At 48.8% G+C, this 71,775-nt stretch overlaps 2 protein-coding genes across 2 annotated transcripts; one reads left to right on the top strand and one right to left on the bottom strand.

Annotated features, from left to right (window-relative positions):
* Positions 1-27,171: 27,171 nt before the first annotated feature.
* Positions 27,172-61,825, bottom strand: LOC144161826 (uncharacterized). The gene is made up of 5 exons (XM_077692420.1): positions 61,646-61,825; positions 57,978-57,993; positions 38,378-38,510; positions 31,485-31,893; positions 27,172-27,410 (listed from the first exon to the last, which is right to left on the bottom strand). The coding sequence occupies exons 1-5, from the start codon at positions 61,673-61,675 to the stop codon at positions 27,180-27,182; spliced, it is 819 nt and encodes a 272-aa protein (XP_077548546.1). The 5' UTR covers positions 61,676-61,825; the 3' UTR covers positions 27,172-27,179.
* Positions 46,401-47,837, top strand: LOC144161825 (uncharacterized). The gene is made up of 2 exons (XM_077692419.1): positions 46,401-47,579; positions 47,684-47,837. Exons 1-2 carry the CDS (start codon positions 46,423-46,425, stop codon positions 47,835-47,837), a joined length of 1,311 nt encoding a protein of 436 aa, XP_077548545.1. The 5' UTR covers positions 46,401-46,422.
* Positions 61,826-71,775: the final 9,950 nt, after the last annotated feature.

The following is a 71,775-nucleotide window of genomic DNA, read 5'->3' as shown; positions in this document are numbered from 1 at the left end:
TTTCCATTGCTTTGTGTAGAAATATATCTGGTGCATAGTTGACAAGTAATGTTAATCGGCTTTGATGTTGTGGTTGCTGTGTCGCTTATCTACTGCTACTATTGCCATTATTGGCGGTTGTGCAACCCAGTGGACCCCGAGTAAAAGTGATGCCGGGACGTTCTGGGGAAAAAAAAAAAAAAAAAAAAAACAATGGTCCCTGCGGCAAAGCCTGTGCGGGTAACCAACGCCGTGCTCTGAGGTTGAAAGGTTCGCCGAGGCATCTACAATTGCAGAAATGAATAGAGTAAGGAAGCAAGTGGTAGGCTCTCTCCTTGCTCCAGAAAGCTGAGGGTGCGGAAGCTAGGTTTTTTTTGTTGCTTCTAGGACCACATACTCCATTTATTGGCTTGTGTCATCACCCCACCCTACGGCAAACACCACCCTTATGTTTGCCGTAGGCTCCCAAGCACTACTTGCAAGGGTTGAAAAATAGCACAGCAAAATGGCCGAGCACGATTTTAGTCCCAACCGCGGAACAAATCGCACTATAACCAGATGAGTGGTTCCGAACGCACAGTACTTACAGCGAAACATTCAAGCAAAAAGTTTTCTTCGAGTTGTGATGTATAATAGCATTAGTGAAAACTATTACGTTAGAAATACGTACTTCAGTAAAACCTCATTAATTCGAACTCGAAGGGGACCTAAAACAGTTCGAATTAAGTCGAGTTCGAATTAACGGGCGGGCTTAGTATTCAACGAATGGACATCGCGCCACACTGCGCGGTTATCGTGAATTTGGCACTACTGTACGTTTGGGGCAGCCAATTTCTCAAATAATGGTCATAGAGCTCGAACAGCGAACGAAATAATTTGAGCAGTCAGGTTCACGCCAGAAACAGGCACCGACATGCATTCGCGTGTGCAACAAGCCGAATGTCAAAATAATGACGCTGTTTCTCCCTCGAAAGCACGTTTATGGATTGGCAACATACTGTCATCACCCTGGGCCGACTTATTCTACGAGGTGCGATGCAAACCAGGGGATCCCAGTTCGAATGAACCATTCTGGATACCGACGCTTTCGAATTATCGATAGTTCTGATCTGAGTTCTGATTCCCGGCCGCTGCGGCCGCTTTTCTGATGGAGGCGAAAAGCAAAAACGCCCGTGTGTACGAGATTTCGGCGCACGTTAAAGATCCCCAGGTGGTCGAAATTAATCCGGAGCCCTCCACTACGGCGCGCCTCATCACCTGCGTTGCGTCGGCGCGTTAAACCCTACAATCATCATCATCATTTTTCAACCATTCAAATATGGAGGGCTGTGCCGGGAGCAGGGCATCAGTTCGAATTAACATTAGGTTCGAACTACCCGAGTTCGAATTAACGAGCTTTTAGTCTAGTATATTTGAAGGGTACTTTAAGTATGCTTTGTATTTTGTAGATTATATTAAAAATGCAATAAAAATGTATTTTCCGAATTTTTTCGAAATATTGAAAATACAAGTTCAAAAATGTGGGAAAAATGCAGGACTTATGAATACTACTCTCCAAATAGATTGAGAATGCAGAGAACCGCACAAATGTATGCTTAATGTATTCAAAATATATGAAAAATGTATTTTGTTTATGCAAAATGAAACCGGTAAAAATGCACTCTGAGTAAGATACAAATAAATTAACCTAAATTAATTTAGAGCGGTACTCTGAGAATACCTTAAAAATTTGCTGCAGTATATTAATATATTCCGAATATAATGGCAATAAATTGCGGAAGGATCATGTTAGAAATACAACAGACATAATTAATGAAATTTTAGTGCAACCACGCACAGACCCAGGGATCACCTACAGGAATGTTGACACCAATTTTTGGTGTTATTCTTATGTCACGGTTCTCTTCCTTTACTCAACAGAATACTCTGGCTAAAATATTAGAGGCCTACGATGCGTGGAACATGCTTCAATTTGATCTCATTTATCGCGCCGACGGAACAGCAAGCGGAGCGGCGCGCCTCAAATGGCTATCAGCGTGACATCACTCCGTGCTAGGGAAAAGAAGGTGACGTGTGTACTTAAGGGGTTAGGCAGAAACTCGTGACCTCGCTTCACACGAGCGCCCCAGCGAGCGGTGACTGGGCGCTGGCGCGTTAACGAAATGATGCACGTAGCCAGAGCTACACGCATAACCGCCTCCCAGAATAGCACTCTTTCCGAAAACAAACTTCCAAACACGGGAAGGGAGCGGGTAATATGCCCTACAATCGCAGTAGAAGTCGCTATCAGTACTTTTATTGAACGCGGTCATCGAACATTCGCCACGAAGGTAGGAGGCCTAAGCTTGTTCAGGCAGTTCCGCCGCCCATCTCCAGCGGCGTGGTGATCGAAACAACGCCTTCACCGGCCTCCGCCGTGTTTTGAGGTCCGCGAAGAACGGTGAGGTAATAGCGGGGTTCTGCCATGCGCCCCCTTCCGGCTGGAAGCAATGGAAACAGAAACTGGCGTTTACCCGGCCGTTCTAGGCAATTCGAAGATCACTTTCGGGTTCGCCAGGCCATTGAGAACCGATAAAAGCAATAAAAAGGAGACAAACATTTGCATTCAGTACTCCTTTAACACAACTACACATATATTCTGGAAGATCTCAATCAGTCCCCCAGGCCCATCAATGGGTTTAACTTCACACTGTTGTTATCTTTTACGCTTTATTTTTTGAACTGATTTCTCCATCAAAGCTATGATCTTATTCTGGCGCTACTCGTAACAAAACAAGAAACGGTAAGTGTGTAAGAGCCTCTGACCTTAAAAGCAGCGCTTACGTGCCCTGGCCAATTACAAATTGTTGTAGCGACATTTATTGGCCTAATCACAGGCACCACGCGCTTTGACTGTGCATACGTAGATGTCGGATGCATCCAACAGTATTTCATACACCCCTCCCCGCAGCTGTACTCTTTTTTCTGTTTACTTTTGAGGTCCAAGCGTAGACCTCTTCCGCGCCAACCTCCACCGCGAAAGGCGGCCACCCCTGGTCCCAAAGCAGCTTGTGCAGGCTTCGCTTTGATGTCATTGTTGTCCCCTTTAGGGATTAAAGCTACCCCAACCGTGCCGTCGAAACAGAAAAGGAACCACCCTCCCTTTTTTACAACAGAGTTGGGTCAAGGCAGGGAAGTCGCCCCCTCTAGTGTCGCCCAGATTTGGGATGAATAGGAACACAGTCCAAACTCCTGCGCGGAGCTCCCGAAAAAAGGTAAGCACGGGGGACAACAGAGGGGCGCCGTCTTCCGATGCCGGAAGGAAGGAAGGAAGGAACACCGCCGGCGAGTTCATAAAGAGCTCGTACATGAATGCTAAGTGTGTAGGACGTGCCAGGGGGAGCCACAACAGGTCAGCGCCCGATGCCGCTATTTATGATCTTCACTCCCCGTGCGCGCGTATTTGTGCATGTGTGCGCCCGCCCCTCTGCGCGCCTGGTTATTCTGTAGGGCACCGGCTTTCGCCCCCTGCCCCCACCGTCCTTCGGGGTTTGGTTGTCTGGAGCGAGGAGCAGGGCGGAGGTAATGTGTTGTTGTGCGGGCATGTTTGTTGTTTTGTTTGGAGGCGCGTTTTGTGAACGGCACCCCTGGTTTGCGGGGCGGCGCTCGTGCGAGAGCATTGTGAGTGTTTTCCGCAAAGAAAAGCATCCCTTCCTAGATAACCCCCCTCCCCTCCACTTGCCCCGGCGAAGGAAATCACGGCAAGTTTTGGTTGCGGTTACGGTTGTTTTGTGTTTAAGTGGTTCGGCGGACTGTCAAATTCAACAGCGTGTGTACGCCTGGTCTTCGGGGATTGAACGACTGCCATTTTCCGCATCTGTAACTCAGCGTCATCCGTATTCTTTACTTTACCAATCCTGATATCAAACACGACCTTCTCTCACCCCCGTGATTACACTTCAGAACGTTTTGACCATTAATTTAAAGTGCCGATTTGTCGAACAAATGTGCATTTCAATTCGTTTCTACCAAAGACAGCCACCAACTGGAACCACGTTCCCGCGTCTATCCCCGGCCACCCTGACCCACCACCGTTCAACAAAGCCATAGTAGACAATTTACCTACTCGCTTCTATAAGGCCCTTCGAGCCAATTAGAGTACTGCAATAAAGAAACAATAAACATACATGTCTCGTAAACGTACGACACGTATGTACTACGGGGCCTTTTTTTTTTTTTTTTTTTTTTTTGCGAGAGTTTGCCTTACGGCATAACAATTAAATATACAACATCACATTTGTGTCACGCAGAAACGTAAGCAGAGACCGGTACTGCGGGCCCCAGATCCACCGCTGTAGATCAGGGGGTCTCCCAGGATGGAGCCCTGTGCCTCGGAGGTGTTGCAGGCGAGAGGTTTGCAGGGCAGGGCAGGTCCACAGAAGGTGGCTCGTGTCGGCCTCGGACGCAGGGACCGTACAAAAGGGACAGGTGTCCGCAAACGGTGAATGATAGCGGGCAGGCCAAGCGTGGGTCACTGCTGGGGATAAGGCCACCCCAACTCGAAGCCTCCGCAGCAGCACCTCCTCCCAGCGAGCGAGCCCACTGGGGAGGTCAGTTCCACGCGGTGGAAGTAAAGCACGCGTGGCGCGGCGGAGGCTCTCTTTCTCCACCAGCAGTTCTTCTAGGGTGGACACTGAAAGAAGTGGTAGCGGCCGTGAAAGGTCTATACGGCGACAGGCGCGATCCGCTGCTATATGGGCAGGAAGCATGTCCCGGCGAACCCACAAAACACGCACAGGGCATGGGTATGTGTCCAGGATCGCGTGAATACGTGCCGACATGCTGGTGCTACGCGCAACGCGACGTAAATCACGTATCGCTGTCGTTGAGTCCGTGTAAATTTGCAGTTTCATGCCGGTAGTTACCGTCGATGCAAGGGCTTGGAGACAATCCCGAATAGCAGTAAGTTCTGCCAACAGGCTTGGTAGAGGTCGGAGGGTCTCGTAGGCGCAGCTCTGGTTTAAGATTGGGTGAGAAGGACAAGCCAAGGCTGTGGTTACGAGGGAGTCGTGTGCCCCGGCGTCCACAAAAGCCTGCATGACTCGTGGCCGCGTAGCAGGCGCCCGGTGACTGACATGAAGTAGGGCTGCATCCGGAGGTTGATGAAGGCCAGAGGTTCGGACATGTAGCCTTGCTAGAGGCTTGTTGTCCGTCACCTGATGGTAGAGCCAGGGCGGTCTTGCGACGGAAAAGGCTGGCATCGTAATCGGCGGCTGGCCCATGTACGCGGCCAGAGCTGCCGCCTCTGGAACCAGCCCACGTTTCTGCAGGCGTGCGGAACGACGCTGATGAATCAGTTCATCAAGCGTGTTTAGCTGGGCTTCGGCTTGTAGCGGTGGAATCGGTGTTATGCGAGGGAGGCCAGTAATGGTGCGCATGGCGGCCCTGTTGATGGCCTCAAGCCGAGCCCAGTCCGCTTGCGTCATGTGCTGGAACTGTGCCTGATACACAAGCCGTGGCTGTAGTACGGCGCGCACTAGGAGACGGGCAATCGTCCAGCAGGCCCCGCCAGACTTCTGCGAGATGCGGCGAACGAGGTGGAGCATCTGTCCGGCTTTCTGTCGAGCAGATCGTAGCCACTGAGCTGCTGACCCTGATGACGATATTTCTAGTCCTAGGACCCGAAGACGGTCAACCGTGGGGATGTCGTTCCCATTCAGTTGCAGTGAAATGGGAGACACAGCAAGGAGGCGGCGGCCCCAAGCGTTGGCCACGGGAAGTAAAGCAGTCTTCTCTGGCGAGAGAGTGAGGCCCGCATACTCGCACCACCTCTGGCAGTCTGTGGCCTTTTATGCCTGTGCTTTCGTTCAATATCGCTTGGAATTGCCGTTGACATGTCTTCATATATAAAAATCCATAACCACCCACATTGTGCATCAACCGCCCCCAAGACACAAAGTAATTTCGCTAGTTCATATAACCGAGGTTTTTCTCCATCGCAAGAAACGGACGCAAGAAGAATAAATTTCTATTTCCATAATCCGCATATGGCGTGGAATGGTTCAGGGGCTGAAAGTATACACAAAATGGATGAGCCCTGAGATTTTCTGTGCAGAAGCGGAGCTGTATAAGCTTGAGCTTGGTCCGGTGGCGTTAGCAAAAAAAGAAAACAGAAAAAACTGTGTGCCTGCCTCACTGCAGATGGGGCATTATAAAAGTGAAGCCGGATTTCGCGCATGCTGGAGGGTGAGCCCGAGAGGCATATGCGTATGCACACCGCTTACCATTTTAAAACTGATAGTCTTTCTTGAGCTACCAAAACAAAAAAAAGGCTTATCTTTCACGAGTGGTGCAAGGCTGGCGAAACAATGGAGCTGGGGCAACCTACCTTCCTCCTCCCTCGGATCCGCGCTGTCTCGGGGAACGACCGGAATGGTCTTGTAAATGTTGGTAACCTTCGCCTGACCCCTCAACCCTTCGCCTAGCCTACAAAGAACATCGCAAAACCTGAGAAAACTTAGCAAAGCCTAGCAAAACCTAGCCAACCTATAGGCAAAACCGGGAAAAGCCAGGTCGACCCCCAGCTCTGCTGTTTGTTTAACCTTGCACGACTAGTGCAAACTGCGCGAATTTTTAACGGCGGAGCTGTTTAGCAAATCGTAATTTTTCGTGCCCGCAGCGAAAAATACCAAGAAATTGCTGAGCCCGCACATGTGAGCGCGGGCCTCGTGGCGACCACCCAGCAGTTAACAAAACCAAGAAAATGCCCAGCACTCGTATGTGCGCGCCTCGTGACGACCACCCAGCGTCCCCGGTGCATGTTTGTCAAGCCAAGCATATTCACTTAGGGAGATTGACCAAGATTGGCAATAAGAACTCCAGCGTTCGCCGTAATGGTGGCAACACTTGCTCGGAACGAGAAAGACACGTCAGAGCGTGCGAACCTCTAAGGTTATGTCTAATGATTATCACTGACAAAAAATGAAAAAAGCTCACAATTATAGCAACAATAATGGAGTAAAGGTCGTTGCGGTAGCGAAGAAGCCAATGGGCTGCAATCGTGGACTTGAAACTTTGTGATGGTCGTGAAGGTTAAGTACAGCTTCGCTACCTTCGCCTTACGCGTTAGTGTGAGCTATCCTTCCTTTTTTTGGTTCCAGTGTCATGTTGCCCTGATTCATCTCTTCAATGTTTTTTCGGCATTGGCTAGCGTAAATATCTGCCTTTAGCACTTGAGATCTCTTGAGACGGTCGCAGTGGCAACGTTTGCTTCACTGTGGTGAAACAGCGCGAATAAACAATGACACAAAAGAGGCAACAACACGAGCGCTGATTAGCAACTGAATTTCTTATTAGACAGTGAAAGAGTATATAAGAGAGGGTGCGACCTTTAACAATTTTGACGTCTACATCACATGCGCACATAACAATCCCAGGCTCAGGAATTGTACAAATAAGCCACGTCCAAATCCAGCAAAGATATGGACGGGCAACTAATACCTTCTTGACAATTCCTTTTTATAAAAACTTCAGCAATCTCTCTTGTTCGGGTTCTTTGCGTGCCGTCAAAACAGTCATACGGTTAAGCAGCGTACAGCAGCCGGAACGTTTGCAATGGGATGATAAATGTGACATGGGCGCGCCCTTAAGAGTGTTCCGATGCGCACACAAGCACTAATTGATCCATCGTCCTGTTTGCCCACTATGTAGTACAGTAAATTGCATCGGCAATCGCAATCGACGGATTGAGTCTGGAGTTTCACACCACAACCCTTTCCTAGCGAATCACCTTGTGTAGGCAGCCTTTTGTCAATTCTGCGTATAAGCCTCTCTAACGTATTGTTTGCCGAGAATATGGCGACAACGTAAAACCCGCCATCTTGCCCGCTATATTTATTATTCTATGCGAAATCGCATGCAGGTATGGAATAAAAGGTCTTTTTGTGGTTTCCCTTCCAGAACAACCCTCGTACTCCAATTGCGTGAAAACGTTTTTGGCAGCAAACACAGGGAGATTATCAGAGAATCCAGCTTGTTTTAAAGATCTCTCGATCTGGCGCGCAAATATACTAACCGTGGTGTGGACGCAGGTTTTGGTAAGAGAAGAGTTCAGACTATTGTCGGCAACTCCATTTTTCACTATTTTGTAACGGCAAGACGAATAAACCTAGAGGGTCTTGTTTGACCCTGGGGCGTACGTCCAGCAGATGGGCGTATCCTGGAAAGTCAGCGACAAGTTCCAAAACTATACGACACTTTCTTGGGGAACTTCCCTTGTAAACGATAGATAGTGAATATTTTGCTGAAATAACCTCAAAACATTGTTCACATGCTGCTCAAAATTACATGTCTGTACAAGCAAAAGATAGTCAGTCATCAACGTACCTAAAATCCTCCGAACGAGGCCATCCAGTTCATTCGCGCTGTTTCCCCACAATGAATCTGTGCCAACCGGCCCAGTTCTCGACTCTTTTTTAACATCTGCTTGTTCCATTCCACGAGATTCGCACACACGCATGGTTGAGAACCGATTTCTTAAACTACCGGGTAAATTTGAGGATGCCATGGTTTTTTTCATAAACACGGTTCGGGCGAGGCTTGAAAACTATCACTGGGATAGGATGTTGAAACATCTCGACTTTTTTTGAGGTGGTCCGGCGAGCTGTTTTCATCTCCTAAAATGTAATTAGCCCTACACATGAAAAACGTAAGAAACCACCTAACTCATGCCCCTTTTATTATAGCAGTGAAATAAGTAATAATATGACAAATTTCCTCCTCCCCTATACTTCTTATCTACAAGACGAAAAATTTCTCGCGAATGTATTTTCCCTAAAATATATTTCACCACCACTGATACCAAGCGCCACCTGCTTCCCCACATCTAGTATTTGAGCGCGAATTGACCATGGATTTCAGAGCGAAGTACCGACCGGCCAAAACCATGACCATTAAAGACGAGTCTTTTCCCGGCTGCTCGAACCAAAAAAAAAAAAATTTGTCGGTGTGTCTGTCTGTCCGTCGATTCAGTCACCTCGCTAATACTGAACACAATTCTTCAACCAGAAGTGTATGTAGACAGAAGTTTTCTATAGCACTAAATCATAAACGCAGTTCATACTTCTCAACATTGTTTAGTAAAAAAGGACAACTTTAGGCATATTTGAGGCATAACATCATTACATAACTTGTACGAGGCAGTGCTATCTTGAGGTAGATATGGTGTAGTTATTCGCGGTAGCAAAAAACGTACGTGTTGAAAACAATGTCGTAGGTGTCGAAAACAATTATATGAAGCTTTTACAAGTTATGTACAAAGAAAATGTTCATGGCAAATATAACGACAGTAGCAGTATATACTCTTTCAGATATCCCAAAATACATACACAGAAATTGCGAACTAACTATGGCAGGCAGCCTTTTTTGTTTCAACACAAGATACTAAACAAAGATGGAGACCAGATTGATTTCAAATACACCAGAAAAAAATTAAAACGCAGGTGACATACTATACCTTTTAAGTCAGAATTTCTGCTTCAGTGGCTAGAACTGTGTATTCGTTTAATGCGCTGATTTTGTAGTTTTGTCTATGCTTAAAAGGCAGTCATAGTTCTACTGTGATTGTCGTATTGTACTTCATTATACTTCAATCTGATGTACTTAATGTTCATTATTGCTGTTGTTGTTGTAATATGTATTTATCAATCTTAATTACACTTTGTGCCTTGACGTTTGTCATCGCCGGCGGGGGAGAAGGGGGAAGGGAGTTGGAGGACGGGAGGGGAGCAGTGAGTGTCTCGACTAAATGTGGTCCTGTATGGCGGCTTCTCGAACGAATACGAAAAGAGAGTCGAGGACCATCTTCCTGTGTTTTGTAGACCCTTCAGGATGGGTCCACTCCCGCAGCGTTTGGGGCCTGACTTGAGGGATGAGAGCATGTGCGGGGATTATCTGGTTCTGCAAGGCAGGAGAGCTCCATGGCAGATTGTACATAAATCTTATTGTTCTGTATTGTCTGGTGTTCTGTAAGCTGATTATATTTTTTTATTTCTCAAATATTAGATTTTCGAGCTCGTCAGTTTTTCTTATTTCTTGTGCTGTACCATTGGGGACTGGGGCATCTGTCAGGCTTTTGTAGCCTTCAGTCCTAGCCTGCCTCCTGGTACTTCTGAGTAATTAAATTTTTCGAAATCTTTCAATATTTTCACTCAAAAATACAAAAAGTGTTCACATCCGAGCCTTGACTTCGTGGCGACATTTACGAGCCCAACAGTAACGAAAGGTTCTAGTAGATGGCGTGCGAGCAGTGGAATCCGGGGAAATTGAATTGACTTGAGCAAACCTCTGCTGTGTTTATTGTGGGAGGAACCAGACAGGAAGGAAAGAGCGTGAGAGCTGCGCGGAAAAGAGAAGAGGGGAATTTGCGCGGCAGGGGTGGCACAAGACTATTTTCTTTCGACGACATTTTTTCCATTCGTTTCTTTGAAGAGGCTGACAGATTGGAACTCACAATTCCGCCCCCATCACCGGCAGCCCTAAATCATGGCAATGGACGCCTTCCGGGGTATGTCACGCGGTGGCCGTGACGTCACGGCGAGCGCACGGGATCGGTTTGGCCGCAAGGGTGGTTGGCAAAACATTCGGAGCGCCCCGGCCGCGCGCATGCAGTGAGGCTGCATTAGGCACGCAAAAAAAGGCAGTTTTATGGGCGAAGCTCCTTAGCAACTCAACCTGCCGGCGTCTTATGTCGTCGTCGTAACCGTCGCATCATGTAGTCACGGTACTAAAACACCGGGACAGTCGTTTACTCCTTGCGCTAGAACGTAACGCATAGTAAAAAAAACACCGGGACACTCGTTTACGTCTTGCGCTGGAACGCATCGCCACACGTACTCAGAAAAACACCTAGACTCTCTTCTACGCCTCACACACGAACTCTTCGTGCTTGAAAGACGCGAGACTTTTACAGCAAAACTGTATACCTCTACCCCCCCCCCCCCCCCCAAAGGTTCCATTTCCGTTGGCAAAAACGCCAAGGCGCCAAGAATACAGGTATTAACTGCATGCTTCGTGCTTAACGTCAGTGCAGATGAACCGGGACTTTTTTTGTTGAAGTGATGAGTTTTCGGATGCCGTTGGGCTGCTTTGCCGTCGGCTACACAAATCCTGTGAGCAAAATCAGCTGCATCAGACTCTTTCGCGTACTCAAAGAGGTAAATTTGGCAGGTATTGTGGATGCGCGCAATGCACCGAAGAGCCTCGTAGCCAAAGCAGCGACATGGTCTGCTCTTACTCATAGCAACATTTCCCATTCTTGAACTTCTAGTGTTTTTCAAAGCGAAGTCATGCCGTCTACATTGGCAGTCCGCCCTGAGTAGGGCGATGAAATGATGCTGTTTTTCATCCATCTGCATGCTATCATGCAGCACCAGCAGAAATTTGGTCCTGTGAAATAGTGCCGGGAGTGAGGGAGAGGGAAATTTTCTTGCTGCGAAATATTGTCGTGTTTTGACGAGGTAGAATGCTGTATTAGAAAGACAATAAATGCCTAACCTGCTTAGGCGACGCGAAATAAATGTTTCGACGGGCGAACCGCGATAGCTGCCACACCGACCAGGACAGAGGAAATCTGTTCAAGACGAACGAAATTTATTGCTTATAGGTGCAAGAAATTTCTACCTTCATCAATTATATTATGCCTTGAGAATGTGGCAAAGCAGAGCCGCTTAACGTGCTCACATGTGACATCGTGCCCTCACCGCGAGATGGACTCCTCACGCGTCTCGAAAAAACTTGAAAGGTCAGTTTGCCCTAAGCGAACGGACTAAGTGAAGGTATTCTTTTCTTGCGGGCTCCCGACGCTGGCGCATGCAGCGGGCGTACAAGGCCACTAACTTTAGATATCATGAAATAATGACTGCCAATAATTGTTTCAGTGCCACTGTCGCAGGCTATACGCACTAACCATATGTGGCTGCTATGTTACTCTCACAATAACGTTGAACCGTTTGGCGATTTCATTGGGGAAAAAGTTAATAAAACAATCTGCCACTTGCGTAGAGCAGGACATCATCGCGATATTTTTATTCAGAAAATTTTTTACTCTGGCTCTTTATAGATTTGTTTCATTGCTGCTTATTTTACTTTTTAATCCTCCCTTGCTTTACCTTTCGGTTTTCCCCTCGACATGAAATCGTGCGTACGCGTCTGTCTCCGGGGGACGCAAAAAGACTAAGAACAGGGATCGGTTATGCGCTGCCTGAAGCACCGCGCTCAGCTTTAGCGGGCCTCGAAAAAAACAATGAATAAGCTTTGCTTGGTATGTTTCCGAACATAAAGCATTAAAAAAACATTTTTGGAACGCGTCGCCAAAGCACCAACTTTCAGAATGACTCGTTTAAGCTGCTCTGTCGCGCACTCATTACCCGAAAGCACCACTCATACAGTTGACCGTACGGTACACGAAAGTGTTGCGGAGGTTGTAGGTGCAGACAGGTATACGGAGGTGCGACGGTCGCAGCTAGGATAGCTAGACCTCCACTGGTAGTGTAGGTGGCCAGAGACGGTCCAAACCAATGGAACATCATTCCATTCGGGCGCCACGCGGCCAGGCCGGGCCGTCGGCGTTGGCGCGTTCTGCCAACCACACACTGTCTGTGTGTTTGCGTGCGTGGTTTGTGCGTGTACCTTATGTTTGGCACGTGTGTATCTGTGCTTGTCTATGTAAGTGCCTCTGTGTATGTGTCTGTGTGTTTGCCCGCATGAGTTCCTGTGTGTCTATGTGCGTGTATGTGTGAGTGCTTGTGAGTGCTTGTGTTTGTGTGTTTGTCTGTGAGTGCATTTATGTGTGTGTTTATGGGTCTGTGTGTGCCTGTGTGAGTGTCTTGTGTGTGTCTGTGTGCGTGTCTGTGTCCTTGTGTTTGTTTGTGTGCAGGCGTTTGCCTGTGCGTTTGCCTGTGTGAGTGCCCGGGTGCGCGTGTGCGCGCCATTTCCCGTCACTGACCTTTCATCAGTGTAAGTGCACATGACCCTTCCAGTTGAAGCACACCAGTAAAGCCGGCACAACAAGAGGGTTGTGTGCCCTCCCCGAAGAAAAAGACATGCCTGTGCACACACCTAGGAAGCAAACCAATATATTGTACAAGGCTATATCGTCGCGTACAAGGCTAAGAAAGCGAGTGAATATAGACTCCGCAAAGCAGCACAGTACAGTAAGCACCCAGTGGCAGGCAGGTCTTCCTTTCCTCCAAGCCGTCGCCTAATTCGATCAATCTGTTTGGCAGCGAAGCCAATATGAGCAGCACCTCAGACGCAGTTCGCTAATGGAACAGGCGAACCAATTAGTGCCGACTCACTCGCGAAAGGGTTGTCAGCGGTCTACGCGCAGCGAGGGAGCATTTTTCGTTAGCAACAACGAGCAGCCCTCTGACAAGGCACGTCGTCTCCTGGCAACGGGTCTGACGAACTGGCAACCGCGCGTCCGGCAACATTGGGTCAGACGCATTCCAGAACACTGGCGACCAAGAAGCTATGTGAGTGCTGGGAGGCTGTCTGACAGCGGTCTTAGAAGCACTTGTTCGTTTCTTCGTCATATCATTTCTACGACTTCTGTGGCAATTACATCAACGCTGCCACATATTGACGTAACCAGAGCTATGCTGTCTTTAATGGCGGGTGCAGGGGTCCAGTTAAACGAAGGACTTCCCTGGGTAGCTCACAGAAAGTGCTGCCGTAGAGTGCTACATTACAGTGCTCCTACAAGCTGCAAATCAGCTAGTTTTAGCTGTATTTTTGTGTCATTTTGTTCCCCACAACAATTACGATCAATAAATATTTCACACACACACACTCTCTCTCACCCACGTATACAATTTTACATGACATCAGAAGCGGAGGACGGCAATATGTTTAAAAATTATCGACTAAAAAAGAGTACACATGCGTCAACAAGACCAACTACGCATGACTGCGTGGTTGCATGTATGTGGGTGTGTGCAAGATGCTATAGGTCGGTGTGTATTTACCGCTAGAAACTCGCTCATTATCGCACTGCTTTTATAGTTGCACAAACGGGATTATACACTCATGCGATACGTTTCTTTCTGCCACCATGCGTAGCCCCGCTAAGCAGTAAGTACTCGAGGAAGGTTGGAGAAAGGTACGCGCCACTGAAATCTACGGATTCAACGTTCGGATCACGCTCAGCAACAATGTTCTCTCGGTACTATTCTTGTGATGATCCGTTTAGCTCTCAAGCGGTCCGCGGCGGTTGAATTCTGTCGTGTTGTAAATGCACTCGTATTCTGCAATATAACGTATGAAGACTTCGCCAGTTGGGGACTTTCATGCAGCTGCAAAGCGTTAAAATTTTGACGTCTTCTATGATTATAGGGTGTAGGTCCCTATAGAAAGCGTGCCAGGCTATATAAAGCGTGCCCTATATAAATCGTCTCAGCCAGGCGAGGGTTTGCTCTGACGAAGGCAAGTCTCTTTGCTGAAACGTTGGCAACAATCGTGGTTTCTACCTTGTTTCAAGTTTTCTTTTCTTACGTACATACATACATACATACATACCTACATGCATATATACATCCATCCATCCATCCATACATACATACATACATACATACATACATACATACATACATACATACATACATACATACATACATACATACATACATGCATACATACGACCACAAGGCACGGGAATTCTTGAATATCGGATGGTTATCTGTTCTTGGTTGAATCTCTGTGTTCTAGTATGTTTTGTTGGAAATTACAATAACGCTTGTCGCCAGCCAGGCTCTGCCAGACAAGCCGATGCGGCCTGATTATGTACTCGATTCTGTTTGACTAATAAATAATAATATTATTATTTTTATGTCACGCTAGTGGTCATCTTTGATACAAACCTTAGGTTATTTTGTGACAGCATCCAACACACGCGCACACACACACGCACACACACACGTGCGCACAGACACCAAAATTCTTCCCCTCCAAAAAGCACGTCCCGCTTTACCCATGATGTCGGCCAAGAACGCGGCGTTATTACAGGCGTGATCTTGCTTATGAAGCCGGCCCAGCCAAAACACAGCCGCTCTGTCATAACCTGTTCCGAGGAACGACAGCGATTATTAGTTCAACGCCTGGGCAGCTCCCTATATAGCGCACATCCGATAACGAAGTGCCGCTCTGAGGCATCCCAGGGTTGATCAATCAATGCGCGCTTTCGCCGCCTTTCAAACAGTATATATACGTCAGCTATACCGGGCCCCGACGGGTCAACAAAAGCCTGAAGGAAAAAGAAAGTAAACCGACACGACGTTTTCAATACGACCCAAACCACGCCGTCCTTTTTCTACGAGTATATAGATCTAATACGGTGACGTTGGCGCAGCGGGTGGAGAAAAAAGTACACAAAGCGGAAGTGAGGAATTCCGGAAGTGGAATGCCGCTCGCCGCGCTTATTTGGGGTGAAGCGATCGTGTGCCGATGACAAAAATAAGTAATGGAGGCCGGATGACAGGTTCCGCCACCTGCCGCCCATGGAGCAGACGATTTTTTTTTCTGTCCCTCGCGGCCAATCAGCGCGGCACGTGCTCTCTTTCTGGGATCGCGTTGCCCGGGCGACGACCACCGATGCTTTTGTTTTGCGCGGCCCGCACAGAGAGGGAGACACCGCTTTTTATTGCCGACTCCTCTGATCTTTGGTGAATGCGGAAGGGGTTACAGTGGCGTGTTTTGTAGTGTTGCGAGGCACGGTATTGTAGTTGTTCGGGCTGCATTGTTCTTGTGCGGTACGGAAAGTTTAAAGGGCCAGGGTATATACTAGCTGAATCCAATTTGATCGCAGGTGGTAAAGCTTCAGTGAGTCGGTTACAGCTGCACACCGCTACCCCATATATAAAAAATCAGATATAAAAAGTCATAAAAATCACTACATCATATATAAAAACATTTAGGGCAAGCCGCCAATTTTCTTCAGAGAAAGACGCCTAAATGCGAAGCTTTCTCCCATGTGACCTCGGTGTCAAAGTTAGAGCCCAAAATCCGAACTGCCTTGACCGTGTCGGAACGGCGCGGTCGGGTAGACGTCGGCTTCATTACGCGTGAAGCCCCCGTCCAATCCCTACCACGGGAAGCGTTTTTTTTTTCTTTTGAGACGCTTGATGTGCCTTTCTGAAACCCATGGTGTAAGTTGGGTTGCCTGCAGTGCGTTTTGGGCGTGACGAACTCGATTTTGGACTTTGACTTTGAAGGCACTGGCTTTCGACCAAAGGGAGCTTCGTGTTTCAAGCATCTTTCACTTTACCCACGATCATCATCATCGTCAGAAAGAAAGTTGTCTTCCTTGGAGTGCGTACCCGGACGACCTCGAAATCACTGAGGGAAAGAAAGCTTCGCTGTAACACACATATTTTCACCATGGAACAAGTAATTAGGAAAGCAGGGCTAACAGAGAACAGGATATGTTTAGCCGAAGTTGCGCATGACGTCCAGACGCAGTCACACAAAAGCAACGCTCACCGAGGTAGCCCGTCATCGTTTTCTTCGTGGCTGGGCGTTAATAATTACGTTTCTTATCTTGATAACGATTATCAGGGCGATGGAGGCTTTCATAAGAAGGGTGCACATGATGGCTGCTAAGGAAAGGGAATGCTGCATCAGAGTTGTGGGAGTTCCCGTACAAATTACACACGTAGCAGTACATAGAAGGGGTCTACTGGCAGGGTAGTGCTTCACAAAAAGAGTGAAATATAGTCCTTCAGAAAAAGGAGTGAAATATAGTTTTTCACAAAAAAGAGTAAAATGAAAAGATTTTTCGGTCAGGAAGGGAGTGATGCAAGGCGACACCATACCCCTGAATTGTGTCAGAGATATGGCTGAATGGAGAATACTTGAGCCCCTTGAAATTGGCAAACAACGTAATCTTCATCAGCGAATGATCACTACGGAGTTTCACGCGTAGAGCTACCTGAAACGAGTAACAATGATACGGTACGGTACGACAACTTTATTGATAGTGCCTGCAGACGGCTTGTCGCCCTGGTCTTGTTAGGGTACTTCGCCGCGACGCGGCCTTGACGTCGTCTCGGTTGGTGTCGCCTCTACTTTGGCCGCGGCCCCGCTACTTCCTCGGGTGATGAAATGAAATAAATCGGAAGTAATGCTAAATAGGCACAGAGAACGCCTCATTTTCAACGTAGGTGTATGATATACTCGGAAAGATGTATGAGTAGGCAAGTTCTCAGTGCTGATCCCAACCGCGAAAAGGAAATCAGGCATAGAATAAATATGTTACGGGATGGGCATTCAGCGAGCGCGCTCAAATAACGAGCAGCGGGCTCCCTCTATCATCAAAATAGCAAAGTTCTTTTTTAATTACATACTGCAGACCATCGTTCCTTTTACGCGATATCCACGCAACCGTTCTGACAGTATGGAATGGGCCAGTTTCACGCACGCACCGTGTATCCAGAAATCTTATCAGAGCTTTTTGGTCGACCAACGGGTCTATGGGGCAATCCATTAGTCTTTTGACGCAACACCATCGGTCCACTGAAAGAAGCTTTCGCTTTAAAAAACTGAATCGGACTTGAGCTAGGCAGGTAATGCGAAGTTTAGAACACCTGTGGACCAACAGTGTGAAAGATTGCCTACCGATTGACGGGAGTGGGCGTAGAGGAACGCCACTAACTAGATGAAGGTCGAAATCAGAAAATTCGGGGCAAAGAATGCATTGGGGCATTGCACGGAAGGAATGACATAATGAACAAGAAAGAGGCTTTCGTCCTGCAGTGTAGAAAGCAAGTTGGTAACGATCATGATTTCATTTATATATGCAAAAAACTGATCATGCTGCCATGGCATTTCCAAGGTGAGAAACGCGATCTTGTAAGATTCACTATCTAGCATCGATGAACAACTCGCGAATCAGATTGCGAAGTGGTTGGCACAACCCTGGTTTGTCCGGGGATTACAAAGTTCCTTGTTGACGTTGGCCAAATTATTGTTCAAGCATTTCATTCGCAAAAGAAATATTAGCTAATGCTTTCTTTGGGAGACGAATGGCATCCTGTCAATGAAGTAATCCATTTCCCCATTGACCCGTTGGTCGCCAGAAAAGCTCTGATGAGATCTCTAGACCCACGAGGCGTGTGTAAAACCGGCTTCTGTGGTGTTAAAACAGTTGTTTGAAAAAGGAATGGTTCTAGATAAGACAATAAGCGTCAGTCATGAAGTAGGAGCACAATAGTACACCCTTATCTCATAAACCACGTATCGGTATACATTTAGATCGTTCGTAGAAGTGTCTACACAGAGCGCCAGAAATCGTCGCCTGTGGTTTTTCTGCGTTTGGGATCTGGGGCTTTGATGGTTTGACAATCCATTAGACGTGATTTCAACGGAGGTTGGGCGCACTTTTAGCGAAGGTTTTGACACACTTTTTACGAAGTTTTTAATGAGAAAGCTTTCGTGCTTCTCTAAACTTCCTTTAGCAGGGGGAATGGTAAAGTTCTTGCGGAATTGCTTATGTGAAAACCAAGACGCAATACGAAATCACCCGGTAATGGTCCTAAATGCGTGCAATGAATGCTGTGGTTTACATTACTTACGCAATTCAGTGTTTTCTCGACACTTTTTTCTGTGCGCTTTCCTCTTCGGATTACTGCTTATATTGGTAACAAAATATAAGATAATTTCGGCGAAACTTCTTAAGATGCGTTTTTTGTTGAAAACAGAGAAAAAAGCAGTGCCGAGGCATGAGCATACCTCAGAAAAATGCTTATGTGTAATGTTGATGAATGCCGCAAACACGTGTCGCAAGCTCGCGTGATAAATAGCTACGCCCCACCACTTGTGGTATCAGACAAGAAAGAAGCAATGAAAAAAAAAAAAAGAGAGAAGACGCATTCCGTTCAATACTATAGTGTTTTTTTATTTTATTTTTACCGGCCCCTACTCGTCTCCCCAAGAACCCAACCGCTCGTAAACAATACTGAGATTTGCGCTTGCAACTAAAAGTTCTCCCGGACGGTCTTCTATGTTTGGCGAACACCACTTTCCCGAAATTCCACTGATCTCTGGGTATGCATGCGTGCATGAGACAGGGAGCGTGAGCCACGGGGAACGTTTTGCGCCTCCTGTAAAAGGGCATTGTTTGGGGCGGGATGGGATGAGGGCGGGGAAATATTTTGGGGTGACTTTTATTCCTTCAAAGCAGTGAGCGGCACACTTTTATGAACAGCAGCAAACAGACAGGAGTTTCTGTGTTTGTTTTGGGCATTTTGCAAGTATAGCTTTCCAGTTCAGCAGCGAGCAGTTCAACGACCTCCGACGTGAGCTGAGCACTACTCTACGGGCGACTTCTGGGGAAAGAATATTGTGGCGCGAATTGACGCCAACTACTTGGTTAAGTGGCGCTCCGTGTAAAGGAATGGTGGAAGCCATTTTGCGTACACGATCAGAGATTATGCCCCCTGTTTTTTTTTTGTTTTGACGTCCGTTGCTGAAGTGGCTCGTCTTGCTGCGCTACCAACTTTGGAGTCGCGCTTAAAGCTGCTGCACATGACGTGCTCGGTCAGCGACGAAGGAGGATAGGGGCTCGCCTCTTCTCCGCCTCAGCGACCATGAGCCAACCTCTTCACAGGCTACAAACATAGGAATAACGTCTTCCAGAGCGACGTTTCGATCGTAATAACGACTTTAACCATAAAAAAAGACGCAGAATAGGCGAGAGACAGCCAGTGCTTTGTCCAGCCTAACCATCACTTATCACCGCTGCGCTAGTTGTTTTACAAATGTAACAACTGTTGTAGCTCATTGCCACAATAAAGACGTCTCATCAGCATTACTACAAGTGAATTGTTTTGCTTTGGTGACAAGATAGGACAGACATTGCGTGACGTACCAGCTCAATTCTCCATTCTGTTGCATTTGAATTAAATGTCTGCACAATTAGCTCGGCCTTGTTTCTTGATTTCAACAACAATCAACTTTGTTCAAGTGCTATTTCATTTATTAATGCTTATTTTCGAAGTACTCTTCCGGAACTCCGTACCATCAAGTAGATTTTTACAGCTGAATTTATAGGCACCCAGTGGGCAACTACTTCGCATGGCTTTCAAATTCTTATTGAAAGCACCGCATAGCGAACTCTGTGCGTGAAATTATACGTATGCATTACGGCAATGAATTATATTTCAGTAATTCCTTGGTTCAAGTTTAGAAACTGCAGCTCGGAAGATGAATTCCTGTACAAATTCCGCCTAACAAACGTCATATTGTCATTTTACAAACTGGTCCCCCATAACCTGCTCCTAAACAGTCCCCACGGGCTGTCCCTAATGCTGGTGTGAAGAGTAAAAGCACTCTTTTCGCTGCCGAAGACGTCAATATAACGTGGGAGTTGTTGCAGTGTAGGAACATTTAAAACAGCTAGAACTTAGCGGCACATCTTTTGGCGGGACTTACCGCGCGCTAAATTTAAACACCAGCGTGAGCACCAGTTTCGCGATCTGACTTAATCGATGCTTTGACTATCACCTTCATTTAGCCTCAAAGTGCTAAATGAACGCAATGGTCAACAGTTTATCTATATGGTATACTCAAAAACTACAGAAACGTTCGAATATACCAATCGCCATTTTTGATTCGGAAGAATGTTTTTTGAGAAACGAATGTTGCTCAATCGAAACAAATACTAATGCTAAAACCTTGAACATGTGAACAAGCAACCTGAAAGCCTTACTCCACATGCCCTGTAAGCGCTCGGGGAGAAACAGAAAAAAACTGCGGTTGATTCCTCTGTCATAGGAATCGGTAAAACACGAAAGTGACATGTGCAGCGAAATCTGCAGCTGAGCATAATTTGCGGGTCGGCGGCTGTCTTATGGGTGTGCTTGGCTGGCGGAGTCCTGCTGGTGGGTCGCTTCGGTAAAGGTGTACTGGCGTCATTTCCGTGACGGATATGACGTCGGTGGAATCTTGTATCCCGGCACAACACATGTTCGTGTTAAAATATAAAACCCGAAAACGAACAACTATAAGTATAACGAACTCTTTAGTAGTAAAGGTTGATTCCCCGCAACACGACCCTGTGTGCAGGGGTGCACCCTTTACAGGCAGCTTGCTTCGTTGTACTGGCGTCATTTCCGTGACGGATATGCCATCAGCGAAATCTTTGTGTATCCGACAATAAAACACTTTAGTGTTAAAAAAAGGTGTTGCTTTGAATTGCGGAAGTGTTTTTACTATGTTTTCACATCGCGTGTGAGAAACACATGACGTTTTAAACAGCTGCAGCACTAAGCGGGCAGGTATGATCCTGCAAGCAAAAAAGAACAAAATTGATGACAGAGTTGGGTTAGAGAGTAAGGATTTGTTGTTGAAATAGACATAGTCAAAAACAAAACAATTTCACAAGCAATATTATGTCTCCACTTCCCACAGCGCGATTGCCAGAGTTTCTACCGGCGCCAACCTACGCCATACGCCACCGAGGCCTCAGAACAACGTTATGGGACGCATCGCCGCAGCTTCTGCAAACGCCGCATCGTTGACGACGCGGGAGACGAGGCCGCAGAACACAGATTTAGGTTCCATCGCCGAGCCAATATCGCCCCGACGACCGTGAGTTCCAAAGCAATGAAAGCTCGGTCCAATAATATGCCTCCATCGAGGAACGCGCCGTTGTCAAACAAACGCACATAACCTACGCCTGGCGCGCCAGGCTGGCGCCAACGCGCTTGCAGACGAAAGGGCTCTAGCAGACTCCTCACACCATCGCCTGCAGCGCCTCGCGGAGGGGAGCGCGCGAACTAACGGCCGCATACGTCCCTAGATATATTTATCCACACATACACACACACGGTACGCGCAGACGAAGCCACCGGTCCGTGCACCGGTATATCTCTCCTGCCTTCCCACCCCCTTCCATTTTCCCTCGGGCTCTGCGCAGTTCTGTTTTGATCTTCCCGTGCCCACTTCACGCCCGCTAGGGGGCGAATGAGCGTCGTGTCGGCCACGTCTGGAATTTTTCAATATCGCGCCTGCCTACCCTTTCCTTCGCACCCTGTGCCGCTCCCGTTGGCGGAGCGTGCGGCTCGTTTAAGGCGAGAAAAACTATGTACGCGAGCGCACCGCACGAGCCTCTCTGTGCGATGAAAACGATTCTCACGGAAAGAGGGGACCGTAGGCTCGTCCAAGAGGCGGTGAGGGTAAAACGATGGGGTGAGAGGGGAAGGGCTAACAGTCCGACGCGGGGAAGGAAACGGAAATGACATAAACAGCATCGAAGCTTGAAAGCTACGGTAAGCGGCGGTGTGGCAGGGAGAAATGCAGGGAAGTGGGGAGATCAGACGACACGTCCGGCCCGTTGCACCGACAGTGGTGCGAGGTTGCAGAGACACCCGCGGTTCGTTCGTTCGTTCAGTTAAACTGCGTCGCGGCCCGCGGCGGCGCGGAACTGCTATTTGGAGCGAGAGGGGCGCTGAATGAGGCCGTCGTACTGCCGCCGAGAAATGGGGAGCGACGGGGAATTTTATTCGCTTTATTACGGGACATTCCTTCCCCGTTTTGGGGAGGATTCCTTTGTTCCGGTCTGGCTGTGGAAAGGGCATGCGGACGGCTGTGTGCGTTTCGCAAGATCAGCGGGGTTCCCACAAGTGGCCTGGTGGATTCCGGGTGCTTCCTCGGTTGCTTGGCACTTGGACGGCCTTTTAACCGGTCTCTCTCGCTCTCATTCCTTCCTAACGACGTTGGTTATTAAGGCTCCATAAGTCGTCCCTCAAGTCATGAATAATATGCGGCCATTGAGCGCTAAGTGTGTAGCATTTTAGCGGCGGCATAGCTATGAACTGCATGTGCGCTAAATTATAGACAAAAACATCGGGTCATTTCAAGTTATGGTGTATATTACACCAAATGAAATTCCTAATGAGGCAAAAACACAACCCCATACAACGACAGGGAGTTGGATCATAAATGCGTCTACTCTTAAGCGTATGACCGCAGCTTCTCAGAGAAAATAAAATACCGGGAAACCTCCGCTAACGTCAAAACTGCGGAGGAGCGAAGCATGTAGTGCATAAGTGTATTCAAAGATTGTAAGGCTCTCTATTGTCACAAGGCGCGCGCCGATTGGCCACCGGAGAAGCGCCGGTGGGAGTATCAATCGCGCGCTTGCTGACGTGGTGGCGCCCTCTCGCGTTGAACCGGATTTAAGCAATTTGCATGCCCCGTGTGTCAGAGATTGGGGTGGTGGCAGGGGTCAACGCGAGCGCAGTGCAATGCCCGCGCCTTGCCCTGAGGGCTCGCCGCGGAAATATTTATTCGTGACACATGCATACAGGATGGACATGGAAAGACACGGGGAGGCGTTAGCGCCTCCTGAAGCGTCCAAGTTGCACCGAGAGGGCTGGATTGCCCCGCTAGAAGAAATGACTATTTATTTACAAAATTATATCCACTCTTGGGAGATTTCACACGACAGTCGCTACCCTGGAGGCACAAAAGTGTCTCATCTCCTCCGGGGTGCTTCGCGCGCACACGCACATAGTTCTAAATTGTCGCCCTGGTTGGTGGGTAAAGAGAATTTATATAACCCACATATCAGGGCGCAGCGACTAGTGATAACAGCGCTGCCCTAAGAACAGAAAATTATCCAATCAGTCTGCATGTAACATGGTCATTATACACACTGCACAAAATTTTTGGCGTGGTCAACAAGCCACTACAAATCAAGTCACACAAACTTCACCAGTGTTCAGAAAAACAGCTCATAAACTAACTCAGCTCAGTACGGCACTAGAGAAACGCTCAGGATGTTACTCCTGACCACTATAAAGCGCGTAGACCAACGCAAGAGGAAGGCTTCTTCCCCTAGAGCTGCCAACTCATGCTCCAAATGACTCATCAGAATCGACCGGACACGCCACAGCAGTGGGAACATTGCCCGTTGCGGCCGGGCTCGAAGACATGCAGCACCACGATTTCTCCACAGAACAAAAGCACCAGCGCACATCAGAAAGTTGACCAACACATCATTTGAACGAGTGTTCATTCCTCGGTGATCAGCGAGGCTCCTGAACCACGTAATAATGCCTTTCTTGCTTGGACCGACCACCTGACCCGATGAGGGCTAGCGCCGAGAGCCGGTGGGTATTTGAGTGTACACAAATTATAACCCGTCTACAAACAGCTTCTGCTTGTGCTTGGCGATTGCTGAAGCGGTCAAGAGGCGTCCCAGAAATCTTTAAATCGTGTTAGTTCATTTTGAACCAGTTTTATTCATTATTCGCCTTTCTTTTACTACGCGTTACGTTTTAGCGCGAGGCGTTGGGAATTGAGTGTCCCGGTGTTTTAGTACCGTGGCTACATGATACAATGACGACAGGAGACGCCGACAGCCCAATCCCGTAATAAAATATTGCTACGGGGATGAGCAGGTGACTAAGAGGCGAAGTAGGGTTTATTCGCAGGACTGGCGGCGGTTCACCGGAGGGCGTGGAGTGCGACCCTCTATTGCGCCCCCCCCCCCCTTCACCCAAAAAAAAGAACGCTTCGCTCCCCTTTTCATCGCCCAGGCTGCTGGCGGGGAAGATTCGCCCATAAGATAACGCATAGCACCCACAATTGTGAAGCCGTCCTGTCATGTAGTGTAACAGTATTAAAGGAGCCATAAAGAGAAAACACAAGTTTGGTTCATTCGAAAGATTGCCTCGTTAGAACCATAACGACACCACTTATAACGCAAACTTCGCTCAAATAAGCTACATAATTAGGAAAAAAGGAAATGACCATGCGACCCACCAGCTCATTTTCCGCAACAGAACCTGTGATGTCACTTGGGAATGCTCTGCGATTGGCGGAGGCCGGCAAAAGCAAACGCATGTTAGGCAGGGCTTACAGCTTGCATAGCGAGCTAAATGCCCGTGAAACATACTGCACATTCTTTTTATGACAAAGAACGGTGGAGTAAACGGTTGAAGGTCCGAACGAACTCGCAAGCGTGTGCGCCAATGCATACGAAACTAGCGCCGGCCGAGCTCGACATCTCGCCGTCGCGCAGACGAATTTTCGGGTTCGAGGCTCTTCGGGGCCAACGAACCGTTCCAGCACGCACAGCCGCAGTGATTTCCCTACACCCCCCCTAGGGGGTGTGTAGACCCCCCCTAGTTTTTCTGGACACCCCCCCCCTTGAATCCCCAAATTTCACTCTTGTCAGTCCTTGTATGGACCTTTTTCAGTATCGATCTGCGCATGCGCGGGCTGCCCGTCTGCTATTCTTGGCAGCAGCCTCGGGCAAAATAAACAAGAGTGCGCCCCCCGAGCTGGCTGTCAGCGTTGCACGTATTTATTTCCTTTTTTTCGACAGCTCGGGGCAAGTTAGTATGTGCACACAAAAAAGGCTGTTGTCAGGAAGAGTCTGTGGGCAGTCAGTGGTCAAGTGGTAGGGGTTGAATAACGGCACGGTCCTGGTCGTCGGCGAGGTAGCGTCCGGGATGTGGGGAAACCTCTGGTGGACGGGGCTGGGAGTGGAGGATGGGCCGAGTTGGTGTAGGGTGTAGCCGCCCCGCAGAAAAAGTGGCGTGATGCGCGGCCATGGTGTAGGCGAAATGGCCATGCTTCGAGAATTGGCGCTGCACAAGCAGGCTCTGGCGACGCGTGCACATCGTCGTTCGGCAGCCGGTTCGACGAGGTTGACGTCCTTGACGTGGAATTGTCGACCGCGGTTTCGGGCGCAGCATTGTTGCGGAGGTTCGAGGTGCGTCCTTCGTACGACCAGTCTGCTGAGCGCGACAACAGCAAGACACCCGAGTGCCGGAGCGCCGACGAGTATTTGCACGAATCCTGAGTCGCCGTCGACCGGACACGAGCCAAGGGCGTTGGGCAAGGCGCCATTGACGGCTTGGGGGCGTGCACTGAAGGAGCCCCAGCGACGAAACTTGCTTAGACGACTGTTGCTTAGGGCGTCGGTGGCGACGTCGGCGGCGCGTCTGGTCGGGCGATTGTGCGGCCGCGGTCTGGTCATCCTGCACGCCGCGGTTTACGGGGCGCTCTTGGGGCACCTGATGTAGAGCCGTGGCCGCGGCTGTGTTGTTGGTGTCCGCGGACAGGGCCACAATGTACGATTCACCTGAGTCAGGCTGCGATTTCCGTGGAGCTGGGCATTGCGTCAACCTCGTGGTGCACTTCATGTGCAACGCTGGCGAAGCAGGCGACGAGGTTCGGAAAGATAGCATGGTCACGGAGCCCAGGCGCTCACCGGAGCCCTCGCCTGGAGTAGAAGAAGCGTTCGAGGCGAGCTGTGGCAGGTGGGTTTGTGCAGCAGACGCAACAACGTGTGGGACTGTGCCATGGTGTTGCGTCGAGTTGGCTAAGTGAAACTCCAATTCGGAAGTGCCGCAAGTCGTAGTCGGGGCTCGCGCTTGTTGGTCAGGCGAGGGTGGACCTGCCGGCGACGTGTAATCCACGGATGCCGTTGGAAGGCGTGGTGGTGTGGACAAAGGCGTTCCTATACCGTAGTGGTTTAGGACAGCGGCCTTCAAGTCGTCATACGTAACCGGGTCCTGGGGTCGGCAGCTGGATCTGCTCAATGAGGTCAGCAGGTAGCTTCTGAAGTGTCACGAGGTACCTGATTTCCGGGGAGCAGATGTCATTTACATAAAAATGGCTCTCCAAGATGACGAACCATGCAGCGTGGCTTGAGATGGAATCAAACGGGATCAGCGATGGAAGGTCTGGGAGGGCGGAGAACGTTCTTCGCGTGCCGTCGTCCGCGTTGTGGCAGGGGAAGCAGCGTTGTGGAGCCATGGCGAAGCCGCTTGTCCGGGTCACCAAATTGTAGGCGGCCGATGAGGCGGTGCGGCCGGCCCCACGTTTATTCCGGTTGCGTTGGCTGTGCCATGGACAGGACGAGGCGCGTAGAACGAGGGTGCCGTTCCAGAGGTGTGCCGGGTGCCGAGTGACGCGTGTCCTCCATGCCACCTGGCCAAACTCCTGATGGTGATCGTGCCGCTAGTGAAGATGATGATGGTGGCGCTACAAATTCAACCATCAACAAATAAATGATTTACCAAACAGTGGTTACAGCAATATCTTGAAACCAGAAAAGAAGATATTATAAAACTGAGAATCGATAGTTCAGAAAACGGATTGAAATCCAGTTCAACTGTCTACTTTTATTCCAATTTAACTTCTGACTCCACATGCTAGACACGCTGATCCTTAGTGGTAACCCGGCTTTCAAAACCACCTTCGACCCTTGTGAATCCTCTGACGGTGACCCTGCATGAAGTGTCGTTGACCCGTTCGATATTGTTGAGGTTTGGGTCCGCCAGAGCGCAGACGCTGACAAATCTCTGTTGCCACTGCATGTTCCTTGTTAGAACCCAGGCCAGGACGTATCCTTCCAAATATATCGTAGCGCGCCAGGTGACTGCCTTCAAAAGAAATCAGAAAGAAAGAAAACAAACAGACAGGTAAGATTTTAATATTAACTGTGAGCATTTGTTGTGATCGCACACAATAAAACTTATGCCTAACTTTTTTTATAACCAAAAATAAATTTCATTTGCGAAGCTCCTCCTTTTGAAGCCAGTACACTTCTGAATAAAATGGTTGACTTTGTTAGCGTAAAATTGCAGCAGAGCTGGTGGCCCCTTCCCTTCGTCGGAGACCTGCTGCTGCACCTCACGTGGATTTCCGAACTTTCCTCTGTTAGTTCTCCATGACTGGCAGGCCCGTGTCGTTTAGTACGCAGCATTTTACATCTCTCCCGAAGTTTACTGCGTTAGCACGACCTAGAACCCGCGGAAACCGGCTTCGCGAACTCGGCGTCTGGGCTCCCCCCTTTAGGCGCGAACGCACGTGAAATGGCGAGGAGAAGAGCACGGAGGTGATCGCGCCACGAACGCAATCGCATAGTAGTAGTAGTAGTAGTAGTAGTACTAGTGCCACTTTATTTTACACTGGGTTCAGGGTAGGGGGGTGGCGGAGGCCCAAAGGGCCCCCGCGACGTCCAAGGCTCTGTCCGTGACGGCTTCTTGCGTTGCGAGGCCAGAGCTCCCCAGAGCCTGCTCCCAGTGAGAAGAGGGGAAAGGGCGGAAGGGGTCGCGCGGACACTCACAGAGCGAGTGGACGAGAGTGTCCAGCGCGCCACATAAGGGGCAGTGAGGGGAGGTGAATTGGTGTGGGTGAGTGTGCACAAGGCGAGTGCGGTGTGGGAAAGTGTGGGTTTGTAAGAGCCGCCACATGTGCGCTGCCGGCGGAGTAAGTGAAGTGTGCGGGGGAGGTAGGTTCCTGCGGAGGAGGCGGTAATGTTGAGTTCTGTCCCTGTACGTAAGTAGGTACGCGTGGGACATTTCGGGGATGCCATAGGCGTAAAAGAAACGGGCGCCCGGGATATCAATGCTCGGGCGTGTTGGTGTGCCGTCTCATTACAACCTACGCCTGTGTGGGCCGGAGTCCACAGCAGCATCACGGGGTGGGCAGGGGGATTCTGAAGAAGAATTTTGAGGGCAGCTGTGGAAATGACGCCCTTTGTGTAATTTCGTATGGCAGTTTGGGAGTCAGATAAAATGATCTGGGGCGTAGGTAATTGAGTTAGGACAAGGGCAATGGCTGCCTCTTCCGCAGTTACCGAGGAGGTGGTGGCGACTGTAGCTGAAGCCTGAGGGATTGTTGGAGAAGCGCCTACTACAGCGAGTGCGAGGGCAGGATGGGTGGGGTAGGCCGCTGCGTCTACGTAGAGAGTATGCTCAGAGGGAGGGTAGCGGGAGAGGTGTGCTTGGGCTCGGGCTAGACGGCGTCCGCGGTGGTAAGCTGGATGCATATTTCGCGGGATCGGCTTAATGTGGAGACGCCCGCGGAGAAGCCGGGGGATGTGAACTGGTGGGTCTAGTATAAGCGGGGGATTGGCATGATTTCGATCGAGGATCTGCCGACCAGCCGGGGTCTGGGAAAGGCGCGTAAGCTGGGCCAGGCGATGGGCTTCGATTAGTTCGTCTATGGTATTATGTATACCAAGCGCGAGGAGTCGTTGGGTGGGTGCGTGGGGGGCAGGAGCAGCACGGAGCGATAGGCTCTCCGAAGTAAGGCATCGAGGGAGGTACGTTGAGAGGGGGTGAGCTGTGCGTACGGGACGTGATAGCAAAAACGGCTCACCAGGAAGCACTGCACAATTCGCAGCCGTTCTAATTCCGTTAGCCCATGTTTCCTAGACGTGATACGTTTAATGAGACTAATAGTCTGGATGGTGTGAGTGCGCAAAAGATATATGGTGTCTGTGCTGCTCCTGTTGGCTTGGAGATGCATGCCGAGATGGCGAAGCTGGGAGACCCGGGGGATTGGTTGTCCGTCCAGCATTACCTGAATGGTGGTCAGGGGAGTGGGTCTAATTCTAGGTGGAGGAAGGAGTAGGAGTGCTGATTTAGAAGCCGAGCAAGTCAAGCCTGCTTGTGCAGCAAGACGGGAGACTGTGGCAGCCCCTGCTGAGAGTGTGGCCTCTATGTGGGCGTCGCTGCCTTGCGTGACCCAAAGTGTAATGTCATCCACGTATATTGTCGAGTGGAGGGCGCATATAAGCCGGTTTCATAACGCGAGGGATCCAGGTTACCTTCCGACCACGGGACGCGTTTTAGATGCGACGCATCTCTTTAACTCGCCTTGCCCCTCCATGGATGCATCCGGCGTCCATCCGCACGCCTCTCCCCCATTCTCCTCGCCACGCCAGCTGCGCGGTAACGCGCTCTCACCGCAGCGCCATCTTGCGTTAGCGCTCGCTCCCCTCGCCATGCCAGCGGTGCGTCAGCGCGCGTTAGCGCTCGGTTAACACATGCGCATGCGCTACTCTCTCTCATTCCCCTCATCGTTAACGCGCGGTACATATAAACGTGATAACTGTGCCGCTCCGCTCAGTCGCTCCACCGCCGCCGCTCCGATGACATCCGATGACCACCGATGATTTGAATGGAGACTAACAAGTCTGCTACCGCGATGGTCGGCGCAACCGTAACAAGCACCGCCCAGATGCGTCGCATCACCCCATGGTTTCCCCCCGCGGAAAGATGTGGGGAATTTTTTTCTAGAGGTTCGTCTCTTCTTGTTTTATACGGGCGCGGTCTTTTAATTGTTTTCTGTTGTGCTTAGTTTGGGAAATCAGCTTATTGGTTTTCTCGTTCTTTTATTGTTGATTTCCAACCTCCAAACACATGCGTGTATTCGCCTTCCCGTATCGTAATGATGCGGCCCGGGAAGGCAAGATGGAATGGTTTTCGCACGCTATGGGCGCCTAAATTCGTTGTAAGGTCTATTTATTATTTTACGCTTCAAAGTTTACCCGTTTGGTTCCAATAGATGTAAAAATTTTTACATGGCCTTTTTTCCCCTTGCAGCTGTTGTGAAGTGCGTGCCACACAACCTTTTGTAGCGTGAGCTACACTGGCCGAGGTTGAGCACTTTCGCGTGGCTCTTCGAGCGCCGTGCTGCGCATGCGCGAGGAGCAGTGACGTCTCACGGCGCACAGCTAACGCGCCGGAGCCGCCACCGCCAGGACTGGATTGGATTGGATTGCATTGAATTTCATTAAATTGGATTGGATTGGATTGGAAATTGTTTTAGCAGCAGTAAACATGGTAATCAGCTACCCCTAGACAACAAGGTAACCTAAGAATAACCAGCTGAACCTTAGCTCACGCTACGTATATCCTGGCATAGCCGAGAAAAGCCACGGCTAATTTTTTTACCACCCTATAAGTGGTATTCGTTGAAAAGTTTAGCTGTCAATTTCTTCGCTTGGCAACACTGGAAACGGCCACAGAAATGGCCGATGCGCCACGGACATGGCGCGGCTTGGGCCACTGCGCCCGATTCTCAACGGTGGTGTCAACATAGATGTTATTAATCCCACTCACATTGGACTCGAAGCAATTTTTTGGGTTCGTTGAGGCAGAGTTTGTTAACGTGCAACACAGTCATGCGCTTAGCATGGACAAGTACCGCCATCCCGCGGAGCCCGACGTAAATAGTGACGGCGCACTCACACAGTTGCCTGCATGCGCGCCTCGCTAGTGAATACAAGCAATTGTCTGCACATGTTGTTTTTTCCCGCGGTTGCTAATCCCGTGTTCCGGCGGTGTCTGGGGTGGCCCAGTGGTTATGTTGCGGGTTTCACGGCGGGAAGCACCCAGGCTCAATTTTGGGGACCTCCCTAACCCCATTTTTTCTCTTGAGTCCCGCGTTTCCAACACTTGCTTGTTGGCGCCTTTCCTCGTCGCCACTTCACCTCACACTTCGAGGTTTTTTGGTGCGACGGACAGATAAAGCCTAAACAGCGTCGCTGTTAAAATCAAGCAATAAAACACTCTTCACCATGTACAGCGCACAAGACATAAGGAAGATGCGCATACACAGTGCTGCGCGTCCCTGCTTTGTGCAGTGTTCCTGTGCGTTGAGCATGGCGAACGTTAAAATACCAATTATAGTCCAACACTCGTTGCAACAACACTTGCGCCCACCATGGTCTGCTCGAAGATGACCCAAAGAACGTGCGTAGACGTTCGCGGTTTGACGGTGATCTCCTGGTTGATGGTGAAGGTCTCCTTGGTAGTGTTGGTTATAGTTGTTCTCTCACGCATGTCCAGGGCGAGACTTACTGCCCCGCCAGCTTTTCCCCCTACGCTGGAGCCGGACCCACCGAGGCTGGGAAAAGACAGCGACGCATCTATTTTGAGCGTCGTCCGCACTCCTCGGAGAATCTGTGTTGACGTAGTGCGGGATACTTCCACACTGCGCTGTAGCTTGACCTTTAGTGGATTGTGGCGTTGGTGGTTTTCGTACACTTGGTCGAGTGCTGTCACAGATTTGGTCTCGATTCTTGTGCTACTTTTGTATTCGACTGTTACATGGCGGATCTTCATTGAGGGGCTGGAAGAAAGAAGTGATAGTGTTTTAAAATAATAATGCAGCACTTCTGAAAAGTGCCGCGTTTAAATGAGCCTGCAGGTCCAATATTCCACGACAAAGGGATCATTTCATTCCGCATTCAATTTTGATTTGCAGGCGGCCAGGCTATGCGTACTACCCTTACTCTGCGATCAGCACTTTGGCTACCATCCATCTTTAAATGTGAAACTGCGCTACCTTCATCCCCTGCCTTTTTTTACTTCACCCAACACCAACTCAGTCACTCTTCTGCATAGACCACCTACAATCTGCGTCCTTACAATATTCGAAAGCTACGCTACCTTTTTATTTCTAGTGAAGGACGCAGTACGCTACCTCGGGCGCTCTTCGCGTGGTGACCAGTTTTCACCTTGAGAGCCAGAGGTCAAACCACACACCCTCAGCAAGCGCCCGGCACGGAGCAGCTAGGACAGCCAGTGGTCTAAAAACTAAGCTTTATTATAAGAAGGGTGAATATAAACAGTTAACACAAAACAATGAAAAACACTGCGCAAGAGCAAAACAAGTTCACAAAAGGAACGGTGATAAGGCAACTAGATAGACAACGGCTACAGTCAAGGCCCACGCAGATATGCAGTCTGTTCGGGATGAAGACACGCTTGCTTGGCTGACACACTTGTCTACATCCTTCTGCTACGTGGAACGCTTCCATACTTTCTCGGGCCGTTTGTTCACGGTGCCTAACTTGATAGAATGTGAGTGGCGGGAAAATTAGGTTTACATCCGCGCAACTTAGAGCAACTTTAAGAAAGATGGGATTACGGGGGTCCCTGTAATGACAATTCATGCTTTCTCAAACACATGTTGATACAACTTGTGTTCCACTTCCTTTGTCTTTGTTTAAGTTCGCCCTGCTTTCATTCAAGAATATACCTTTCCAACTACCCAGCTTGGAACCCTTCTGGCGAGAGGTAGGCGACGGGGGAACGGAGACGTGCGCGGGACCCGCGTCGCCACCTGACGAAGCACCCGGCACAGAGCCACGGCCCGATGGCGGGAAGAGATTGGCGGTAGGTGAGGGATAGGCGAGGAGGTAACGGACACGTGCAGGGACCCCGTGTCGCCACTTGGTGGAGGAAGGCGAGGAGGCCACCGCCGCAGCAATTCGCCGCGAGATCGACATGTAGGTGGCGACAGCGTCGCGCTGCTAGTGTGGATGCTCCGTTGAGCGGCCCGGGAGAATGAACACTGTGGGAGCGCTTCGAGCCTTTCTCTCGCCGTATGTGCGCACGATGGGCGCAGAAAAGAGTGGTATGCTGTAGTTCGGTTCCCCAACGTTCAATGTATAGCATGGCAACGGCAATAAGTTTTTATTATTACGCCAAAAAAGCGGCGACCCATCGGGAATCTCAGAACGGCCGCATGGATGACAATGAACTTGTACGCCGTGGCTTGTAGCAAGCTCGATCTTTCCAGACTATGGCTTTGAGTCTTCACTAAAATCATCAATAGAAACAAATCAGGAAGCCTAGATCTCCGGAATTCAGTTTACAACAGCAGTTTCAATCCCTTTCACTGGTAGCATGACGCATTATTGCATTTGCATTACATTTGCATACAAAAGCCAGTCGTCCCTTGCCGCAACTAATGCTCTGGCTCCGCGAGGCGGGCGACCGTCCCTGCGGAACGGATTTGTAACTGCCCAGTCGGGCCCCGCCACCCGCCGCCGTAGCGTTAGCGGACGCTAGCCGCTATGCTAACACTCTTTATTGTCCCCCCCCGGCGACTCACGGATAAGAGAAAGCGCCACGTTGCGCCGAACGTCAAGACTTCTCCAGTGGGCGTCCCCTTTGCCCAGACCGGACTAAATCACACAATACTGTAGTAACCCTGTAAGACTGCACGTGCACGAGGATGAACAAGAGGATGTTGCTTCCCACCACAGGGTATTTTGGGTGAGAGGAACACACCTGGCCAACGAATCAACGGGCCCCATTTGGCCCTGCTTGCCCATATTGCTCCACATCGGCATCGACAGCAGATCTCCACTATCTTATGTAGATTTGCCATGGTCTGCAGCACTCTCGACACCAGCAGTTATACAGTGTGGGAGTCTATCCATGCCGACCTCCCGACTACAAACGCTGGCTCCTTGGGCCATATCGCAGCAGCCTCTTAAGCGTGAACGCCATGGCGCGTTTTTGCACGCGATTCGGGCGCGTCGGCGTTGCGCGTGCGATTTTTCGACGCCCGCGTCGACGATTCCGCGCTACTACTACTATGTGGTTCGGGTGAAAAGGAAAGGAAGTGCACTGGGGATATTATTGAGCCCAACTGTGGGCTCACCTGCATACAACCGAGTGCGGTGGGGAGGGGGAGGACGGGGATATAAAGATTAGAGAGGAAAAAGGGGGTGATAAAGAGATAACACGATTCCGCGCACGCGGCGCTTCTGGCTCGCTCAGAACATGACGCGCATCGCGCGTCAGTGGGAGGAGCCTGGCAACTTGCGCCAATGGGGAGGCGCGCGCCTCATGGCGGCGGTTTCGAAGCGCTCGAGACAGCCGGCTGGCTCCGCCGGGGATGTTTAGGCTTACCACTCCGGCAGATATTGAATGGACGCTTTCACTAGCGGCGCGGATGATGTTTTATAGTACCGTTTTCGCCCACATTATAAGCTCCTTTACCCCACAAGCAACTTCGTGCGTTCCTTGAGCGGCATTTTAGAGAGCGCTTAGGAGCGGTCGCTCGAGCTCCCGACACCACTTCGCGGCCGAGGCCGCCGCCATGCTGCTGCCGCCGGCCGCGCGCAGCGTGCAGGTGGTTCCGCGGCAGCGTTCAGCGCGCCTGTGGCGTGAGCGGTGCGTTTTTGCGAGCAGAAAACGCTCCATGCGGTTCACGCTTTAGACTTAAAGGCTGAGAGCGACTTGTCCTAGTACATTTAGCCATCCCCGCCTCCACCGTACTATACTGCAAAGCAAATTTTCCAATTAAAAAAAAGGTATCTTCGGCTGAAAGTCAAGGTTCTCCATAAGTACGTATCAATCAATCAATCAATCAATCAATCAATCAATCAATCAATCAATCAATCAATCAATCAATCAATCAATCTCTTCATTTCAGTTTCTTAGTATAGAGGTGACAAAAAACTTGTGGTGCCAAGAGAAAAGTGCAGACGATGGCTTGATACGCTCGCCACCTCTACAACTCACAGGTCAGAGGCGTTGAAGTGGTTAACAGCGCCCGTAGGCCTCATGAAAGGACTCATGAAAGGAAGGACAGGACAAAACACTGATCTTTTTGAGGAGAAGCTGTCTATGCCTGACTTGCGCCGTAGATCGTAAAACCAAAATGCACTGCAGGAAAGCCAACATTCTAAAACAGTCGTACTTATGTACTCAGTCATGTATCTACTACGTAGTGTGAAAGTTCTGATTTATGACGCTCCCGTTTTAAGTGACACTTTTTTTTTGCTCCTGTATCTGAGGAACCACTTGCGCTACAAACATGAACTACGCTTTTACTCTGGGGAGAAAAATGCGTGTGTATAATTTCTAACATGCTATACCACTCATAGTCTTAACCGTTGTTCGTTGAACTGTCCCTGGTGAAGATACATAATCTGCTCAACTACCGATTAGTCTCTGCGTATTCCAAGGATAAAAAAATTGCACTAATTTTTTTTTCCTCTGTCAAATCTGAAAGCAAATGTCACGGTTTACAACACACGGTCACCGGAATGCTGGCACGTACCCTGCCTAAGAAGAAAACTACTACACCCGAATGATAGGCTTTACATTTCACACTAACAAACAAACTCGACTCTATAGTAGTATAGCCGTCCCCTCCTTATGAGATTTCTGTACTGACTTTCTGTAGTTACACGGATTTACTTATAACACTGTTCTCATTTTTCATATTTTGTCTTGGGTTTGGAACGTCGTTTCTTTTGCGCGAAAACGCGCTTCCTTCTTTGACGCCCATGTATTTGCATCTCTTGTTCTCCCACAGCACCAACATATGAAATGCATATGAGTAATCTAGTGACATACATCCCGTCTGTACTACTGATGTGTTATCATGTCTCTAAACGGTACACCTCATGATGTTGTAAAATTGTTCATCGCCTTGGTTATGTATTTAACCTATGGTTTACTTTTCAGCTTGTTACTAGCTAGAACACAGTCCCACTCGCTATTAGGCACTAGAGTTTCCGTATATACTTCGCCAGAGTTGCGCGTCTGATTTCCACGAGACCCCGCACCGCCGGTTCTACCGTGACAGGAAAGCCGGCTTCTGTGCTGCGCACGGAACTTCTTTTCCATTGGTTCGCAAAGCAGTTGCAGTGGCTCCGCGCAGCGAATGGTGCCGCCGGCAATACCCGCATGCGCCAAGTATATTCTAGGCACTATAACTCTGCCCCGGCGCTGGAACCGGTGCGTCGGCTCCTATATGCGTGAAGGGTGGCTTTCCCGCGTGATTTTGCGACTCAAGATGGTGGATTAACGCGCCACTCGGTACCCCTAGCGGAGCTAATACAGGAACTCTATGAGGCACCTCATGGCAGCGCCCTCTGGCAACAAGCTCCTCCTTGTGCAGAATATCGCTAGGCAGGATATAATCAGGAATCGGAACGACGGGCCTGACAACCCCGCGATCAATTCCAACTTCCGCACGTGGTTTGACTTGTCCACGTGAGACGTGTGCCCCTTGCATTCCATCCCCCTCGTATGCTCGCTTTTTCCTGCTGAGGGAAACGCAGGCTTAGCCAAACTTATGGATACAGGTGTAGTTTGTTCTGCCGTCTCATTGACCCCCCTGCCCCCGTGACCAATCGATTGCAGGAGCGTACAGACCATCGTTGTCTGGGGGCAAAACACGGGAATACTTGAGTTCTGTCACTCACAAACCGATCTTCTGCGATTCCAGTTCCAGCTCTCGCATCCTAAGCAGGAGCTGCATTCGTTTCCTTCCGAATGCTTCCCGTTCTCGTAAAGCCGCCATCCTACTTAGCTAGGAAGCCGTCGGCGCGTTAACACCTGAGCCATGCCACCCGCCATGAAACGCAAGAAATCTCTCAAATCCGGCGTTGACTTCGTCATCTTTGCTCGCCCAGAGCCGACATTATTGTTCGCTGGTGTTGCTTTTGTTGTTGAAACTTTATTTTAAGGCTGGTGATGTGGGAGTTGTCCCTCAGTCCAGGAGACCATGTGACGACAGTGCTGGCTCAGCCATGGACACCAGGAATGGCGGAACTTCAAAGCCGGAGGTCATCATCAGGTTCTCCCACACATCAGGGAGATGGAGGGTACTGGATAACGGTGTACTGTACACCCTTGGCAGTGGGTCGAAGGTGTCTTGACTGCAGGTCCGCCAAGCGCCTGGAGGGAAGTCGGATGCAGCGCCGCTGGTGCTTCTCCATTTGATGGTGTCTTCGTTAGCGTTGTTCGCTACATTTCCAAGTCCTGTCGCGGCTGTGCCGGCCAAACCTTGTTGGAGGTTCGAGGGTTAAGTTATCGGAGAGCAAACCCTTCACTCTTGCGCGATGGATATTCCTTCTTAGCGATCGACTGTTAGGCAGGTGCGCTCTAGACAGAATGTTTTTCGCGCTGATTGTGAAGGAGGTTCGCCGGTTTGAGTAACTGCTGCCAAGTCCGGTGCTCGTAAGAATTTCTGGCGAATTTTTCACTTCGTGTCCATCGTGTGCAGCGCTGTAGATTGTATCGGTCAGTTTTGACCTCTCCGATAAACCAATGGCGTGATCAAACGCTGCCCCATCGCTTTCCTCAAGGTCACCTCCTCTCTCAGATGCTGTGGTAGAAGGAGAAAAGAAAGCAAAAACGCCCGTGTGTACGAGATTTCGGCGCACGTTAAAGATCCCCAGGAGGTCAAAATTAATCCGGAGCCCTCCACTACGGCGCGCCTCATCGCCAGCGTTGCGTCGGCGCGTTAAACCCTACAATCAATCAGAAGGCGAAAGGAAACACGCCAGGGGGTATGATTTTCAGGGCCAACAAAGGGATCCTGCGCCGTCGTGGCCACAAGTGTAATTGCCTCTAACAGGCATAACATTGTTGACGTGTGCGGTAAATATGCAGGAAGACTACCCACGGACAGCCCTCCCTTTGTTGCTCCCCCGTCGAGGGAGACGTCGTATACGAAAACTGTGTTCCCTAAAACGCCATTATGGCAGTTACCGCCAAAAAGGCGTAATACGAAAGTTTAACCGCTCACGCGTGACCTCTGCCCGCGCGAGCCTTTCCCCTCACAGCTCCCCCATGCCTGTACGATAAATAGGTCCTCAGCCTTACTCGCATGATAAATCAAATTTAGTTCGAAACCAAGCACATACGCCTTCTGCGCACAGTTTGGGCGGGTGTCTTAAACTCCATTTACAGTTCTTGAGTCAACTACGAGCCCGTTACGACGATCGAAATATGGCAATGCGTGTACGCGGAGAAGTTTAGAAGACACCCTCAGTCGTATTGATTGAATATATACTCACTAATGTTTGGGCCACCCAGTGTCTTCGTCGGTTCGTACATAGTAGACATTTTTCAGTGTATCTCCCCAGCCAGTGTATACGGTATTGAGGGTATGCATTATCTCACCGTCTAGGTCGACTTCATAGCTTTTTGCTGTAAGTGAAAGGCAGAGATTACCGTTTCGCAGTTATGGTATTTCAGCCAAAGATTTCCTCCAGAAAGAGGGACAAATGAAGGTATAACACCTAAACTCCACGGAGACAAATCTACGCTCAGCGACTTCTGAATCTCGCATGTGTTATGACAGTACGGGCCATCGTTAACATGGGATAGAAATATATAGCCGAATGAAACTTCTAAGGAGTTCTAGTTTAATTGTAGCGGACAAACATGGGGATGCACATTATTTTTTCCCGTAGGAGCAGATGTACTGACAGCAGACGGCGATTTCCCAAAATTTAAATCTTCACCGTGAACTAAGTAACGAAAATTAATGAAACTCGGAGCACGGGACGTCTTAGCGGCTAGTAGTAATATACAGTAATCCCTCGTTATAGCGAAGTCAGCAGGACGGCGAAAAATGTCGTTATAAGTGGTATTTGGATATAAGGTACCACTCGATAAAACTAAAGTAGTTGAGCTTTAATTACGCCACAGGTGCGATGAATCAAAACACAATGTATTCTGTGAAGCAAAACTTTATTCAGGTGCAAAAAAGTCTGCGAGTTTTCATTTTTCATGTTCTTGCCGGGCGCGACCAATCGCCGCTCCAATTTGACCAAGCAGTGACTGGCGTTTCCGAACGCCTCGCAGACTGCAGAGCGAATGGTAAGGGGAAGGCAGTGACCTATTTTACAGGGGGGATGGGGGCGTCATGGAACGCTACGAGAGTTTCACGCTGGAAAGCGCCGCAAATTCCGCTGTTCGAATCTGAGGTTGTGTTTGTTGAGCTCAAAAAACAATTAACCGGCGGCTCATTGGAGGTACACAGCGCAATATTGAAAACTTTCCGGTTTTGCACTTGGGTTTTCAATCATCGCTGGGCGATTTTTTCCAGACATGTGCAGCCGTGAAGTTTGCAAAACAAAAGTTTTTCGGCGCCTCGCTGTCGACGACACTTCTAATTCTACGCTTCGAGTGTCAGTGTTCCCGCACCGTCGCGTCCACGCCATTGACGAATGTGTACGAACAAATTTCAATCACCCTACCACGCATTTGTACCATTCGTCTAAAGTCCGATGTCGCAATTCGAGCATGACCGGCTCGAGAAAATCGCCGGGGAAACACCAACTTGTTAACGCCATACTGACCGCCTGTCTCGCCGCTGGGTCGCCGCCGCTCGGCGACGCCTCGGCTCGCAACTTCGCCCTAAGCGGGTCCAGCTCTTCGTGCGCTTCGAGTAATTCGGCCTAAAATGCATGCGTTTGGGTTGGGACCAGAAGAAATTACGAATAAAGCGATATTTCGAGTAAAGCGATTTCGTTATAACGAGGGATTACTGTATAGTGTTTTGTGGCAGTTTTTATTAAAAAAAAGGTGATACAGCTGTTTTCTAGTGACCATTTTATGAAAATGGTTCTGCATCGACGAGCGCTTGAAGCCTGGCTGCGTATACAAGCAACCTCCCCCGCCTCCTCCTCCCCCACGCGCATAAATGGGGTACAACAGGTGATGTGAGCGTCCTTAGACGTTACAAACACCGGTAAAAACGTCGCTCCCGAAGCCCCTCAAGGTGCACGTGTCTGTACCACACAAATGACCAAACTTAATTCCAGGAACACACAAAAGTCTAGCTCTGGAGACAAAAAAGAATGCCGCAGCTAGCCCTAGTGGGGCGAGTCTGGAGAAACAGCAGAGCTGGCAGCCCTTCTCCCTTCGTCGCAGACCCGGCTGTTGCAGCTCACTTGGATTTGCGAACTTGCCGCTGAAAGTTCTCCGTGACTGGCAGGCCCGGGTCGTTTTGTCCGCCGGTTTTCACATCTCTCCCACAGCGAACCGCGTTAGCACCCGCAAGAACCCGCGGCAACCGGCTTCGTGAACTCAGCGTCTGCAGCGCGAACTCGGCTTCCGCGCGCCCCATTTCAGGCGCGAACGCCGCTGAACTGGCCAGGTAACTGCACGCGGGAGATCATACCACCAACGTTGGGCAGAGTGTTCTCGATGGTCGAGATGGCCGACGCCGGGCGCACCCCACGAGGCGAACGCTCATATATGCGCTCGGTAGTATTTGTATCTTTTTTGCTGGTAATGCTGGACGTCGGAACTAAAAGCGTAAACAGCTCTGCTGTTAAAAGTTCGGTTTTGACCAGATTTTTCGGCGACCGCTGCATTGTAAAACCGAAACATAAGAAGGTGCGCCGTAAAAGCACTAGTATAGACGAATAAAAATGACAAAACATACCTAAAAGACACATAAAATTCACAGGTACATCGACATATTTGTCACGAGTCATTTTTTAGCCTAGGGCGATCGTAGGGCCACCAACAATATTGTGTAGTGCGATGTAGGGCTTTTTCAGGCGCAGTGTGGGGCGCTGTGGTCAAAATTGGTTGGCGCCACTGGTGTCAAGCCGTTTTTTGCCTTTGGTTTGTTTTTGACCGTATTTGAACCGGGCTTGTTTTTGTTCAGGGAGGAAACAATCGTTTCGTGAAACAGATTGCTCGCTCGACAAATATGGTCACGCCAGACACCGTTTCTTGCGTCAATAGGCCAGTGTCATCTAAAACTACCCCAAAGCCCTACAGTCCTCTGCAGCTAAACCAAGCATAGTTCACGCAGTACCAACAGCAGTACGCATCGGTACTTCTATATTTACGTGTGCTTTCGTAACTTCCACTGTTTGTCCTACCATTCTTAGGGCTTTCAAAAGAATGCGCCCTAAATTCAAGCGCAAATAGCTCTTTCGGCAAGCTTATAATACTTGTCTAATTTGCGTTTGCTTTTTCCGCCCTCCGCCAATCGCAGAGCTGTCTTGTATGACATCATAGGTTCTGTTGCGGGAAATGAGCTAGTGGGTCGCATGGTCATTCCCTTTTTTCCTAATTATGTAGCTTGTTTGAGCGAAGTTTACGTTAAAAGTGGTGTCAGTATGATTCTAACGAGGCAATCTTTTGAATGAACCAAACTTGTGTTTTCTCTTCATGGCTCCTTTAATATTCAAGATCCGTGACACCACCAATCGCTGTGCGGGAAAATGAATTGAAAGGATATTCTCTTGAATAAATTAAACAAGTACGGATTGAGAGGCAGGACGCTCCTAACCTTCAAATCATATTTTAAAGACCGTCAAAATAGTGCATATTGGTGGTTTTTCTTCATACAAACTTTACCTAAATAAGGCGCCCCTCAGGGAAGCATATTGAAACATCTTCTTTTCAATGTTTACATTAATTACCTGGCAACGATTTCCCAAGAAGCGCAATTTGTAATTTACGCTGACGATGCCTCCCTATTTATCTCTGGTCCTACAACTACAGAAACAATTCCGACAGCTAATGATACCCTACATTGCCTCTCAAATTGGTCTAACGCGAGCTTATCTCAAAATAAATGCGATGAAGTAGAAAGCGGTCCTTTTCTGCCCAATAAATGGGCGTGTACGAACAAATTTATTTATTAATCTTGGTAATAATATTTTTAAGGTCGTTAGACACCATAAAACGGTGCGTGTTATATTTGATGAGCACCTTCGATGATTGGAGCAAACGAATCGCGTATCCCTAATTTTGTCAAAAGCAGTAGGAGCTCTTTCTCAGTGCCATGGCATCCATCCAGTCAATACCAAGAAGCAGATATATGAATCATTATTTCAATTTCCCTTTAGATATTGTCATCTCGTTTGGGGTACTGCATCACGCACCAAGAGGAATACAATTGCAAGCCTGCAAAGTAACGCAATTCGCATCGTTTCGGGCGCAGAGTACTCGGCTCATAAACCGCTCTTCATTCGCTTTAAATGATGCTACACATTCCCGTTCCCATGATGTTAGAGCAAATTATTATTTCTGCGCCCACTGCTAAGACGTCACTTCGCACTACCTTTCATATCAAAATGCCTGCGTTAAAAGAATGCGTACCGGCCACTAATACTCGAAACTAAAAGAAGCGGCTTTTTCCCCGAACTCGCACAAACTACGGTAAACAAATGTTAAAATACGTAATACCTTACACCCTGAACACTAATATCACTTTACTTGATGTTCCCGAAAGCGATAAGCTTGATTTAGTGAACCCTTTTAAGTAGAATTTCTTCAGGGTAGAAGATACCAGTGAGTTTTTTTTTGTTTTTTGTTTTTTACCATCTTGACGAAACAGCGTAAAAAACGGGGACAGTAGGAGAGAAAGACGACAGGACGACGCTGTACTCACAACTATTTTTTAATAAACTGCACCACGCATATATATACTATGTCCCCAAAACCCACGTGCGCTCACAACATGACGCACATCGAGATTATCACTACAAAGTAACACCAAACTCTAAGTCACGGACTTATCTAGAAATAAGAATTATTTTTCATGTAATGCTATCGACGGCTCACTTATGCAGATATCGCCTCTCTTTCTAATGTGAAATGCTTCGATAACTTCCCTAGTGGTCTGATTAGTGTGAACCGAAAGGATGGTGGTGTCATGAAAAAGCGGAAAACACCCATGCTCGGAACAGTGTCTGGTGATATGTGAATCTTTCTTGTTTTTTAGTGCGTTTTTGTGCTCTAATAATCTTATATTAATGCAACGACCGGTTTGCCCAACATAAACGTGGCCACAATTAAACGGAATTTGATAGACCACCCCCGTTTTACACTCGACTAGAGGGGACCTGTGCTTAACAGAGCATTTCTTTTTAACTGCAATATCAGATTCTGCCAATTTTCTTTCTATTCGACCACATATTTTTCCCATCTTAATGGGTGCTGAAAAAACAACATTTATACCAAATCTACCAGCTACATTTTTGAGCCCATGTGACAATTTATGCTTATACGGAATTACTACCACTTTTTTCTTTTTACAAGGTTCACCCTCCCTTGGTTCTACGGAGGTAACTTCTTTTATCCGCCTAAGAAGCTTTCTTGTTGTTGCACAAAGAACATGCTCAGGAAAACCTGCCGTTCTTAACCGCTCCCTTTGTACTACAAAACTTTTTGAAACCTGATGAAAGCAAGACCTGGAGAGGGCCGATAACAAGCACGAGAAGGCAATGCCATTTTTTACGATCTTGGAATGCGAGGAATTAAAATTGAGTATGGGTTTTTCCGATCTCGGGCTGTATTCCCAGCACACGTGCGCATTAGTTAAATAGAGTTTAACATCTAAAAATTGCAACTGATTATTATTTGGTACTTCATGCGTGAACTGTAGACCAAAGCCATTATTATGGAAAATTTGAACCACCTCTGTAACTGTCTGTTTGAAATCACACTTCTTCACAAAAACAAGAAAATCGTCTACGTATCTTAGAACTTTAATTACTACGTCTTCCCCCCTTTTATCAATATTCCTATCCACCCTGGCCAGAAAAATATTGCTGAGTACTGGTGCAACTTTTGACCCGATGCACACCCCCGACCGTTGGCGGTACATATTACATTCGGCGTGCTTCACTGTTTTACGTTCACTAGTCCAAAAGGCCAAGTCACATTTGCCTTTGAGTCCCATATATATGTGTGCGTATTGTTTTTTTCTCTTTTTTTCTTATTTTTGTGGGGTTCACAGCGTTGTGTGAACCTTTAATTCTTCCGGTTCTATTTTTTTTTTCGTTGTAATGCGTTTTTTGTAAATTTTTTTTCCGAAGTTAAATCTACGTAAAAGTTCTCGCGAAAGACTACGTTTTTTCCCGTGCCCGTCGCTGTGCTCACAGCAAGCGCCACTTACCTTCAAAAGCGACGTTAACCGTTGACAAACTGTCATTTTCCCTTCAAGCATGCCTGCGCGCACTGGAGTTGTGTGTACATGCCATGCGCGTGTATACGTGTTTATGCCATTGTATACATGATCTCAGTTGTTCTACGAATTTTTGCTCCTGTACATGTGTTTACATTATGTGAATGTGCTATATTGTTGTGTTTATGTTTCTGCATATGTAATTTTTTTTACTTTCTTTCCCAGATTACCCCCTTTATGTCCCTGACTGGGCGCCTGAGACGTACCAATGGCGGTCCAGTCTTTTGTGGACGCCGGGCATACGACTGCTTCGTCACCACAGCCTTGACGTGTCCCTCCTACCCTGCCCTAAATCAAAGCTGCGCGTACGAGTCACTCCGTGCACTCCCAAGCCTGCTAGAAGAACTTACTGCCAGGCGCTTGCATCGACTTTGACTACTGGAGACAAGCTGGAACTTTATACTGACTCAACGGCACCGATTCGGGATTTGCGTCGCGTTGCGCGTTGTATTAACAAGATTATGGACACTTATCCATGCGCTGTCCGTGTTTTTTGGATTCGCTGGGACGTACTTCTTGCCCAAAAAGCGGCGGATCACGCCTGCCCAGGGACTTCCCACGGCCCCTACCACTTCTTCCAGTATCTACCATAGAAGAACTGCCGGTGAAAAAGGAAACCCTCCGTCGCACAACGCGTTCTTTACTTCCACCGCGTGTAACCAACCTCCCCAGTGGACTCGCTCGTTGGGAGTAGGTCGTGCTGCGGAGGCTTCGGGTTGGGGTGGCGTTATCCCCAGCAGTTACCCACGCTTGGCCTGACCGATATCCCGCGCCGTTTGCGGTCACCTGTCCCTTTTGTACGATCCCTGCGTCCGAAGCTGACGTTGAACATTTGCAATGGGGAGAGCGAAATAACTTTATTATGCTTGTTGGGTAGTTGGACGCGGTGGGTGCCCCTAGTCCAGGGCTCCAGTCTCCAGGGCGCCGGTGGCTGCTCTGGTGATCGTTCGGCACTGCTCGTCGTAGTCGGCGCTAGACAGTGCCTCACTCCACTGCTTCTCTGTTAGAGGGTGTTTGTGAATTTTGTGGCACCTTGCTGCCGTGTGGTAGAGGGTGGCTACTTCGTTGCACTGGGGGCACAGTTTCGGGTATTGGGTTGGGTACAGTTTGTATAGACGGGAGAGGTGAGGGTAGGTGTTCGTTTGGATTGAGCGGAGTGCTGTTTTATCGTGTCTTTGCAACTTCGGATGAGGATGTGGGAATTTAATTCGGGTTGCTTTGTAGTAGCTTAGAATTTCGGAATATATGGGCAACAGGAAACTCTGCTTGTGGGCTGTCAGCTCAGGAAAGGGAGGCGCAAGCCCAGGCGTGAGCCTGTTGATTTCCCTCTAGAGTTTCATGGACAGGGGCCCATATGATACTGACTGGATTCTTTGATTTGTAGCCGATTGCTAATCTGTGGGCTGTTTTGCCGATGCGCCCTTTTGCCCACTGCCTGCAGGCATTTTGGGAGTCAGAAACAATGTTCATTCGTGCATCCTGCTGACCTGAAAAGATAGCTACAGCGATTGCCGCTTCTTCTGCTTCAATAGGTGATGATGTCCGCACGCTAGCAGTTATGGTACGTTGCTGAATTGGGTTGTGCGCACAGATGGGGGCTATGCCACCGGTACTCGTAATGGCAGCATTTGTGTACCACGTGTACAATGAATCCACGTATATTCTTTGCATATTACGGCATCTGTCCAACCTTCTGCCGTAGTGGAGTGTAGGGTTCATGTTTTTAGGTATGGGTGCTACTTTTAGGGCCCTGTATATGCAATCGCGAATTTCGTGGGTGGTTGCGTGCATGGTGCCCAGTCGCTTTAGGGTTTCTATGCCTGTGTGGCTGGTTTCTGGCCTCTCGAACTGGCCTATTCTATGTGCCTCGAGTATGTATTCAACTGTATTGCTGATTCCGAGTTCATTCAATTTCTGTGTCGACGTCCATTGGGGTAATCCTAGCGCCATTTTGGTTGCCTTTCTATGGGCTGCGTTGAGTGTTTTGATGTTAGTGATGAAGACGACGACGAAGATCATATCATTCGGTCTGTCTGAACCAGGTCTGTGTAATTTTTCGCAGTTTTTTGGCAAATTTAGTGCTCGATTCTGAATATTCTGCTGTATTTAACACCAGAAATGGACCCTGCGGCGGGCGCAGCACCTAGTGCGCCGCCGCCTGGGTCGCTTCCCTGCCCGCTGCCTGATGTCGCGCCCAGCATGGTCATTCAGCCGGCTGCGCCTGCTTCTTTGCTGCTGGAGGCTTCTTCTGGATCATCGGCTTCTCCAAGCGCTCCCTCAGGATCCATGATCACTCCGGGACAAGTAAGCCACGATCTCTCTCCATTGGAACAACCTTTACCAGACAACGAGGATGATATTTCCGACATGACGGAGGTCTCTTCCTCTGGCACCGCAATACACGCGGAGGAGGCCAACAACCTCGCAGATGATGCTGAACCCTTCCAGACAGTTCAAGCTCGAAAGCGCCGTCGAGGGTCTAAGAGCGTATTCAAAGCCCTGGAGGTACATGCATCCACGAAGAACCCTCTGAGACACGGACTTGTGGTCATTGTAAAGCCTACGGACCCTTCAAAAATCATCACTAGGTTCAACCCACTAGCCGTTAAAGATGGGTTAGAAACGATAGCTCCCGATGGAGTGCTTCAAGTGCGACCGAACCATCGGCTTAATCTCTTGGCCATCGACACACGCAATGCTGATGCTACCGAGCGTTTGTTGACAATATCAAGCATTGCGGAAATCCCCGTGAGAGCCTATGAACCACGCCCAAGCAAATGTGGTGTCGGCGTAATTCGAGGTGTAGCTAAAGACATCACACCACCTGAGATTCTTGAGGCACTACGTCAGAGGATCCCAGTCAAATCAGTCCGAAGATTGGGCAAGAGTTCTGAAAGTGTGCAAATAGTATTTGCCACAGAGTCAACCCCAGAACACGTCATCATAGGCTACACGCGCTACCGCGTCTACGCATATGTTGAAACGCCCAGGCAGTGTACTAAATGTCTGCGGTTCGGCCATGTGTCCGAAGTATGCCAGCTTCCAATGCGATGCACTCGGTGTGGTGGCAACCACGATCGTACCACGTGCAACGCCGATAGTCTCCGTTGTGCTAACTGCGGGAAGAAGCAAGAAGCGACTTCTGGAAGCTGCTCGGTTCGCCGCGACGAGCAGGCGATCTACAAATATAAGATGGTCCATAATACTGACTATAAGTCTGCGAAAGCAGCTGTACAAGAGCAGCGTGCCATTGGACCCAAGAAATCTTCAAGAGGGCAAGCACGGGAAGGAGACAAGTCCATTTATACGGATTTGGATAAAGACTTTCCTGCCCTACCATCCCTACAACGTAAAGCACCGTCAAAAGCTGAAACTGCAGCTACCGCGGCAGCACCTACTCCTACAGCTACACCCCCTCTGGTGTCAGCAGAGGCCCTTTCACCAGCTCCGAGAGCAGCACCAATGTCCACGACTACGAGGGCGCCGACGTCAACACCAGTTGTCCCTCCAATCCCTGCTGCGCGGTCTTCTAGAGCTCATTCCCATGCTTCCCTCAAAGGACAACGCGAGTCGCAGACCGAACGTAACTCGGCAGGCCTCCGTTCTGCAATCGACTCCATCGTGGAAGCTGTGCGCCTCTTTCTCGGCTCTCTTGCATCCCCAGTGGCCAAAGCTGTTGTGACGCTCCTCGACTTCCTTTCACCTCTTCTAGCACAATGGCGGTAGCGGTACCCATCACTACACGTTCCCCCTCTGTGCAGCAAATTCGGCAAAAAGCAACAATTTTTCAATGGAACGCATGTGGACTTGGTCAGCGGCTTCCAGACTTCCGCAGATTTCTGAAAAAACACCAGTTCCCCATTGTTGCCATTTCGGAGTCCCGCCTTTCCAAAGACATACGGCTATCCGGGTACGCAGTCCTGCGCTCATCCACTGGTGTGGCAAAGACGAGAGTCCTGCTATGCGTGAGAAACGACCTCACATTCGTGCAACACAATCTGCCGCCTAACGCGTTGAACGAATTAGTAGCTATTACCGTGCGACACGCAGGCGTTTCCTTTACTGTCATCGCTGCGTATATTCCGCCCCACGCATCGCTGAACACTCAGCGCCTGGAGGACATAATTCGTCGTACACCACCTCCACACATCCTCACGGGGGACTTCAATGCTCACCATCCGTCATGGGGAAGTAAGAAAACCACGGTCAAAGGACGTCGCCTGTTGGACATTGCAGACCGCTTCAGTTTGTGTGTTATTAACACTGGGCAACCAACGTTTTATCGTGGACGGACGTCAAGTGCTATCGACGTCACAATGGTTTCCTCAGCATTGCCAACGACCACAAGCTGGTATGCAGACATAGAGTCTCATGGAAGCGACCATGTACCAACTTATATTATTGTCGACGGTTTGCCTTCTGGTCGTCGTAAATGTGCCGTTCATTTTGTCAACTGGGGTAAGTTCACCACAGACGTCGACACAAGCGCTGGTGATTTCTCGTCATACGACGACGCTATTAACAGCATCGCAAATACGCGGAGGTTGTGCAGCAAAACCGCGAGCCTGCCAAAGGAGTGTACAGTGGCTGACGTCGAGTATGAAAATCTCAGGGCAATTCGTAGAAGGGCAGAAAGGCGCGCACGGAAGACTTCCGCGGTAGAAGATATACGAGCAGCCAGACGCACGCAAAAGCTCATTCAGAGATATCTCAAGAAGCTTGCCAAACGTGAATGGGCGTCCTTTTGTTCGAAGCTAGACCCTCGGAAGCCGCTGACAAGGATATGGAGTTTAGTGAGGGGTCTTCGTGCACCGCGAACTCAGTTGCACCCTTTTAACTCAATTTCTCTGCGAATGAAGGTAAGCGACTTAGATGTCACTGAAGCCTTCTGCACTAAAATTACTGCCGCACCGGGATCTTCACCAACGACTATTTCCAGGGCTGCGAACCCATCACCGAACACACCCTACACGGACGAACCATTCTCTAAGGCAGAACTTGAAGCTGCTCTGTGCTCAGTCAACAAAGCCTCTTCTCCGGGCCCAGACGGGATAAACTATGCGGTTTTATGTCATCTAGGCGGCAATGCGAAGCGGTGGCTTTTGTCAATATTCAACCGCTCGTGGGAGACCGGCCGTCTTGAGCCTGGGTGGAAGTGAGCTCGTATCGTGCCAGTTCTGAAACCTGCGAAAGACCCCACGGATATTGATTCGTATCGGCCTATTGCGCTTCTAAGCTGCATTGGGAAGCTCATGGAGAAGATGGTGCTGCTTCGCCTAGAGTGGGATCTGAATGACAGAAGCGTTTATCCGTCGCAGATGTCGGGCTTCCGCAAGGGCCGGAGCAGCATCGACAACGTAATTGCCCTTGCAAAACATGTGAAGCACGCAAAGCTCGCACGGCAAATTACCATTGCAGTCTTCATTGACATTAAATCGGCATACGACTGTGTTCTCCATGAAGCCGTCCGGACAGCAATGAGGTCTGTAGGCATCGCGGGACGAATGTACGACTGGATGTCTGATTACCTCTCTGATAGGACCATCTACATGTCTGTAGCGGATGGTGAGACATCCCTCCATAACGTGACCCGTGGTGTCCCTCAGGGTGGGGTATTGAGCCCGACTCTTTTCAATATTTCAATGATTGGCCTTGAGAGATGCCTGCCGAAATCGGTTGAAATCTCTATGTACGCTGATGATATCTGTATCTGGTGCTCGGGCCGCAACAGGCGTGTGCTCCAATCGAGACTTCAGCGTGCAGTAAGTTCAATTGAGAACTTTCTCGCGACACGTGGCCTCGCGATATCACCGGTAAAGTGCGCTGCCATGGCCTTTACAAAGCGGGACGTCTCAAACTACCAGTTAACGGCCGCAGGCGTACCGATACCGTATGTCACCCATCACAGGTTTTTGGGTGTTACCTTCGACCGCCATCTGACATGGACGGCTCACATCCGAAGCCTAAAAGAGAAGTTAACGTCATTCGCGCACATCTTCGGCATGCTTTCCAACAGCACTCATGGATGTAGCGTCAGCTCTCTTTTACGGCTATACGACGCCCTCTGCGAAGGCTTACTTCGCTATAGCCTCCCAGCTCTGACTTCTCTTTCCAAAGGGAATTATAAAATACTAGAGGGGTTGTAGGCTCGAATACTGAGGATATGTCTTGGTGTCCCGAAGACCACCTCCAGAATGGGAACCATGACAGAGAGCAGACGGCTTCCGCCCACTGCTTTGCAGGCAATGGAGCAACTTCGCACGCGCCTGCGCGTTGTGACAAGGCAACATGGGCACCCTCTTGCTGCCGCCTTGGCCTCTGAAGTGCAGCACGCTATGCCCTCCCAGTGTCAGCCTTCAGCCTCTTCTCCTCACCCTCCGTGGCTATTCCCTCCTATGAAAATTGTCACCACGGTACCTGGATTTAAGCGGAAGGCTGTTATACCAGCCCCGGCTCTAAAGTTCTTTGCCTTGGAGCATATTAACAACCAATACAAAGGCCACACTCATGTGAACACTGATGGCTCAGTGTCGGCTACATCATCGGCGATAGGGATCTCGATTCCTTTGTCGCTCACTACCATCTGCACCCTATTGAGCCACAAGTCCTCGACGACAGTTACTGAGCTGGCTGGGCTGCGCGCTGCTTTTCAGTATATTCTAAAGCAGCCGGCCAATCAATGGGCTGTATTTACAGACTCCACATCAGCACTCGAAACCTTGAAGTCACTTCCAAAAGAACAGCTGGCTTGGGAAATCAATCTCTTGCACTTACAAGCCATACAAAGGGGACACAGCGTAGATCTGCAGTGGCTTCCTGCCCACTGCGGAGTTGCCGGCAACGACGCAGCTGACAAAGCCGCCTGATCTGCCCACAGTCTCTGCACTGAAGCTGTGCCGATCCCATTCACGAGAAAGGATGCGGCAATACTCGCCTCATCAACCGCATGGACTGCGCAGATGTCTATCTGGACTGATGCAAGGCAGCAATACGCACCTCTTCATGAGATTGATCCCAAGTGCACCTTCAGAATGCCACCTGGACTTAGCAAGCACGAGGAAGCCATTTCTGCATAGGCTGCGCTTGAATGGGGCCTACACGGGACATTACCTGTACAAAATCCAGCAGGCATCTTCACCTCTTTGCTCCAAATGTGACTCACGAGAAGATATCCATCATGTTATATGCGTGTGTCCAAAGTACACCGTGCACAGACAGAAACTCATATTATCTTTGTGCAGGCAGCTTGGTGCGGGACTTGAGCTGAGGGCTGTTTTGGGTCCATGGTCGGGTCCCAGTCAGGCTGCGCGTGCGATCAAAGCTCTTTTGGAGTTTCTTCGGAGCACAGAACTGGACAGAGTTTTGTAATTGAAAATTTTGGCCGTATCAAATGACATCATTTCGTTTTCACATTTTTTTTCTCTCTTTTTTTCGTTTTGTTTTTCTTCTCTCATCTAGCGTAGCAAGCCAGCCGGACGGCTCGGCTAACATCGCTGGTTTTCATTAAAGTTATTCTCTCTCTTGATGTTAGTGGCTGTTAAACATAAGAATGGAGCTGAGTATGCGACTCGTGAAATTATGAGAACGTTGACAATTTTTAGAATGTCCCTTTCTTTCCTCCCGTTTCTTCTGTTGGTTACTCGGTTAATCATTCGTAGTGTTAGTGCTATTTGTTTCAATAAATGGTTTAGGGCTGTTCCGCAGCCATTGTCCTGCTGTAGTCTTAGATCAGCACTTTTAGTGTCTTTACTGTTGGGATAGGTTTCCCGTCTATCTTGATTGTCATCGGAGTGGGTGGTACGTATGTTTCTCCCGGTGTTCTTTTTTAGGATTTGGAGTAACTCTGATTTTGCCACCGAGAATTGTAGTCCGCACTGGGAGGCAAGCTTTTGCACGGCCGTTGCTGCTGTTTGTAGGGCTTCTTGCTTTTGTCCGTCTGACCACGTGGTTGCCCATATGGTTATATCATCGGCGTATATTGCGTGACGGATATTGGGGATTTTGTTTAGGGTTTCCGGTAGCTTGTGCATTCCTATGTTAAAGAGCATTGGAGATATCACAGAGCCCTGTGTGCCTTTATTAGGTACTTTGTGTGTGTCTGTGCGTATATCCCCAATCCCTGTCATGGCCGTCCGGTCCTCTAAGAAAGAACTCACATAGGTAAATATTCTAACTCCGCAGTTTAGGTCGTTAAAGTTGGATAAATCTGTTTGGTGGGGGATCTTGTCGAATGCGCCATTTAAATCAAGAGTCAAGATGACCGTTTGATTTACACAAGAAGCTGCATCTAAAACTTGTTCCTTTATTTGGAGTAAAATATCCTGGGTTGACAACTTTGGCCTAAAACCGTATGTTGTGGTAGGGAAGAGATGGTTAGTCTCTATGTAGTTCTGCAGTAGGACTACATGTTCCATTATCTTACCTACACAGGAGGTTAGCGATATTGGCCTCATGTTGCCTATTGACAATGTTTTGCCCGGTTTGGGGAGAAGAATCATTTCTGCGTGCTATCCATTCCGGTAGCAGTGTGCCTTCCTCCCAAAGGCTATTATAGTAGTTTGCGGGAGCTTCTATAGATCTGTCGTCTAGGTTTTTTCAAGTATTTGTAGGTTATTCCGTCTTTGCCGGGTGTGGTGCTCTTTGTTATCTTAGTAAGGGCCCTTCTGATATCCGCTTCCGTAATTGGCCTGTCTATGGTTGGGTTGGGGTCGCCGCTGTACGTGAAGGCTTGCGGCCCAGTCCGCGTGGGGTTTCGGAGATATTTGTCCACGAGTGCTGCTTTTAGTTGTTCCTCTGTTCCCGGGAAATTGTATATAATCTTGTGTACATTCTGTGTTTGTTTCTGGCTGCTTTTTACTGGGCCTGCTAGTTGTTTCAGTAGTGCCCAGGTTCGAGAGAAGTGCACCGTCCCTTGTATGTTGTCACACATGTTTACCCAGTTTTGGTTGTTTAGTTCTCTCGCGTATTCATTTGCTTCCGCTGTTATCTTCGATATTTTAATTTTGAGCTTTTTCCCGTTGTCTCTTTGCTTTTTCCATCCCTTCTTCAGGCTCCTGCATGGATCCCACAGATGGAGTCGTCGTCTGTCAACTGCTGGGATGTCTTCTGTACCCACGATCTCTCTCGCGTGCTTTTTTACATCCGAGATTAGTTGCAATGTCCACTCCTATATGTCCCGTATGGGTTCACTATCGGTGGATCTATCCTTACGGACAGTGTCCCAGTCTGTGATTTTGTTAGTTCGGATCTTTCGTTTAGGTGCTGTTTTCTCTATGCTAGTGATTAGTATGTGATGGCTGCTACTGAGGTTTTCCCCCGTGTTTTCCCAGCTGACCTGAGTTACGTTTTTAGTGAAGGTCAGATCCGGACACGTATCCCTGGTTATACTCGTTCCCATTCTGGTTGGGTATTTGGGATCGGTATGCAGTGTCAGATTGAGTTGACTGGCTGCTTCATATGTTTTCCTTCCCTTACTGCACTGTTCGGTATATCCCCAGTAAGGGTGTGCGGCATTGAAGTCCCCTAATACAATTAGGGGGTCTTTGTTAGCTGTTTCGGCTGTAGCCGTCAGTAATTGGTGTATTTTGTAGTTTTAGATGCGACGCTGAGAGCATCTCTTGTCGGCGGCCCTGTCCTTCCTCCGTGCTTCCGTCGTCGTCGTCGGCGTCCGCACTATCCTCCGCTCACCCCCTCTCCTCTCCGATAGCGAACACTCTCTCGCGAGGGGCATTGGATTGGCTTGGATTGGATTGGATTGGCTTGGCTTGGCTTGGATTATATTGGATTTGGATTGGATTGGATTAAAGTGGATTGTGTTGGATTGTGTTGCGTCATACCCGCGGCAAACGCACAGGCGCCGGCGCGTGCCCAGGTGAGAGCGAACACTCTCTCTCAACATCTGCGGGTGTGCGGCCCAGCGCGCTCTCACTACGCCGGTGGGCGGCGCTGCGCGCGGTGCTGCACATGTGCAGTACTCTCTCTCTCCGCGGTCTCCTCTCCTTCGGGCGCGCTGCGCATATAACCGGTGTGCCGCTCTCCGGCGGCCTTTCGGTCGACGGTTGCTCTCCGCTTGCGCTTGAACCTCCCTCAGCGTCGCATCACACCAGGGTTCCCGCTTGGGGGGAAGGGGGCTATAAAGGTTAAGTATCCAACGTCCTGGGTAGGCCTCTGTTTCCGGAAAAAAATTCGATGAGTGAGTGGGCGATACCTGCTGAGTCGATATTGTGCTCAATTGCGGTGTGCGTTTTCTTTACGAGAGTAATGACTTTGGTGGGATCTGTCCCTGGAAAAGACTGGAATCCAGTTATCGCCAATTCGGCATTGTTTTCCTGTAAGGAGATAATGTTGGGGGGTTTAGCGTTTGTTTAGGCATAAAGCGAGAGGGCGCTTCGTTTTTCCCTGATGGCCCTGCAATTCCACTGCCATGTGTGGAACATGTTTATTTCCTTTCTTTTTTTACGTTTGCCCATCATGTTAATTCGTTTCGATTGCCATGGTGTTTTCGTTCGGGGATTTGAGTTTCTTTCTTTTTTTGGTCATCGTTCTCATTCAGTTTGTCCATGATGCGATTATACAGGACGAACAACTGTTGGATTTTCTCTCTGAACTCGTGGAAACGCTGTGCCACAAAGACAAGGTCAAGAACAGCTGGGTTTTCAGGTTGGGGATTGAGCGGTTTTCATGTGTGGTCTTTATGTGGATGAGGTTGGCACGTGGGGTGTGAGAGGTTGGGAAACGAGTGGGATTTCCATGGATTGATTTTGTTGGGATGAGGGGGGCAAGGTTGGTGTGATGGGTTGTGGTTAGTGATGGTTCGATTCAGCAATAAGCTGTGCCCTAAGGTGTTCGTTTTTCTTTAGTAGTTGCTTGTTAAAGTCTTTGGTTCGCTGCAGTTCGCTTTTGAGTTGTTTGATTTCTGCTAGATTTCCCTTAAAGTTGGGTCGTTTTTGTTGGCATCATTTTTGGGAGCAGTGGAGATGAGGCGGTCTGCCCAGCTTACCGATGATGATCGCTGCCCTTGGTCCGCCTTCTGGCCGTGCCTGGCTCCTGACGGGGATCGTGGTCTGGATCCGGCGCGCCGTCCGTTGTCTCCATCCTGGGCCGTCCCTGGTGGTGCTCTGGTGGTTGATGGGTTGGCTGGTTTTCTTGTTTTAGACCTGGACCGGTGTCGTTGTCCGGTTTCTGTCTCCAGTCCTGTTTCCCGGGTGCCGGTGGTTAAAGTCTTGTCGTCAGTGGTTTGTTTCGGTTTTACATGCGGTCTGTATCGCTGGTTGCAAGCCTTGGACCCCGTTGAGTGTTCTCCTTGACAGATGGCGCATTAAGGACTGCACAGCTGTTGTGAGTTGTGTTTTAAGTGCGAATGCACTTCTTAAGCGAGCCTGAATCGTCCGCCGCCGTCGTCCGCATAGCAACAGCTGCGGGGGCGCGCGCTCCTCGCCTTCCTCCTCGTCTTCCCTAGCAACGGGGGGAGATGGGCGCGCGCTACTCTCCTCCTTTTCTCTCCGCTCAGTGACTGCGGGTGTTGGGCGCCTCCTCTCCACTTCGGGCGGGAGAGCTCTCGCTCGCGTAGCGGGCGCTCCGCATTCCGACGCGTGAGGGCGCTCGTGTAGCCCTCGCCGTAACAGCGGGCGCTACTCTCCTCCTCCTCTCTCCTCTCAGTGACTGCGGGTGTTGGGCGCCTCCTCTCCACTCCAAGATCACGATATCCACCGTAATCGCGCAATCAACAACCGTGCATTCGCACTTACACACTCTCCCCCTCGGGGAAGTGCGAGGGAATTTTTTTCTCCACATTCACTGCATGCCCCCTCTGGGAGTTCGGGCAGACATCTGCCCGGAGTCCCATCTTCCTGCACACGCGGCATACAAGGGTGAATCTTCTGTAGGGGTAGCATCGGACTTATGCATCCCAGTAGCAGATGTGGTGGGGCAGAGATTTGCTCTCGAATGTGATCACTGCTGAAGTGGAGTGTGTGAGCATTCTCGCTTGGATGACGTTATACCGTCAACCCGTATCTGGTCTCGGAGCTCTTCCTCTGTGGTACTTTGTGGAATCTGATGAATAACTCCCTTAATTAAGTTGTCTGTAGCCGCCAAATAGGCGGTTACTTCACACATTTTCCCATTGATGTCGACAGCTGGGAGGTTTTTCAGGTATAAGGCCGCTTGGGCGTGTGGTGTGCTTACAATGCCGATGCTTTGGTTTAGCTCGATGATGACTGTCCAAGCACTTGAAATTTCTTTCGGTGCTTGCACCGTTTTGCTCAGCCCCCTCGCTAGTGCTACCGTTCCGATGGCATTTAGTTGTAGGCCATTGCGTGGTCGTATGATGACTTTGTGTTCGTCTCGCGGTAGCAGTGGCTGCCGGCAAGACCTTATAACGGCTCCCGCGTTGGACGTGTTGAGCTTGCTGACCGGGATGTATTTCCCATTCACGACGGTGTGCCATTCGTATAACGGGTTCTTTAGGGCTTCCGAAGACGTGGCGGTTTCGTCGGGAGGTTTGCTTTGGTCCATTTCCCCGTCCCCGGGATCTGGTGGTTGCAACATCCTCGCTTGGTTCACCGGTTGTGGCTAGGCCTTATGTTAGGGCTAGCAGGGCCGCCACCGTTGTGAGTTTTCGGTGCTTGCGGAATTCCAAAAAAGGTGGCTCACCGAGCTACATGTGGTGTCAGCAGGTTCCGTAGGTAGAGTTCTCTGTTGGCGTGGATTCTTCCCGGCTTCTAAGCGAAATTTGTTGTTGTGATGGCCTAAAGCCGAGCCGACATGGAGCGCCTTCGCCCTCCTTGGGCCCCTGGTGGTCGTTCTCTTTGCAGTGGACTTGCCCAGGCTTTAGAGACGTCCGAACGCAACACCACCGAGGCACAGGGCTCCATCGTGGCAGACCCCAGATCTCAAGCGCTGAATATAGGGGCCCCAGCACCGGTTTCTTCTTGGGTGTTTGTGCGTTGTTATGCCGTACGGCAATCTTTCGCGAAAAAAAAAAGAAAAAGAAAAAAAGACCACTCCCTTGTTGTGAACAATCATTTTTCTTTGTTTTTTCTATCTATCTTTGTATTTTTTGCGCTACTGAATAATACCTTGCTGTTCTGCCGCTGCCACCTTGTGTGTAGGGTCTCAGACTTCGTCAAGCTGCTCGTCGAGCAGCTTTTTGTATATTGTTCGTTTTTCCTCTGATTAAAATAAAAATTATTCCTGATTCTGAAATTAAATTCAACAAACCATCATTGCATGCATCGTTAGAGGACAGAGAGGAAAGGGCATTACATTATCTGAAACTAGCGCTTTTCAGCGACATTTGCGGGAAAGCAAGAAGATACGCGACCGTGCTTTTACATTTCACCTTTGTAAAAAATGCGGCCGACGATGCAAGGTAAGAGCCCTGGACGCCATAGGTTGATTGCAGTTAAACGAATTTATTTATCGCGCCCCAGGGGCAGGTAAAAGAGGAATGATAAGTAGCATTTCTACATACATCGCGTTGGTCTTTCGTGAGTACTGAAATTCGTTTGAAGACATTCTCTCAGCCAGCCTACTGTGAGCAAGTGGCGCCTCAAAAATAAATGTCGCACTGTTGCGGTTTGCTGGCGCGCAGATTAAACTGAGGGAGCTCGGCTTTCAGGCTGGGAAACCTGCGTTGTAGCGAATTTCTTAAACGTTTGGTGACAACTCACCACTGTCAATCCAGAGCTGAAAAACAAGTACAAGACACACTGAGCACGTAAATGAAATTTTTCAATCGTTGTTCAAAAAGCAGCACAAAAATAACGGCAGAGGAAACTTATAAACTGGGACTTTACCTTTATTGATTCACGTGGCAGTTCACAAAACAAATTGAACACCAAGCTGCTATTACCAACCAATGTAAGTTGAAACACTTTAAAAAAAGTGGGGAAACCTGTTTTATGGCTGTAAACGGGGTCCATATTGCTTTGCTTCTACGTCAGTGCCTTGCAAAGTGCGTTTTCGTATCCTTTAAGCATTTTCTTCTCAAAATGTGAGTCCGCATTTTTTTTTCACTGCCAGTTTAACGATATCTTGCAGATGCAGTAACTTTAGGCTCCAGACAGCTAGATAAACTGCACCTTCACGTGTACCTCTATTCTGCATATTTTTTGTCTGTTTTATTTATTCATGACATGCTGCGGACACTGGGTCCACGCAGGGTGGGAAATACAAGTGCGTCAGGGTGCAAGTGCAAGTGCTGGAGGGCGCGCCAGGCAACAGAGATTTTACTTCTAGACATCTAACATAACGTTTCCCAGATGACTGCACGAGACAACATAACCTACGCCTAATTATACTTGCCCTTTTTGGTGGTTTTCCACCGATACACCACAACAGAGAAGTCTAAATTACCAAAGGGTCCGTCTGATGTTAAAACAAGCGGAGTAAATCTGTCCCTTTAAAGTCGGAGGTTTTACGGTTTAATCCACCTGGTCGTCAGGGTGGCCCTACCAACTTTCCGCCTCCTCTCGCAACATCAGCCACAAAGAAATGTCGCCCTCGTCTGGACACCCGCCTACTGCACATTGACGGGCAATAATTTTGCCCATCATCAAGCCTGCACACCCTCCTCCCAGGACCCAGAAGAACAAGCGGAGTCCACACCACTGGTTACGTTTCAGGACATTACACAGTACTATCGACTCGACAGGCAACAATTCCCTCAACCTCACTCCAAGCTGTCCAAATCATAATAAACGACTCTTCGTCGCATCCAAACGAATACCTTCGTCCATCCAATTCGCTTACACCACATGTTTCCCACTCAATTTCCCGCCCAATGCACTTTTTGCTCTAAGCCTGGCACACTCTTCCACATTTTATTAGAGTGTACGCATAACCCTGACCTCCCACCCTTTCCTTCCCCCCTCCCCCTCCATGAAATGTGGGAGAACCTGATCACCAGCGACCACCTGGACGTCCAGCAACTACTTTAATCTAGGGCGTCGGTCGCCCGGTCATCACTTGGATTCCCGGACTAGGGAACCACTCCTACTTTATAAGGCTCACTAAAGTTTCATACTACTACTACTACTACGGGACAAGTGAAGAGGTCTAGATAGACTGGCTCTCTCATCGTCACCTTGCACCCTTTGTTTCCCTTTGCCACAGTTTTTCATTTTAAGGGCTACAATAGTGTTATTTGTCACCCGAATGTTGAGACCGTGCTGTCTAGAGGTCGTATAGTCGCTAGTTCGGCAAGAAACCTAGTCGGTTAGTCGGCACGAAATCATTGTTGTCGCTGTCGACGTGCTCTGCAAAGCCGGAGACTGGCCAAGAAGGGAAATAACCATTTTAGTCCGCGCACCGATTTCGTCGACCACTTTCTAGAGCTGGTACCGGAAACAACCGTCGCCATTTACATCATCATTCTAAAGCAAAAGCCTTAAACCTCGATGCTTGAGGCACGTGTGATGGGAGCTACCGAAAATACGTGGCCCCCCAAATTTCAGGGAAAGCTTGCACTCACGCGCAAGACTTCCATGGCAAAGCTGTTGTAGGTGATCATTGATGGACGCAAAGTTGAGTTTTAGCACCGTTGTTGTGTCGTGGTCGACGTCGGTGGCATGGAATTTCAATGACATTATATTGAGCAAGGCCATAGTGAGCTCGTCTTTATGGTCGACGTTTTCGAACGCCACAGTGCAAGCGAGGCTTATGGTCTGTCGCGGATGCTTTGCACGCCGAGCCTCTAGAAGCGCGGGCTCTTCCCCGGCCGTGCGAATTACCCGCGGCCGGGCCATGTGGAGTAAGTGATCACATACAGCAGCAACCTCGACATTTAAGTCGCGGGTCTTCTACGGTACAGAGCGCATGCGCTCGACTACATGAGGACTGACGAACTACGGGAGTACACTATGACGTGTCTTGCTCGTTCTCGGCGAGTTTTGCCATGTTTCGGCGAAAGCTGGGGTGCTTTTGTGGCCAATGTTGGCCAATCTCCATATGCTTGGCTTGAAGTACGCGCGATCGAGGCACGCGGCAAATGCTGTAGTGTTTTTTTGCCAAATATTGGCCAATCTTCCTAAGTGGGCATTCTGAGCTTCACGAACGTGAGCTCGAGGCGCGCCCACACGAGCGCTCGACATTTTCTTGGTACTTCTAAATGCGGACACATACACGCAAACGATTTGCTCAGCAGCATCGCTGTTAAAAATTGTTTTCGCGGTCCGGACAGCGTGGGCAGGGGATAGCACGCCAGAACAGGGCTCGAGCCAAGAGCATGAGCTTGGGGTTGCGCATCAAGAATAGGAAACAGCAGCGCGGGAGAATGGTCTCGAGAGGGCTCTGAGAAAGGGCGACGCGGTAAGCACCCCAAAAAGGAAAAATGAGAGTCAGTGGAATAGGCGGCTTCCGCACGAGCAATAACAGCCACGTTCTGAGAGTGAAGTGAGCTTAATGCTCATGGTGACGGCTATCAAAGCTCGAAGAATCGCCTCGCGATGCAGAGTCCGGGGTCCGCGTACGGCAAGCACGAGGCCGGGGAAGGGACCGTCGGGGGGCCCAGGAAAGCCCCACTTCATGCGTGCATACCTTTTTCTGCACTTGGAGCTGGTAGGGTCTAAAAAGCTTGCTCGCCAGCAGTTGCGCCTTCGCGGTGAAAACTGGGAATGTATGCTGGCCCGAAGATGTCAGGGATGGCAACGACACCTGGCGGCCACGGAAGGCTACCAGCGTGGTGAGCCCCATGCCCAGAAGCGGCAAGCGGAACGACCAACTAAGATTAAGCTTTTGATGCAGGAGGGTCAGTTCTGTGTCGTCGAACAAATGGCCAACGGCTCTTCTGCGCAACGTTTCAGGCCGTAAAAACATGCAGATGATGATTTCAGTGTACAAGCCTAAGTGAAAGCTTCCTTTTTGTCGATTTCCACCTATGAGTGGTATCCGTAGCTTCCTTTTTGTCGATTTCCACCTATGAGTGGTATCCGCCATTTTTTATACTTTAGGTGCTGTCCAGTGACACTATTTTGTTTTCAAAACTTTGATGGAGGCTGTGCTCAGAATTTGTCGCTTCACCCCCTTCCTTACAGTGTAGTGACAAGGACGACTCGGGCGCTACCATACGTTTTAAGGGAGCTACTGGTGTATTCAAAAGGGTTGGCCGAATTTCTTTGCTTCAACGCAATAAAATAATGAAAAAATTATAATCATTGTAGGGAATGGAATGCCTCAGCGCCTTCCATGGAGTAGGCTGGTGAGCAGCAGTGTCACAGCGCTTTTGACGGCTCTTAAAGTACACCCGAGTCGTTTTATTTTAACCATACGCGTTGTTACCGTTTAAAAGTCGCTTCAAACAAAGAGACCATGTATGGTCGTGCAGTAAGCCGTTACTCACCCAGCTCACGAGGACCAATGAGAGGAACATGTTTGCTGTCTTCAAACTCTGAATTTGTATCTGATAAAAAAGGTGGCTGAAAATGGTGGGGCTGTGTTTGGTGCATTCAGCGCAACAGCTGCAGACAATCGATTCCTTTAAGAAACGTCGCAGCAGAGCGAAGTACGGTAGTATTCACGAAAACGTATGTGACCGAAAAATTGCATTGCCGCTAGACACAGAAACGATAGGAAAAGGATAGAACATGATAAAAAATAGCACCCATTGTATGTCAGCCCCTTGACAGCCTTTGCGGGGTTTCCAAACCACGAAATAAAGACACTGTCATGTGTCTTAAATAGCAGTTTAGAAAATGTCAGCCTATACGTTTCTCCCGATACTTGTTCTGTCCTGTTTATCAAACGTGTGAAAAGGATGACCGAACGACGAGGAAAAAGTACATTGTTTAACACCTGTGTCCGTCATAAGGCTGATGCTAAACGCGTCTAAAGCCAAACAACAGAAACTGCTTCGTTTTGTATTCAGAAAACGTAGCAACGAAGCAAACAAAGCAACGTTATATATTTGAAGTGAAACTCACTATGAGAACAGAGAGCGTACATACACTGACATCTTTCGTATGTTTGTACAGGCACGGGTCATATTTTTTGTTCTATATTTCATATATTGCCGTCTGAAGGAGGGACTTGGAAGGCCAACGACACTACAGAACCACCAAGGGTTGGCAGAATACAGTACTCGTAACCGAAACTGGCCATTTGCAGTTGGAAACTTCCTGCCATATCGAAGCAAGCGGAAAAGCAAGAATTAAACCCTATACTCGGATACAACTCAAGAAAAATGCGGCTTTTCCTCATCAAAGGACCCCCCTCCAGCCAATGGTGTCACAGTATCAACGTGACGTCATGGTAGACCGCCTCTACGCCGCGTTCACGGAAGAAATCACAGAGCATGTTCTTCCGCGCGTACGGACTTCTACCAAAATGGCCACCTCCGCTGTTCGCGTCAATCCACCGGCGGCGTCCGGCTCTGAGAATGATTTTTAGTGCCATTCAGTCGTATTTCTTGTTTGCGTGTTGTGTGCAGTGTCCTTAACATGCTCGGTAACGACAATCGCTATGGTGTTTTTTCTTCTGTTTTGTGAGCGAGTGGCGTTGCCGGGAAATAGCCGCCGCTGCAGGTACGGGATTGTACAAAGCAGTCGTCGTCATCCTGTGCGGGCGTTTCGTCTTGAGCGTGAAGTGCTTCTCGTTCTACCGTTTAGTCCCTCCTGTGTATGTGCTACCCACGTTATCGCACCAGTGACTGGGACAGGGGGCGATAACTCCTTGTTAATTTGTCGTAGATTACGCCAGTCGCAAGTATTACTGTTGTGCATAGCGCACGACGTTAACGCCATGGAGAGCTATGCACTGGGCGAAACGCAAACAGTGCAACGTCGCGCGTTGCATTTCGTTAGAGCATATGTCGAGCCGTGTGTCCCAAGTCCATGCCGGACGCAAGCGTATTCGCCCAAATTGTGATCAAGTCGCCAAATACAAGAAGCTGAATTATCGCGTTTTTTGAGCGTGAATGCGTACGAGCTGTAGCTTAGCTGCGTGATGTGATTTATTATGCCACCTTTTCTATTTTCATTCTCGGTTACGCTGAGATTCCATTGTTAAATGTGGTATTTCAAGCTGGTATGTTTTCTTCGCCTGTTTTATGTTGGAGCGCTTTAAATTGTTGTTTTGGACAAACACCTTTGTGAATTAAATACGAATAGAGATCTGCGTTGAGTTTGCATTGACTATGATAATAAATATTATACATGAGTATTACCACTGTAAGTTCTGATCTGATTGTAGGGTTTAACGCGCCGACGCAACGCAGGTGATGAGGCGCGCCGTAGTGGAGGGCTCCGGATTAATTTTGACCACCTGGGGATCTTTAACGTGCGCCGAAATATCGTACACACGGGCGTTTTTGCTTTTCGCCTCCATCAGAAAAGCGGCCGCCGCAGCCGGGAATCGAACCCGCGACCCTGTGCTCAGCAGCTTAACGCCTTAGCCACTGAGCCACCGCGGCGGGTTACCACTGTAAGTTGAATTTCATTGTCTTGCTTAGGCTGCGCAAATGAGCTGTGCTTCGCGATAGTGAAATTTCATGAGCTAGATTTCACCGGTATGATTAGCTGCAACAATGCATGCGAAGACGTGAAACACAGCACTGAAATCAAATAACCAACCTTTCAGCTTTTCCTACACATGTGCATGCATATTCTTCACCAAATCAAATTCTTGCATCAGAGATGTGCATTATTGAAGCTATAGGCACTGCTCGCCTTGTGTTTATGTCACTTAAGTAAGAAGCTGCTGCTGTAATGGTCATCTGCATGCATGTGCTGTAAATTCGAGATAGAGCATTCAGAGTGGAAAAAGTGACCATTTCACCCATTCTCCCCGTTGCATCACAAGTGGCTGCTTGAGCGAGAAGCTCGCTGATTCAGCAGTGCTCAACATCATGGATGCCAAGTCGAACAGTAAGCTGCTGCTTGCTGCAGCGCTGTTCAAAACGCAACACGTGCAATGTCTACACATATATTAGGAGTGTAAATCGCAATGACAGCACATCAATTGATGCCAAATTCATAACACGGGCAATGAAGTATGTTTGAAGGGTTACTTAGTGATCTGTACCATAAAAAGCTACCTGCACTCGTTGATGTATGACATGTCGGTTGAGTGGACGCATGGAAACACATATATGGTACATATCGCTCCGCTGAAACTGGTCAATGGATATCATACTTTTCTTGTTGCGCAAGAGCCAGAATCGGATCATATGCTCAGGAAGAAATTTATTATCTTGCGAAAAATGCACTACATGAAATTATTCCCATACATGGGAGTATAGATTAAAGACAACGTAGTTTCCTCTGCCCAAAACATTGGGAATTGTCTTCATTAACGTTGTGCTTCTGCATTTTATCCAGTGGCTCAGACCACAAATAAACCCCATTTATCCTAATTCCTGCGTAAGACAGCAGATAGCAGCTAAACAGAATCAAAGTAGAAATAAAACACCGAAGCAACTTTTCTGGTCCTCACTGCTGTTATCATGTCAGATTTGGCTCAGACAGCTAAACAGACACACTGCTGAATTATGCAGAGAAAATGAAATGAGCAATAAGAGACTGAAGCAGATTTATTAGTTCTTAACGCTCAATCAAAAGACAACTTGGCTCAGCCAGCTACACAAGCAGACAACGCTGTTACATGCTTTCATGTAGGCATTTTATTTGCAACTGTTTCTGCATCTCATACGTTCGTAAGTGCCCAAACAATGTAAAAAACTTGCAGTGAAAACTCAAACTAGTGTCTTGTCCTGTAGGTCAAACTTGCCTTTATCACCATTTACAGTGTCGCACAAGGAGCCCCAACGCCACACACCGCAGAAGTGATTCTGTTTGAAGTGAATTTGTGAAGTCGTTGGACTCGCCTTGCACACACCTCATGCTATACATGCGAATAGTCACCCTCCTCGTGCAGCGAAAACTATCGCACAGTGTAAGCGTGGCTTTACTTCCAGAAAATAGTTTGGAACAGTGCGGGTTTTCTCTAGCTCAAGATGTACGGTTTCCTTTTATGAATACATCTGCCACGTAGAATCCTGTCATGACTGAACTTATTCGGCTTAATTCCTGCACCACACTTATAACAAATGAGATCACAAACCAAGCACTGCAACAGCCTTTTCTTATTCTCATAGCTACATATCAAGGCAACCAACCATGAGCCAGCACCACACAAAACACCGCTCCGTTCACTACAGCAAATGAGATCATAACCCGATTGTTGAAATAGCTTCTGCCGCCCTCCCTGTTATACTGGAAGATCACTCTTGAGTCTACGACACAGCAGACAACACTGAGTAATTGCAAATGAGATTACAAACTAAACATTTCAATGGTCTCTTCTGATTCTCATAGCTACATGTCAAAGCAATCAACCCTGAGCAAGTTACTCCCCACACACAGGCTGCTCAGTTATACTCCAGAAATAAAGCACACAAACAGCATATCTGGTCTTCTCTGCTGTCTGAAGGAGTTTCTTGCTTCTGCAGGTATGAAAACACAGGTATTTAAGCTAAACACCGCACTCCACATTAACTGAACGAAGAAAAGGCGGCACTGGCGAATAGGTCGCAGCCTTACACATCTTGAAAGGACTCGATAGCAGATAGGTGACTGTGAGAGTCCATGTCTTCACCCAGATGTATTATAATAGAACATGCGCACTTGGTCCACCGTCTCCTCTGAACTTTGTTTCAATGCTGATCACATGCTGAACAGTGTTTGCCCAGTGCTGATCTGTTATCTTGGCAACTTCTTCCCTCAGGAGCACCTCTACATGTGGCAGCTTAAATGTGGCGTTTTTTGCTGCGACGCCTCGCTTCATCTGAGCCCATTTGCACTCAGTAGGGCTGAGCTCACAATGGCAGTGCTCCCGAATACATCCTGTCCTTTCAGCTGCACCGTCAATACGTTTCCTGATTTACCGTGTCTTAACAGAGGCCACAAGGCTGAGGAGCTCCTGTTTAAGCGATTTTTTTTTTCATCCTAAGCAAGTCCTTCGGACGTCACCCGGTCCTGTACAACATTTGCGCGAAGTCGTCGTAGGCACTGCTTCTTCCAGCCACGAGTGGTACGAGGCATTGTCCATGACAATTACACTACCGAGTGGCAGTCGTAGCAAAACGGCCCCAAACCACCTTTCCAAGCGGATGTCGTTCGTCTACTCGTGGTAGTCGCCTGCCTTCGTACTCCGAAAGATATCCAGGCACCCAGCGACGAAGCCGCCCTCGCTGTGCGTTACAATCAGGCGCTATCATTTCCCTGACGGCTGCTTCAAACGTGTCGTCAGACCACGCATGAAGGCGTCGTGGTGGGAAGCAACCATCGTGTCCGTCAAACAGTCGATATCGTGTGTCCTGCATTCACTCAGGTTTCATCAAAGTAGAATATTTTTTGATCTTCAATCCTGTACCTGGCGATGTCCTACAGGTACTTCTGCTGCCACGCGACAGTGTCGTGCCGCTCGATCAGCAGCGAGTTCCGGCCCTTCTTCTCATACCTGAACCCGATGTCATTCAGCAGCCGGCGCACAGTCCATGGCTTGAGAGGAGTAGCATCGCCGCTAGCGTTGACATCCGCAGTAATTGCCATCAATGTCGAGATCCTATTGCGGCAAAAAAGGCGATGCACGGACGACCGCAATGCGCACTTCGTGAAGTCGTCGTACACTTCTGAGCATCGTCTCTTTCCACCGCTTCGCGGGCACTTTCTGGAGGGCGTTGCAAGATTGCCATCGTTATTTTTCATCTCCTTCTTCCCGTCCATCACCAAATTCACGCTGATTCCAAGAAGATCGCTCATTGTCGCGACCGTTTCTTCAACGCAGCGCTCCGGGTGTAGATGCTCCGCAAGCGAACGTACGCGTTCCGGATCATCTCCCACCCGCAGCTGCAGATGACACGCAGCTTTTGTTTTTCTTCTACCATCGGCGTGGCGTGGATGGGAACGCACCACAATCCTACCGTGGTCAGATAGTGGAGGGATTGGCACCAAAGTGCCGCACCCCAGAGCAGCAAAACTCAACCAACCATCATCATTCAACTCCGAATCCTCAGTCGAGAACGATAACGCAGACTCAGACGCGGCTTCTTCGGGCTCCAAACCGGAAAAGGAACAGGCAATGCATAAAACCAGAAGCAAGCGGTTGAGGGAAAACCCGGAAGAGCAGAAATTTATCATCAGCAATAAAATTGAAACTCACTACTCCGGCTGCCGAAGAAGTTTTTTAACGTGGTGCATTATATTGGCAAATAAAGAATTTTTAGCTAAGGTTCTTATCTCGGCTCAAAATATAGACGTCCTGAAGAACTACGTTTCGGCGCGGACTCACTCAGAAAAGCTTGGCTCCGAGCGCTGCCTGCAGGTGCAAGGCGGTCGGCCGCGACGTCACGTCGATAGAGCGGCACCATTGGCTGGAAGGGGGGTACTGGAAGTGGGGAATAGGGCTACGCCCCCTTTTTCTTGACTTGTATTCGAGTATATCACTCCTCATAAACGTTCAGTTAGTGTAAGCACCCAATGATTGATCATTATCGGGTTCGTATATATGGGATAGTTCCTTTTCCGCCTGCAAAATTTCGTTCGTTGCGCAACACTAGTGAGTACCATTGGGTGACATAGGGTAAAAAGTTCCATAGAATACTAACACCATACAGGAAATTTTTTGAAACAGTGACAAGAATTTTATCTGGGTCGTACAGGATAACAAGGTGTGTCTTAATTTGAATTTGTAATGCTAGAGGGACTTTTTGCGCAGTACTAAGTAGATTGTTATTGTGTGCTAGCTGTTAAGTTCGGGCTCCTCATTTATTTATGAAATCCGCCGAGGGCTCATGTATCGGCGTTGCCTCCGCTTGTAGCTGTCATGCTGTGTTCCTTTCATGCAGCCGCAGGAACGCGATGTTGGGGGCCGCCGAGTGCATGCCTTGTGTTCCTTCCTTTTGTGTGGTAAAAGACGGTGATGCTTAGCCCGAGTACCTTTGTTGCGTTGGTATGCGGTCAGCTCGACCGGGAGGCCTCAGTGAACGGCCGATGGGTGCGCTGCAGTGAAAACAGATTCGGCGCGGAGTTCCCTCGGACAGCGCGCACGCCGCTATTACGGCTTGCCGACATTGGGAGGTGTTCGGTCGTTCGTCGTGACAAGCTGACGGGAAGCGAAAGAATGGCGTCTCTTTGGTGCCGGAAAGGCGCGCGACGTAGTTTTTGAGGATTTGCGAAGCTGGCGTCGGTGCTGTTCGTTGATGGGTCATTCGCCTCGGGAATACTTGCCTGGGGAGCTCTTCCCGGTAGTCATGCGGCGGGCGGCGGCGTCCCTTAGTCTGAGGAAGGGATTAGCTTGCGACTCTCTTCGTGCCGGTGCGCGCGCGGACAAGTTCGAGGCGGCAAGGCGAGGACGCTGTAAGATGTTAGCCGCGCGAAGACCGCCCTAAGCGTTCGGCTTTGGCTTTGGGCAGGCGCCGCTCGATTCGACCACTCCACGCGGTCAGTGACTTTAGGTGGCCGATGTCTTGTATTTGCTTGTCGGTTGCAATAACGTACGCAGAAAACGAACTAGGAGTTGCATGAGAGAGAGCGTTGGGTCATGTAACCGCAGGTGGGGACATGTTTAGGATTGGTTGGTTCTTGTGGCCAATCTGTGCTTCATATCAATCATGTTGAAAGGGTTTTCGCTCTTTCTTGAACTCCCCCTTTGGAGGTGTGGTTTTTGGGATCAAAACCAGAGTGTTCGGAGGTCGGTCGAGGTCGGAGGTGGGACCGGAGGTCGGTCGAGAGGGATCTAGTTCAGTATAGATCTTGGCCGAACAGGCTGCTGCGGGCAGAGTGGCAATGTAAGAGTCATTCTGTCCTGATGCAAATACTTGGAGTAATGTAAATAGTGTAAATAAACCTAATACCCAGCAAGAAAGTCAGTCCTCATCCCATCCTTTCTCCAAGCACCGGACGTCGGTCATCGAAGCGTGTCGAGATCGTCCTCTCGGCTCTAGCATCAAAAGAACTTCATTATTTCGTCTTCATCAGTCACCAAGAAGATGGAGAGGCGAAATATAACTCTAGCTATAACGAAAATTTAGTTTTTTTTATCAAGTAAAAAAGGCACTATCTAACAGCAGCTCTCGCGGTAAAGCAAAATAACTAATACAATGACTCCAATTCGAGCTACGTCTGATGTGCCAACAAGGTGTTTCTTAGGGTGCCAGTATTATGCCCTGGCGCGCACTTTTTTTGCATGGTGCTACATAGGTGGTTACCCTGTACTGGATCCTGTATCTCTTACTTCAATTCCGTTCAGGACTATATTGACACAATGACGAGTTCTACCAGCTATATCTTGTTGCTTCTCCTGTTTACAAATGATTGTACTATGTTGATGGCGCTGTGGGGATGGCGCAGATGGTGCTGTGGTGAGAGCGGCGTTACCGCGCAGCTGGAGTGGCGAGGAGAATGGGGGGAGAGGCGTGCGGAATACGGATGGATGGAGGGACAAGGCGACTCAAAGAGATGCGTCGCATCTAAAAAAATCAGTCTGTTCGTCAACGTCGTTGAGGCCAGCTATTGGAGACCTGTCAGTGTTATTAAGAAAGTGAAATAAACCAATGTAGTCCCCACGAGCAAAGTCGTAGTTTCTGCTTCCTGGTGTGCAAACAGGGGGACTGTCATGAACTAGAGAGATACGTTATGCAATGAAATATGTACTGACGAATGAAACTCGTCTGGCTTTACAAGGTTAGTATTACTGCGCAAGTGTAATATAATAATAATAATAATAATAATAAAAATAATAATAATAATAATCAACGAATCAATCATTCAATGTTTATTTGTGTACCCAGTAACAGCGGGAAGCGCTTTGTGCTGGCGCACGAGAAAAAAACCAAAAGGAAACAGGCGAAGCAAGACGTGCTTGTCACACACACAAAAAGAAACTGCCATTGGTTACACTGTATGACAATACATGCTTTGACAAACCCACGGATGCACACACACACACATATATATACAGGGTGTCCCAGCTATCATGCACCAAGATTTAAAAAAAGGGAAATTTCGTAACTTGAAGAAAACCTAGTGCATAATGTTTGCAGTACTGTGGAGAAGCGGAGAGTAATTTTGTCGTTAATGAGACTTAATTAATTAATTGCAATTAATTATTTAACTCGAGAAATACTGCCCTAATCACTGAAGTTCCAATGAGGCACTTGTAGGTAACCACGAGAGGCATCTAACTGCGCTATTTTCAGCGACGAACTAATTGCGTACTCATTTATTCGGACTGATAAAGGAAACCCGCGAAATATGAAAAATACCACGTGATGACGCTTACGCGCGCACCGTAAAGCAACGCCCTCAAACAGGCTGCCTCTGAGTTAGCCAGAATGAAATAGACAAAAGAAAGAAAGAAGAAATCGCGACTGAGTTTGTTCCTTATCTGCACACGCGTCCCGCGAATATTGCTGCTGCTGCTCCTTCCATGCATGCTATTATCAAGGTGATGCGCTGTCTCTTAGGGCGGGTAACACGCGAAGCAGTTGCTTTCAATCAGCTTTGTTTGGGGACGCTGCTTTAAAATGCGCGCGTAAGCGTCATCACGTGGTATTTTTCATATTTCGCGGGTTTCCTTTATCAGTCCGCATAAATGAGTACGCAATTAGTTCGTCGCTGAAAATAGCGCAGTTAGATGCCCCTCGTGGTTACCTACAAGTGCCTCATTGACACTTTAGTGATTAGGACAGTATTTCTCGAGTTAGATAATTAATTTCAATTAATTAATTAAGACTCATTAACGAAAAAATTACTCTCCGCTTCTTCACACTACTGCAAACATTATGCACTAGGTTTTCTTAGAGTTACGCAATTTCCCTTTTTTTAATCTTGGTGCATGATAGCTGGGACACCCTGTATATATATATATATATATATATATATATATATATATATGGTTTGGAAATGAGGGGCTCGTTAGGAAATACAGAAAGAAATGCCGGCAGTCTACAACGCCAAAGAAAGCATAGGGGAACAGTTAGACGATTTATTACGGTTGGTGACGTTGCATTATTTTTATTTTATTATTAATTACGTGAGAAAGAAAGAAAGAAAAACACGCGCCCAGAGTGGGGACCGAACCCACGCCTTTCGATATATATATATATATATATATATATATATATATATATATATATATATATATATATATATATATACAGAAACATAGGTCGGCAGTCTACAACGCCAAAGGAGGCATAGGGGTGTTGTTAGGCTTTATTTTTTTACTATGGTTAATGAAGTTAAGATTCTTTTTTAAATATAAGGAAGAGAGAAAGAAAGAAAAAACACGCGCCCAGAGTGGGGACCGAACCCACGCCTTTCGATTCGGTTCGGTCCCCACTCTGGGCGCGTGTTTTTTATTTCCTTTCTCTCTTCCTTATATTTAAAAAAGAATCTTAACTTCATTAACCATAGTAAAAAAATAAAGCCTAACAACACCCCTATGCCTCCTTTGGCGTTGTAGACTGCCGAC

The sequence above is a fragment of the Haemaphysalis longicornis genome, unplaced genomic scaffold (assembly GCF_048455015.1).
Source record: "Haemaphysalis longicornis isolate Haplotype H1 unplaced genomic scaffold, Haemaphysalis longicornis Haplotype H1 scaffold_12, whole genome shotgun sequence".
In the NCBI taxonomy this organism is placed as follows: domain Eukaryota; kingdom Metazoa; phylum Arthropoda; class Arachnida; order Ixodida; family Ixodidae; genus Haemaphysalis; species Haemaphysalis longicornis.
This window is presented reverse-complemented; position numbering and strand designations above follow the sequence as displayed.

Bases quoted from the DNA above. Each gene is read 5' to 3' on its own strand.
- LOC144161825 (XM_077692419.1), top strand. From the start codon at position 46,423: ATGGACCCTGCGGCGGGCGCAGCACCTAGTGCGCCGCCGCCTGGGTCG. The intron at 47,580-47,683 runs GCAAGCACGGGA...CTGAAACTGCAG, and splicing joins CCCAAGAAATCTTCAAGAGG to CTACCGCGGCAGCACCTACT.
- LOC144161826 (XM_077692420.1), bottom strand. From the start codon at position 61,675: ATGTTCCTCTCATTGGTCCTCGTGAGCTGG. The intron at 31,894-38,377 runs GTGAGTATATAT...TCTTTCTTCCAG, and splicing joins ACTGGGTGGCCCAAACATTA to CCCCTCAATGAAGATCCGCC. The intron at 27,411-31,484 runs GTGGGCGCAAGT...TTTCTTTTGAAG, and splicing joins TCATCTTCGAGCAGACCATG to GCAGTCACCTGGCGCGCTAC.